Consider the following 72,089-nt stretch of genomic DNA (forward strand, 5'->3'; position numbering starts at 1 on the left):
GTATGTTATTATGAGGGTTTAATAAGGGTATGTGTTATTGCTGAGCATAGAGCTTATTATGGGTCCAATATGAAAATGGCACGAAACCAGTCCCATGGTTGTTTGAATTTGTTTTAGTGGATCCAATATGAAATATTGTGAAACGTGGTCCACAGGAGAGATTGAAGGTTAGGGCCATTAGTGAAGAAAGTAGTGGCTTGTTGATTTAGGGTGTAGTAGAATCCTTTAGGTAGTGGCCTAAGAACATGGGAGTAGTGGATTTTGTCCAATGGTGGATGGAAATACTATTGTGTGTTGGGGCATCCAGTAGGTGTTCGCTTGCATAGATGTGGGAGTGGTAGCTTCCAGCAAGTGTGGCTTCACTTAGTGGCCTAGAAAGAGTAGTTTCTTGCATGAATAACAAGTTGTGATTTGCACACTATTGGTGGCCAATGGTATAATGATGTAAACTAATATTTTACATAATAAGAATAAGAGCATAAGACAAAGAAGATGGTGGGTTTTTTCCTAGAATGGTTTCCACCATACATATTGTGTCCTCATGTCTTGATCTCTTGATTGATGTGTTTTGTGCATTGATGCTCTCATGTTTATGTGCTTGATGCTTATTATGTTACTCATGGTTTATGCTATGTTGTTGGTTAATTAACACATGATTATTTAATTGTTAAATAAGGGATAAATCTAGTAAAATTTAATCCATCTACATAATACAGATTCACCCCCCCTCTCAATATTGTTAAGATTTGAACAATTGGTATCATAGCCAAAGGTCTCGAGTTCGAAACACTCCCAGGTCATGCTGGGGGGTGAGATTATTGGATTAATGAAATTCAGTGCTCCCCACATGTTTCAAAACATGTGCCTAACAATATCTCAAGGATCCGTTAACTCTGGTGATGCGTCTGTTTACTAACACATGTAAGTTTTGGTGTAATGGAAATCGTGCTTCCAACATTCTTGAGGCAAGTGATATTTTGCATTTAGTTTTGAATGTTAATAATGGTTTGCTTGCTATCATTATTTCCCAATTTATTTTATATATATTTACTATCCACAACAATATTTTGATCTATTTTTCTTCAAATATTCGGTTTCAATTAATAAGGAACACCACAAGCGGTACCATAACACTTTCCTACACCAATGCATGTTCGTAAGGAACACCATAAGTGGTATCATAGAAATTTTGTACACTAACACATGTTCCATTTTTTTTCATGAGGCTATAAAGGTGTTATGATGTCTAACATAATGATTTGACATTCAAGGTGTAAACCTATGGTTTGGGAAGAATACATGTAGAAAATATTAGAAGCATCACTTGGTTAGGCATGCCTATGATCATTATTAGTACCAATTTGAGCAGTAATTTGTCAAAACATCACATGTATATGGATTTTTCTTCCATTACCTTTGAGTATATTAACAAATCCAACTGAGCACGCTTGAAACTGGTTTTACATAATCTTGTCAATCATATTTCTTCAATAGTACACCAAGAATAACATTTAGGGAGGTCACTTTTGCACCAATGAATCAAGTATTATGGCTAAGGGTATATTTTTTTCTACTTAGCTAGTTCCAAAAAATATTCAATTGTGTAATATTATTATAAACCATTCAATATATTAGATAGCTATAACACCTAACATTGCTTTATCCTTAGGACATTCTTAAAAACTAGCCTCAACTCTTAAACCATAGATTTTATACCACAAGCAGCAAAATTCATATATAATTTGTAATGTTAGTAATTGGGGAATTCCATTAGTGTAGTGAAACTCAAAAGGGAATGCTCTCATGAAATCAGGAAAAAATTATGGGTCTTGCGAACACCATTGTGGGAGTATAAACTCGAAATATTCCCTGCATAATGTTAATCATGTGGAATCACTCTATAGCCAATTTTTTTTGTAGACCTACCAATATTTATTGTTACCCATCTCCACAAAACATTATTTTGACACTAATCATGTTTGGATAGATCTTGGATAACCTATTTTCTTGACCCTATGGTCCCATGAAACACATTAACAACACGCCATCCTTGGAGGAAATAAAGAAAATGGTTATGCCTCTATCCTAGAGAGTGAACACTTTCACCAAGTTTATCAACAAAATGGAAACTAATGCCTCTCCTATGTCACCCCCAACAATTATCCTCCCCTCCCCCACCCCATTGATATTATAATTCTAAGTTATTATGTTATTAATCCCTATACGCGAATATAAATTTTAACAAGTAGAAAGACCCAAAACAATTGTAATTACAAGTTAGTAATAATTGGTGAAGAGTTGAAGCCTTGATACATACTATGAGAATAAATTAGGAGGAGGGAAGCTGACAAATGAAATTCTAAGAATGAATCATTGCCAATGAATTATTGGTTGTGTCGAAGAATCATGATATCTGATATTTTTAAAATTTTCCCCAAGAAATATTTGGTGGGAAGGTATGGAAATAACTTCTGTATTTATGGAATTTATGTAGCTATACTCTAACTACCTTATCCAAGGTGTGGGTATCATATTGCTAGAATATTTATGTGGTTTTAACAAAACATTTTGATCTGATCAAAGGATAGCCTTGATAGGAAAATTTTCAATGAACTTGACCTACGAAAGGGAAGAAAAGACGAAGAAGCTTGTGTAATAAGGATTGATGTGCATGAAGGAGAATTACATTTTGAAGGAAGAAGCACTTGTGTGTGCCTAAATAATGAAAAAATGGAAAGGAAATTTCATGAAAAAATGCACTTTTGTCAACAAAGAGATAAGTCAGGAGACCAGAGAGAGAGACAAAGAGAGGCCTAGAGAAAGAAAGAGAATACTAGAACTCATGGGATTTCAAGAGTATAATATAGAAATAAAAATAGATAGGAATAATATTGATGAGTTGATTGGATGAAGGAGAATGGTCTTCATTCTTACGAATTGGGTTGTTAAGAAAGATATGCCCTCATGGCTTCATGGTCTAGCATGGAGGTGGCCAGCTACAAGAAATATTGTAGTGCAATTGAGCCTATGGTAGGGTCGAATATGAATCTCCCTTCATAAGTTGTAGGAAGCAATTTGTTATAATCCGATAACTTCCCTTGGGGACTTGAACCCACAATGTGAAGCATATTCACTGAAATAGAAATTATGTTGACCAAGTATGTATATATATATAATCTCTTGCTTAATGGATATGATGGCCTTTGTGTTGTTTTTTTATGAGACTAGAGGGCAAATATGGTTTCAATGGTTGTGGTGGTTATGTAATGTTCATATGCCTACTTGCATATCCTTATATGCCCATAAAAATCCATAATCAAGTAAGAAGTATAGCTGAAAAGATAGGGAAAGTTAACCTCCTTAGTCTCTTGGATAGCCATGATTACTAATTGGTTGTGAGGAACTCTTAGTGGGTTTAATTAGGAATCTTGGTTTGTTCTAAATAGGGTAGAGGATCCCTATGACTATTTGAGAGATTAGAGGATCCTACTAATGATTTGGACCTAGACACATAAAAAAATCTTGAAAGCAGCATGAAGACTACATGAGAAGTTTCCTAATAAAATATATAATGATAAGTTTTATAGAGCTCACTCAAGAATTCTTGAGCTAGTTGGAAGTTTATTAAAGAGAATAAGGTGTTTGGAATTTACTAGGTTGGTTGGAGGATTTAATAACCATGATATATACCTATTTGGAATGATGATTAGTTGAAAGGTTCCCTGGTTTGTAGGAGAGGTATAAAGGCCTCAAAAGAGGCCAACTGTGCATAGTTACCTCTCTGGTATTGCTAGAGACTTTGATTAGTCATTGGTAGTGACGATGAAGTGTTTGGGTGAATTCATGGTTGGTGAAGATCTATGTTGTTCAAAAGTCTTATGGGAAATTCGTTTTCCTATCATATTCCTTTTTTAGCCTTGGGATAGACTGAATAGTTCACCTTGCAAACATGCCATGCTAGGGAGAAAATTAGGGGATTTACCTCTTTAGTTTAAAATTACACCATATAAAATTAGGAAATAACACATTTATACTCAAAATGATAAAAAAAAATCAAGGATGGAATCTCCTTTTGGTTTGGAACTTTTAAAAATTTTGTGATTGGAAGGCTTCAACCTCAACCCCTAGTTACAAGGCTGACATAGGGGCTTTTGAATCATGTAAAAATAATTAATATTGAGTCAAATAAGTTATTTTTCACCTCCACACCAAGTCAGCCTCAAGAATATCAAGTCGGCTTCAAGAAGGGAAATTCAACCTCACTAGAAGGCTATATATATAGGGCAGTTAAAATTCATTTGGAGGATTCACACTCTCTCTCATTAGTTTGATATCCAAAGAAATAAGTTGGGAAGTGTGAAGTTTGAAAAGAGCTGGAAAAAGGTTGGAAAAGGGTGTGAAATTTGGAAGGAAGGAAGAAGACATCAAAATCGAAGTTTTGGGCCATCTATCTCTCACTCCAGTGGAGTATCTAGGAAGATCAAAGTTTTTCTTATCTAATCAAAGTTGTTGTTGCTGCCAATTGCTGAGTCAAACCTGCTACTGCAAGTTGTTGCTGCTAGGTCGAAGTTGATATTGAGGTGTTATCATCTGCAAGAAGCAAGTGAGAGTTTCCTTCGTGTGGAGGAAGTCTTTATATAGGTCAAGAGTCTTAGATTATCTCATGAAACTATTGAAGGAAGAATTGTTGACTGAGTTTTCCCTTAGATAGGGGTTTTTCCCTGACTGTCCACCTACATTTGGTGTCTTTGTGCTATTGTTTTGGTAATTGCTTGATGAACTAAAAGTAAAAGAAGAACATAAATATAAAATAATCACAAGTAATTATCTATATAAGAAAATATTTCAGCCTTTCTAATTTTCTAACATGGTATTAGAGCTAAGGTGAAGAAAGAAAAGGACAGTTTTGAGAATCTGCTGAAAGGAGTCTAAAGGATTTAACACAATATCATATAAGGAGCTCTTATAAGGGAAGAAGCTCACTACCTTCAAGGACAATGTCTAACACAATAAAGGGTGAATTTTTTTTGGAAGGAGCATCAAATTATAGGCCATGGAAGAAGAGAATTAACCTCATTCTTGAAAAGAACAAAGTCTTGGATTTGGTCAAAGGAAAAGTGAAGAAACCTACTAAAGGATCTAGTGATGCAGATAAAGTGAATTTTATAGATTTAGAAATATTGGTTATGAGACTAATGGTAGAAATCATAAAGGAAAATCTTTTCCCATACATTTTCAACATAGCTCATGCTTAAGAAATGTATGAAGCCTTATGAAAATTGTTCACTATCAAGAACTTCGGTCAAGTAACAAGTCTAAAGAATGAATTGAGGACCACAAAAATGAAAAAGGATGACATTTTGGCTTCCTTATTTGTAAGGATATCTGTAAAAAGAGATGACCTTCAAACCATAGATGAAATTGTACCAGAAAAAGAGATAGGGATTACTGCATTATTGTGATTCCCACCTAATTGGAGTTCTTTTGCTTCAGGTCTCAATAGCTGGAAAGAAGCTCCTACATTTGAGAAATTATGGAATGCTTGTAGCCAAGAAGAAATGAGAATCTTTTATTATCCAACAATGAAAAAGAAAAGGTTTCAAGTGCATACTCCACTTCTCACAAGAAAGGAAACTTTAAGAAGTCAAAAGGGCAAAGAAGGAAGGTAGATATGCCCAAAATATAATTCTACCAATGTCATAAAATGGGTCACTATAGAAGCGAATGCCCTGACAATTCGAAGAACAAGAAAAGAAATATCACCAAGCTAATGTTTTTGAAGAAAGATCTCCAAAGAAGATTAAATTCGAAGAACTAGATATAAGGGACTTACACTACTAAGTCCTTTTCTCTAAGCTTTAGTCATATCATTTTTTATTTCTAGTATTTGTAGGTTTAACATATTTTGGAAAAACATTTTTGATTCGTTTTTATAAGGTTATAGGTATCCATAAATCTTGGAGGGAGCCCTCAACAACCTCCAAAGATAAGTATCTTATTATCTTTTCATTTTTAATTTTCCTTACTTATCTAGTTTATTTTACATTAAATACTAATCACATTTCTATTCATATTTTCCTTGTTTAGGAAAATCTTGTTGAAAACTCAAGGATTATGGAAGAATGCTTCACAAGACCAAGCACTGGAATTACAAGGTTTGTTAAACAAAAGGTATGCCTTAAAATTTAAGTTTTTCTCTCCTCATGATATTCATTATTGATAAACTTATCTACATTATTAACATTATTGTGTCTAGCTCTCTTGAATCCTAAATATTCTTGATTGGGTGATTCATAATTAAATAAATCTACCCTCCTCATATCTTTGATTTCTCTTTTGGAACCCTAGAAAGGTTCTTTGTAAGACCCTAGCCTACTTAGGGTTATTGGTGAAGTCTAAGAGAATGCTACACTTGATATTTTGATGATGTCATGTTTGGGATGAAAATCCTAGCTTGTTAAGGGTTATATGGTGATGCCTGAAATAAAAAACCTTTGAAGTATTGAGAAATTATGGTTTGTTATATTGCATATTGAAACCCTGGATCATTAGGGTTTGGTAGGGTGTATAATCAAGACCCTTATTAATCTCCTAGAAATGAAATCCTAGGCATATGTGTGTTTGTCCGATCAAACCCTAGTCTGATCAAGTTTGTTATATGTCTAACTTTTAATATATTGTTATTTGTGTCATTGGGTTTGACTAACACGTGTTATGATATGCTAGTTCATGATTATGGAATACTAGATATATGCATTGACCTAATTTTTGATGGTCATGAGTTCTAGGGTTTGGAACTAAGCCCTAGTCAAAGTCTGATTCTCTAGGATGATAATATTTGTGAATTGTAGGGTTTTGTAACTAAAACTTAGTAGAAGTTCAATTCTCTAATATGTGATGACAAGTCTAATAATTTAAGATTTTTGAAATCTGAATTTGAGTTGTGATTAGTTATGATTGTTGGAGCTTAATGGCTCATGTATGAAATCTAGGATCTTGCACTAAATTCTAGTGGAAGTCTAACATATGAGTTCTAAAGTAACTTGTTAAGATGCATTATAGAACTATATTGGTTTGAATTTATTCTATGGTTTGCAATATTTTTTATTTCATACCTCTAGAAGAAATATTGAAGCCTTAGATATATTAAAGGTTTTTATCTTGATTAAGGTACTGGAAGTCTTGATGATGGAATCTAGGGTTTATGACAAAACCCTGGTATGTAGTTGAAGTATAAAAGTATGTGTTTCTTATTGTTTATGAACCTGACTAAGTTTAGGTTTTTGATGTGTAATGTCTAGTGCTTCCATTATTGTACGATGTGATTAACTTCATGCTTCTATAGACTTGGTTGTACTAGCTATCTAAGTTGTGCAAGTACATAATCTCTAAGATAGTGAAGATGCTCGTAAGTAAAGTTGATATGATAAGCATGATGAAGAAAGTTATATGAATGATGATGGTCATAAGAAGGATGGAAGCCATGAAAGATTCTTTGATGTCGTAGAAAATAAGTTGAGTTCCCTAAGTTAAGAGGGAGCTTGGATGAAAGAACATGCCATCAAATGCGATATCTTATTGACAAAAGTTGCAAGTTAAACTGAAAAGAGTCACAATATTGCAAGCAATAATGAAGAAGGAGTAATGACTATTAGAGAAATTTTTGAAGAAGCAACTATTAGAAGTGAAATAAGCCGTAAACAAATAATTGGAAAAGCTGCATAATTTTTTGTTTGCATATTCAAAACTGCTTTGGCTTCATCTTCAAGTGAAAAAAAATGAAAAGATATCGAAGTTGCATAGCTAATTCACGGTCAACTATCAGCTGTTGAACATGACAAGGAGCCTCAATTGGAAAAAATGAAAAAGTCTCATGCAAACAAGAAGCAATCAAGAAGCTATCAACGAGGATATTGAAACTCCACTACCTGATTGGGTTAGTAGTTCTTTGAATGAAAATAAGAAAATAACAGAGCAAATTGCCAAAGAATTTTCTATTTTTGATGATCAATTTGTCACTTTTCAAGATGAAAACTATAATAGGCAGAGAAAAATATTGAAAATTGAAAAGGTAAGGATGCATGGTAAAAAAGTTATTGATACAACAAAAACGAATCTTCATATGTCTAGAATTGTAACCATGGATTTTTTGACATTGCATGAAGCTACCGAGAATGTGCTTTTAGTGTCTATTGAGCAACCAAATGTAGAAAACCTAGAACTGAAAGCAACAATAGAGATGATAGAAAATGCTTTAAATCTGGGTCCCTTGTCAATGACATGAATCACAATACATACTCAACAATCTACAATTCCCATTTCTATGACATCTCATGGATCTATTGGAGTTTTGTAACTGGTTAATGAAGTCAAATTTCATATAGTCGGTAATATATGTTAGAGATAGGAAATCATTGAACATGCATGGTAGGTGGTTTCTGTTATGCTATGGATAGCACAAGAAATCAATTCATTTGTCGATTTTCCAAGAAGTAATGTTACAAAAGACAAGCATTTCATTAACAATGATTTATTTACTTTTAGTTAAAGGCTTGAATTGTTGTCTGGTCTAGACAAGAAAAACATAGAATTGCCAAATGCTAATTGAATGAGGCAAATCAATTTTGGATGGTCTAGAAGAATCAATATACTAGAAAACATTATTTTTGAATGTAAGAGCATAAGCAATAAGAGAAGTGATGAGTTTCTAAAGGCGATGCAAATTGTTTGAGATCTAGATGACCCATGCATTATACGAAATTTTTAATTGATTACAAAAGATAAGTTAACATTTGAATTGGACAAGAGAAAACAGTCAATGGAAGAACAATTTGATGCTATAACTGATTTTACCCCAGAATAAATTGACAAATGACTAGTTGACTTTGTTAGTATTAATGACAGGAAATCTGTGTTAACTGCTTAATTACAAGAGGAGGTGATGGAGATCGAAAATAAATTATTTGATTAACATGTGGGGATAAAGATTACAATGGAACCAATGCAAGAATTTATTCAGGATAAGTTGAAGACATTAGTTCAAGAGGCCATGCATTCGAAAGGAAGCTAATAGAAAAACAATTATAATATGTGCTTTCACAAATTGTAACTGTCCTTAAATATTTGCATTTTTTTTCTTTTGTTTACTAATATTCAATCATTGTGATTTGTTAATTCTATTACTAGCACATAATCTACTTGTTGAATGCAGTTCCTTGTTTTCTTTTTCAGTACTCTTTTTGTATATTACAATTCACACATTTACTTTTTGTGGATGCATAAGCATGTACTTAAAGAGAAGATGCCAAAATAACATATTAAAAGAGCTAATGAATTGAGCTATTAAGCATTTTCATTACTAATACAAGAAATTCGCGCTAAGAATCATAGTTCTTAATGCTTAGCTTCTGATCTTCTATGCATTTGTATTATGTTTATTTATGTCAATCATACTTATTATGATTGAAATTTTAAACTCGATGTTGTTCTTGTAGATGTAATTGTATTTCTTAATGTTACATAATTATGCTTTGAGAATATGTATTATGCCATTAATACATATATGCCAATAATATGAAACATGAGAATAGGTTATTTTTCTACAAAACATAAATAATGTCCACTGTCATCATATTTTAAAATTTGTCCAGAGCACAGTACTCCAAGAAGGGATTTTATTATGTTTTATTCGTATTTGTCTATTGTACATAATGGAAGTTTGTTGTTTCATTTTTAAATGAAAACGATATATCAATTTGACACGTGTCTAATTTCGATTGGCCTTATGCTGCACTATGTAACCTTTAACGAATTAATTAGGGGGTAAAGATTTCTGCAAACAACTATCCTTGTATGGGAAGATTTCATTGTGCAGAGTACATAGATCCAGATATGAAAGATTCAAAGGTTCCTCCACACAGTGGAATTAATCCACACTTTCGCACATATGCCTATTTACACAAATATAACTATAAACAAGGCTTTGACTGTGCGAAGAGAACAACCTTTAATTAGTTGATTAGCAAAGCTTTTTTGTGCAAATGAAATTGATTTTGTTGAAGTGCGAAAACCCTAGTCAGTTTGCGAAAGGTCTTCACTCACATTTGTGCTTATGAAGAGATAAGAAAATCCATAGGAATGCTTCGTACAATAAAACTTTGGATTGTACTTGTGCAACCCATATTAGAATCGTATTGACATTAGCCTATTAACAAACAAATATGAACATTAGACTATTAATAGGAATGAACATTAGACGTGTTGTGGTTTCAAATTTGAATAGACCTTCCCATTATGTTGATTAACTCAACTAGTAACAGTTTATATGTTAATATTAATATTTTAATGCTTTCAAAATCATAACAAAAGCTTCAAAGCTTTACATTTTGTATTAATTTTGAGAATACACATTAATATTAATATTTCAATGATTCGATAATCATGATTTAATATTAATATTTTAATACATTGAAATAATGCAAAGTCGGATAACATTGCGAAGTGATAACCTTTTTTTCATATATATTAAATTGGGTTGCCAATGAAGCCTTGTTGACAGTGTGAATGTAATTTCTTATTTCATAGTTAAAAAAAACAAGTACCTTTATCTTAATTGCTAAGTTTTCTCAAGAGGAAAAAATAATTTACAGAACATTTCTTGTGCAAACAGACAATGTGCAGAGCATGTGACAGGGATGGATGTATGAAAGTAGAAATGTATCAATATGTACCTACCTACTAAGCAATTAATAAATAAAGTGTGTAGTTAGGACAAGTCTATTAATTCAATTAATAACAGTTTCAAATGTCAATTATTGATCGAAGGGTGTTATTGAGTATGGAAGTAATTGCATTGTGCGAAGATACTTTTACAAATTTCTAGATCGGAGAACTCAGTATGTGCGGGAGAATGAGGAATATTATTATCTTTCGTTGTGCGGAGATTTTCTTGTGCGAAGTATGTAGTATGTGCAAGTGAGAAATTGTATAAAGATTTGATTTTAAAACTATAAATATTTACGAATACTAGGTATGTGCGGGTGAATGGGGGTTTCACGAGTACTGTGACAATGTGTTATTGCTCTGAGAATTAGTGTTAAAAATGATTGTTTATGGAGGACACAATATGTGTGGGAGGTTTCATTGTGTGGAGCTTTTATTGTGTTGTGTGAAGCTTTTACTGTGTGGAGCTTTTATGTTTCATTGTGCGGAGGTTTGACTACGTGAAAGATGGGGTACATTTGTCGATTTTTGGAACAAATATCCACATAATAATTTGTTGTGCATAGATACTTTTTAAAATTCCTAAATCCTATATCATATGTCATATGAATGTTTACAGAGGACAGGGTATATGCGAGAGAACATGGAATGTTATTATGTTTTGTTGTGTAGAGTACGAATTGAGGATTCACATCCGAATATAGCATGTGCGGAAGATGCTCTGCAGACGTCATTATGCAGAGTAAGGCCAAAAGCATTATTTATAACTAAAACATTGCCAATAATATCGTTAAAATCATTATTTCCATAGTTCTCAAAGCTTGAAATATCTAAATATTTAGGAACTTGACTTGAATTTGATTGCCAAGCTCACTTATGATTAGTGGCCCATACATAACATAGTCCTTGGCATTCACATTGCCATTGTGCGGAAGTTCATTGTGCGCAACTCATTGTGTCGACCTTTGCACATCAATCTTTCGTACAATGATTCAATTTTTATAATGTTCCAAATATCTCATTCGAATCTGTTATATAATTACAAGGAAGAGCATAAATATGTGTACAATCATAATGCTTGTAATGATTAACCATTAATACATATTAACTATAATCATTAACTATATTATTTTGATATAATATTAATAGACTATGCATTTGGCAAAATAAATGGATCGAATGAATTTATAAGCATAATTGGGGCCATCATAAAATAGTCTCAATAGTTACAGTAAGAGCACTCACATTTTAGCCTATCCGAATAAAAGAATAGGATGTGTCATAGCTACTCGCATTGGTGGAGTCTATCTCAGAGCGTCTATGGAAGAAGTGTATCGAGAGATAGCGTGTACAAAGGAAGCTGTGCAGACGTCGTTGTGTGGAGCAAGCATGTGGACCCCACTTAATTAGTTGTAGAGGCAGGGAGATACACATTATTTATGACTAAAGTATTAGCAACAATCATATAATCCCACTGCTTGCTTTAGTGTTATTGTAAACAACAAATATGCATTGTTTAATACTAAAATATTAACAATAAAATATTTTAGTACCAAGTGCACGATTTACACATAGAAAGCTTCCTCTGCACAATGGACTTTCTCCGCACTTCCACACATATACCTAATTTGAAACATATTTAGAAATACAAACATATGCATTATTTACAATTAAAATATTATTAATAATATAAGCATAAAGTATGCATTTTTAATACTAAAATATATAATCAATTAAATAACAATAGTATGCATTATTTACAACTAAAATATTATCAATAATCTAAGCATAAACAATATTATTGAGAAAATATGAATTATTTAATACTAAAATATTAGCCAAAAAAATCCTTTTGTGCTAAGTAAGATGATCTGCACATTGAAAGCTTCCTCCGCACAATAGACTTCTTCCGCACTTCCGCACATATGCCTATTTTGAAACATATTTGAAAAATATGAAAAGATATTCATAAATATGAAGATGGGCATTATTTACACTTAAAATATCAACAATAATATCATATATGTCGATCGCTTACTAAAATATTAACAATAAAAACTTTTAATGCTAACATATTTATCAATTAATAACATGGTCAACCAAAAGGAGTGGGGTTTTTACTGTGGATTTGTGTAGGAGATTTATTGTGAAATGCAGTACAAATGCATTTGTTTTATATTAGTTCAGCATATGTGTTTTCTATTGATGATAAAAAAATGGGAAAATGAGTTATGTGCGAGAGAACAAGTGGTTTCGTAACTACTCTCACATTGTGTTATTCGTCTTAATAGGGTATGTGCTGAACATTTTATTGTGTAGATATTTTATTGTCCTGAGCTTTTATATTCGAAACTTTATTTGTTAGGAACGAAATTAGAACGTGGTATTTTCAGGAAGACGTGGGGTGCACAGGGAAATTAATGTTAACATGTTATTATTATTATTTTTCATTGTGAAAAGTTTTGACTGTACGGAAGATGAGGTATGTATGTTGATTCACTAAATAAATGCTTGCCTAATCACAAAGGGAAATCACTAACGATTTACTTTGACGTAGGGTATATGAAAGAAATTAAATATAGCAATACAAATAAACGTTTAATGTCCAAAAGTTCGAAAAAACATTGACACTCTTCACAATTGGGCTATAGAAGTTATTCTAAATTGATCTGCTTTTTTAATGGGGAAAAAAACAAAACAAATATGTAAATTACTACATATCCTCGATATCGTTTATTTCAAAACATGTAAAGAAATTAAGCATCTAGGAACACATGGTGTTGATTATTTTCTTTATTTTTTAAAGGAAGGCATTAAACTTAAATATTCGTAGTCCAACATTAGTTTTTTCTATTATTATTATTATTATTATTTTTATTATTACAATTTTTGTTATCTACCAGTCCAACTATCTTAAGTGTCTAATACATATGTTTAATATTTATATGCTAACATCACAATACTACTTACTAATTTTGATTGTGTTGTTCGTAGAAGCATTCGTCAGATATTCATCATGCAATCTTTTTAGTATGCACGTTATGAATGTATGTAAAACTAGTTTCAGAGGAATTGGTTACAAATAGAATCCTCGTTTGGGCTATACAACATTGTTATAGAAATTGCAGATTGTGAGAGACTATCATTTAGAACGAAAGTGAAAAACCTATAACATTAGTGACAAGTTAATAATGAACTATTAATTCTATATGCTTGTACTAATAACGTTTATACAATATATGGTACAATCCTCTGACAATGATGTACAAAGTTTAAATACTATATGATGTGGTAATACTAAACACATTTGGACAAAATACATTATTGTCATATAGCTCTCATTTTTGAAGTACTTCTGTGCTATGGAATTAAAAACTCTTATTTTTCTTATTTATGTATATTTGATCTAACTCATATCGTCATAGCAATGAAAATGAATATAAGCATAACAAATATCGTTAAGGACAATCATAATTCTTCTAAGAGACACATTTATGTTTTATTTATTGTACTTTGATTATATTTGAATTACAGAACACAACTATTTTTTTTTTTGCTCTCATCGCTTTTGGGCGATATTTTGTAATGTACTATTACTAAAAGATTTTTTTTTTTTTTTTAATTTCCAGGAAACATATGACACTTAGAGATTCAGATTTAGGACAACAATTACAAGGAAAAAAGTACTTTGAACATTTCTATAAAACTTTTGTATTTTCTAAAACTAAAATCTATCTAGAATTTGTGTACACTACTAATGAGTTTTCTTTATCTTATTATGTTTTCATTAAACAATTCTTACTTAGTTTCAATTATAGTGTTCTTTTAAGTAGTGATTTTAGTGTAATATTTGTGAACAAGAAAAAATTATCGAATTCGAATGACATCACAGTATACATGGAATATAGTGTGGAGATAACAATGAGTAGTATTGCCAAAAATGATATTGCAATAAACAAAACAAAATCAACAGAAACTAGCAAAGAAATAAACACAATTAGGTACTTTTGTGCATGCTTAATTAACTTTGTATCAAATTTTTCCTTTTTTCCCTTTTTATTTACCCGTCTTCCTTATTTCTATTCTTTACTCACTTTTTTCTTAAAAAAACAAAAAAATTATTTCAATTCAATGCTCATGATTAAGCAAAAAGAATTTGTTATGCAACCAACTCACAAAAAGATAGAAAATAAAGATCAATGACTTCAAAATCAACCTCTTCAAGGGGGCAACCTCCTTTACATTACACAAATGAAAAAATCTTGGATGATTCAAATGACAAAACCTCCTTTCTATATATAGGGGTCTAAGGGTCACAATATAATCAGAGCCAACATAACAATAATAATGTAAGGTCACAACAATAACAATAGCGGGCTTCTATGGGGTACAATAATAACAATATGGGGACAACATGGGCATAACAATAACAATAAGGGCTACGATGACAATAGTAAAGGGGGAATACACTAGTATTATAGGGACCTAACATTACCCTCTCCTTTAAAAAAGTGTTTTCCTCAACGCTTGAGTAGTTCTATATGCTTTTGTATAAAATTCTCATCCTCCAATGTGGAATCTTCAGCGGGTAAGTTCTTCCACTTGATAAGATACTCTGAAATTGATCGATTTCGAAGCGGTTGAGTTCTTGTTTCTGTAACTGCTTCAGGTTCCAACATGATTTTTCCTTCCTTGTCAAGTTCTGGCAATATTGTTTGAACTAGGAGCTTGTCACCTATAACCTTCTTTAAGCATGAAACATGGAAAACTGGATGCATTCGGGAAGATGTAGGAAGCTCCAATTTATATGCCATAGTACTAATCTTTTGCAACACCTTGTACAGACCATAATACTTTGGTGATAATTTATTATCCTTCTTAGCTTGCTTGAGGTACATTTGTTTGTATGGATGTATTCATAGAAATACCCAGTCACCTACATCAAAACTTCTTTCGCTGCGATGTTGATCTGCTTGTTGTTTCATTCTATTCTGCGCCAAAGTGAGGTTATCCTTTAAGAGTTGAAGAACTTGTTGTTGATGCTCAATGTGATATTCCACTACTTTAACTTTAAAATTTTATCTTAAAGATGATGTGATGGATGATGGATGATATCCATAAAGTGCCATAAATGGGGTCATTTTTGCTGCAGTATGGAAGGAAGTGTTATACCACCATTCAGATAGAGGCAACCATTTGACCCATATTGTCTGTTTATTAGTTACAAAGCAACGAAGATATCATTCCAAACATTTATTCACTATCTCAGTTTTCCCATCAGATTAAGGATGATAAGATGAGCTACGAGCTAACTAAGTACCCAAACAAGAAAATAATTCCATCCCAAAATTTCCAGTGAAAATGGGATCTCTGTCTCTTACAATAATCTTTGGGTTTCCATGTAGATTTTGTATTGTTTCCATAAAAGTAGTAGCAACTGTATTGGCTTTAAATGGATGAGATAATGCACAAAAGTGTGCATACTTGGTAATTCTACCAACTACCACCACGATGATGCTCTTTCCTTTAGAATTGGGTAGACCTGTGATAAAATCCATAGAAACCTCCTCCCAACGTTGACTTGGAATGGATAAAGGTTGTAAGAGACCCGAGGTCTTAATTGTTTCAACTTTATTTTGTTGGAAAACTAACATTCAACCACAGACTTTTGAATATCAGATTTAAGGCCATCCCAAAAAAATTCCTTCTTAACCCTGTGGTAAGTTTTTAAAAATTCTGAGTGCCCTCCTAACGCAGAGGTGTGCAATTCGAGAAGAATCTTTTGTTTGAGTTGGGAATTATTACAGAGGTATAAGAGATCTTTGTACCATAACAAATAATTTTTCTAGCTAATTGTGTCAGATGTACTGGGATCTTGCTGCAACTTTTGAATGAGTGCCCACACTTCTTCATCATTCTTCCACTCATCCCTTGCTTCATTTATCCAATCTGGTTGGATAATAGAAATGGCACAAAAAATGCTTCCACATTCTCATCCTTTCTTGAGAGTGCATCTGCAACAACATTTTGCTTCCCTTTTTTGTATATGATTTCAAAGTCATAACCCAACATCTCTGTGACCCATTTTTGTTGCTCTTCTGAAGATAATATTTGTTCTAAAAAGTATTTAAGACTATCGAGATCTATTTTTACCTTGAAGTGTCTTCCCATTAGGTAAGGTCGTCATTTCTTAAGTGCATGTAGTATTGCCAACATTTCCTTCTCATAAATAGATTTGTGTAAATACTTTCCTTTGATTGGATGAATTTCAAAGGCAATCGGTCTTCCTTCTTGCATTAAAACAACACCAATTCCATTTCCCAAGGCATCACATTCCACAATAAATGTTTTTATGAAGTCTGGCATAGCTAATATTGGTGCTTGGCACATTGCCTCTTTAATATGTTCACAGGCCCTCGTTGCTTCTGGAGTCCAAGAAAATCCATCTTTCTTTTGTAATGTTGTTAGAGGTGCTAATATTCTCCCATAATTCTTAACAAACTTGTGATAATACCCTATCAACCTGAGAAATCCTCATAGATGCTTTATGGATGTTGGAATTTTCCATTCCTTAATGGCTTTAATTTTGCTAGGGTCTACCTTAACACCTTCATGAGATACAATATGACCTAGATATTCCACCTCCTGTACTCCAAAGAAAAATTTGGAGGTTTTTTCATATAATTGTTTCTCCTCCAATAGTTTGAGCACTCTATCAACATGTTGAACATGATCCTTGCAAGACTTGTTGTAGATTAGTATATCATCAAAAAATACAAACACAAATTTTCTAAGGAAGTGTTTGAAAATGGAATTTATCAAACCTTGAAATGTAGAAGGTGCATTGGTAAGGCCAAAAGGCATGAATAAGAATTCATAATGACCGTTCTAAATGTTGTTTTTGGAATGTCTTCAATCTTCATTCTGATTTGATGATATCCTGGACGAAGATCCAACTCGGTGAAGTAAATTGGTCCATGTAATTCATCTAATAATTCATCAATGACTGGAATGGGAGATTTATCTTTAATTATGAGCTTGTTGATCTCCCTATAATCTAGACACATGCACCATGATCCATCCTTCTTGTGCACCAATACCACTGGAGCAGAGAAAGAAATTTGACTAGGTTGAATTATACCAGCCTCTAGCATTTCTGCAACCATACATTCAATTTCACTCTTTTGGGCATAGGGATATCTGTAAGGCCTAATGTTTGGAGGAACACTTCCTAGAATCAAATGAATAGCATGGTCAGGATCACGAATAGGTAGGAGGCCTTTGGGAGTCTCAAATACCTTGGAATGATTGTCCAAGAATTTTTGGAGATATGGAAAAATAAATGATTTTGATGTGGGAACCTCTAGTGAACATAATTATGCAATTATGTCAAGTTTTTCTTTCTTTAGAAGATTTTTAATCCCATTAGAGTTGATTATGTTTCCCGATTTCCCTGCGATACCCCTTAATTCAACTTCCTTTCCTTCCCAAAAAAAAATCAAGAAAATTTCTTGAAAATTAAAAGCTATTGTACCTAAATATTGTAGCCATTGGACTCCTAGTATAACATCAGCACCAACCATTGGAATGGAAAGCGCTGGACTATTCAATACATATTATCCCATGGATAACTTGATATTATGGCACTTTCTAGAGAAATTTATGGTTCTTCCATTTGCAACCATCACTTGACACTCTGGTGCTAGATATAGGAAGCAATTCAATTCTTTAGCTATCTTACAATGAATAAAATTATGGGTACTACTAGAATCACTCAAACTATTACCTTTTTCTTCTTTATATGTCCTTCTATCTTGAGATTTTGAGGAGGTAATTCCTGCAAATGCAATACAAGATATGATCGGATTCATTTCTTCTCTCTCTAGGGTTGGTTCTTGGTGTATATCCTCTTCATTTGATGTTTCTTGTTCATTTTCTTCCTCCTCTTCACAACCTATGTAAAATAATTTCTTCTCAGCACACTTATGACCTTTAGTCTATTTGCTATCACAACTATAACAAATCCCTTTTGCTCTTTTGCCTTCCAACTTTTGTGGTGTCAACCTTGTAGGATGTGGAAGGCTAGGGGCAGCAACACTTCCATCTTTATGGTTGTGAGTGGTAGGATTCCTTTTTGCCATAATTTTGCTTTCAAATTTTTCTTGCCAACTTGAATGCCTTTTCCAATGAATTAGGTTCCCAAAGGCGAACCTCATGTTGGATGTTATCTTTTAAGGTCCCTATGAACACATCAATCATATGCTCCTATGGAATATCATTTAACCTTATATTCAATTTTTTGAAGTCCTCAATGTGCTCCACCATTGAACCCTTTTGTGTGAGATTTATCAATTGACTAAAGAAGGTGTTTCTCTATGTATCCTCATAATGTGCCACCATTTCCTCCATAAAAATTGACCAAGTGACAATTTTTTTATGAGAGCAAAGCCATCGATACCATACAAATTGATTGGCTTCCAAATATAAAGTTGCAATGCATACCTTTTGTGTGTTTTGCACATTACGAAGATCGAAATATTACTCCATCTATAGTATCCATGCTATGGGATCCTTGCCATCAAACTTCCTCATATTGATATTTGGAACATGGTGGGTTTTTGATCCAATGTTAGAGTCTATGAAATCATGATTAACATTTCTTTTGTTCTCATCATGATTTTCATCTAATACCTTTTCGCCATTAGGAAGCATTTATTGTAGCAACCTTGTCAAACCTTCCATGTCTGCTTTTAAGAAATTCTTAAAATCTTCCATATTATCTTTCATGTCAACCATATTATCTTTCATGTCATCCATATTAGCTTTCATGTCATTCTTAAATCCTTCCATGTCTGATTTTAAGCTATTCTTCAAACCATCAGTCTTAGCTTCCATTTCATTTTTGGTTACTCTTTGTGAGAGTGAAAATTGTTGCACTTTGTCTCGTAATTTTGATATATCAAGTGCGTTTCTTCTTCTTCTTCATGCATCATAGTAGAACTTTTGGGTTTCTTACTAGGTGTTTCCATTTTATTTCTTTGGGGCATCAGTTGATGAGTATTATGCTTCACTATTCCCTTTGAATCACTTTAAATTATTTTTTCAAACAAAACTTATGCAAATTTTAAAAAAATACACACCTTTTTTTTCTTTGTAGGCGCTTGATATTGAATCTGTTGTATCTCTGAAATGGTGCATCTCCAAGGTCTGAAATTTCATCCTGTGCTATCCCTCTAAGTCCTCTTTCCCACCCCACAAGTCTGATCAAGATTGGATTCTCCAAGAAAGTGTTATGCCCAATATCCCACAATGAGCGAATTATAGACTGGTTCAGTAGAGAAAAGTTGTATGAAGTGCCACGTGTCATTGTTTGAACCTTTGGACCTAAAATCAATAACCAACAAACTACAGTTTCTCCACTTTCTATCACTTTTTACAAAATTCGAATCTGATGCTCAGAGAGAAAATTATGATGATTTTCCCAAGGTCGCTTGTTTGAGATGGAATTCGGGAGCCTACAAAAACCCTAACGTCCTTGGATCATATCTCGAAAATATAGCAAGAAAAGATCTGAAATATGGACAAGACGTTCATCAAGATTTCATCTCAAATGAGATTTTTTTAAGCTTCTGAAGCTTCGTAGAAAAAAAATTATAGCGAAAAAGCCACGAGGACCTGTTTGAAGCAACGAAACCCTAGAATCCAAAGCTCTGATACCAAATGTTCTGCAAACAGCTCACAAAAAGATAGAAAAGATAGATCAATGACTTCAAAATCAGCCTCTTCGAGGGGGCAATCTCCTTTACATTATACAAATGAACAATTCTTGAATGATTCAAATGACAAAGCCTCTTTTCTATAGATAGGAGTCTAAGGGGTCACAATATAATTAGAGCCGACATAACAATAATAATGTAAGGGCACAACAATAACAATAGTGGACTTCTATGGGGCACAATAATAACAATATGGGGACAACATGGGCACAAAATTAACAATAAGGGCTACACTGACAATAGTAATGGGGGAATACACTAGCATTATAGGGACCTAAAAGAATTCTAGTTGACATCATTGTTGATTGAAGATATCAGTAACAATATAACTGGGAAAAATTTTCATGGAATTGTCTTAGTCACATATCAAACATTTTTGGACAAAAAAAATAAGTCAAAAGAAATATTTTGTACAGGCTTAACCTATAAGAAAGTAAAAATCAAAATAAAACTGCTTATTCCAACATCATTAATCGAACAACATGAGTCAAAGTTTGTTGTAAATGTTGGTGTTTCTATTAAAGATTTCAAAACTATTGCAAAGCATAAATACGATAGTGGTGATTGTGAGAAAACTATTTGTCTAAATAGTTTTAACAACATAGCATTTTTTTTCCTGTTTGTGTAGAATACCGATTATTTCCAAACATGACTATTGAAAATTTGTCACGCAATGACAATGCCTTTCCAGTAGGCACAATCACAACTATTGCAATTTCGGTAACACAAAAAACAATGCAATACATTCTGGAAATCAAAGACGACAATGGAGAAAAGGACATGGATACAGTAAGCTTTGTTTTATCTAAAAGTTTTATTGTTACAAATTTTTTGTCCATTTGTTTTTTTCGTCTCCCCCCACCAAAAAATCCAATTTACATTGAAATTAAAAACAAGTGACGTATATGTAGGTTTGTATATCCCAATGTTTAAAGAAAAAAGTATTCATCACTTATTGTATGATTTTCATGTATTGTTTTACAAATGTTGCATATGTAACATGTTCAAGTACACGATAAACTTGTTTCAACATGTGTTTCAATTCAAAGAGATTTGCAACAAAATGTTTTTCCATTAATCTTGCTAAAAAATATAGTTAAAAAACAAGAAAGAGTTTTCTATACTTCACAAACAACGTTCATTTGTGCACTGAAGATAGGAAATAATAATGACAGTCTAAGAAACCTGCTTTCCTCACTAAGTGGAATATGCATAGTAAGATATATCATATTGTTTAAATAGACATGAATAAAGAACAAAAATAAGAAATACATTTGATTTCATGTTACTAAGCGTCTATTTTATATATTAATTTTATAACATTTTCAAGGATATATGAAATCGATTAGTGTATATATGATTCCATTCGAAATTGATGCGCAAAATGTAGTACTCTAATTACAACTACTAGAACTATGAAAAACACTATAACTTATTCCATTGCTTGCAAGTAACCCTCTTGCTTTCTTTATTTTCATTGCCTAAATTGCATCATACATGCAACTGACAGGATTGAAAAACAATGTATTCTGAGGGGTGTCGAACTGGAAATATTATTACCTGCACTACGACAAATTTCCTATGATCAATAATGTGCATACAAAACATATGCTATTCAAATCTTGAGAAACTTCAAAGAACATGACACATTTACGATAAGCCATCAAAACATAGTTGTACATATACAATGACATGTTTCTTTGTTTACATTGTTAATAAATTCGATAATGACACAATGCTCTCTCTTTGCATTTCCAGGCATCCTAATAGCTCTTTGATTTTACTGGCCATTTACATTTGATTTCACATTATCAATCAATATACTATACCCATGCAAACAAAATTAACAATCTACTCTTTAGAGCAACAAGATAATTTTTTCTACAAATACAAATGCTACTATGACATTGTACATAAACGTAATCCAATGAACTATTTTTTTTGTTTTGGCTCTATGTTTGTACTATGCTATGTCATTTTTTGCTTTGTATTCTTGGTTTATCAAATCTGTAAGTTCTATAACTAAGGCAATATAAGTTCGTTATGATGCAATTTTCAGTGACAATACTTTACAATAATAATTTTCTTTGTTTGAAAATTCAGTATTTTTTTTTTCTATTTAAACAACTATTCCATACAGATTTAAACAAATATCTTAATAACTCATTATCATACAAAGCTCAAAGAAGTTTCTAAACCGATATAATTTATAAATCATGTTGCATTTATATAGATTTGTAATCTAGAACAATCTAATATGTTTCTTTTCATTAACTCTTTCGAGAATATTACAATACATAACGTTTAGCATATATTGAATTTCAAAATTTATTCAACAAATAGCAACAAATTGGTAGTGCTTTCTCTATTAAGTAACCATTATTTCTATTATGTAGTCTTGGGGAAACGTTACATGAGACAATTTGCAATCGATGAAGTACACCTAGGGTTTGAAAACTTACTAAACCCTGACAATTCTGGAAGCGTACCTCAGAACGAATGGCAACAGATTGACAGAGGAGACAAGCAAGACTCAGCCGGTGGGGAGAGATCCCCTCCTACCGGAATGTAACAACCAGTGAATCAAGTGGGAAATCCAGAAACCAGCCAAGCTCCCCTGAAGCTGTCGGCCCTAACACTGGTCCTATCATCGAAGCTCGATGGTAGGAAAGAAGCAGAGGGCAGTGTTTTCCATGCGCAGTAGAGAAACCCATATTTGTTATACCCCTAAACAAACTAGATAAATCCTATAGTTATATGAAGGATCAAGCGATGATATGCAAATTCATCGGAGTCTGGCCAACAGAGAAGGACCTAATAAAGTGGATCCAACAAAAATGGCAGCCAAAAGGCCATGTAGAACTCAAGCTGGGAGCCAAAGGATTCTTCACGGTAATATTCTCAAACCTACAAGATAAGGAAATATTCTTTGAAAATAGTCCATATTTTCACTACAACGCAGGACTATTCATGAGATATTCGGAGGAATGCTATAACCCAGATAAGGAAAAAAATTTGGCAGCCCCTATTTGGGTTCGACTCTTTGGGCTCCCAATGGATTTATGGGACAAGAAAATACTAGAAGGAATAGGAAATTCAATAGGAAGATTTGTCAAAATAGCAGAAACCACATGTAAGGGCCGATACACCTCCCATGCTAGGATCTGTGTGTATATGAATATCTCGGAGCCCATTGTTGAATCGATAGAATTGGAATATCAAGATGAAATATGGAAACAAACTTTGGATTATGAGCACATCCCATTCTGATGCCGCCAGTGTCATGAGTATGGCCACTTATTCAAAGCATGCCCGCTGAACTAGGAAGACTGACCAGACCTAAAGGAGCAACAGAAGAACCCCCCACAAGAGGCAAACAAGGGGTTCAAAGAGGTCATGCATAAGAAGAAGACCACGAGAGTGCAGCAAAATCTAGGAAACCATAACCAAAAGCAAAAGGTAAATAAGAATATATATGAGGTGCTGCAAGAAGAAGAAGAAACAGAAAATGAGACAGAAACAATGGAGAATGATGACAAATAAAATGAGAGTAGTCATGTTAAATCAAAGACCACCCCAAAGAGAAAATCCCAAATAGATCTGACATAAAAAGAAGAGCAGGAACCAGTAGATCTCACCCCAATGGAAGTCGATGCAGCCATGGAGGAGTTGAGCATGGAAGAGGAAGTTCTAAAAAGACTTTAGAATGAGTGGAGACATCTAGATGAAAGATTCATTCATGTATAAGGAAACCTTCTAGCAATACAAGGCTACCCAAGGATAGAGACAAGGTTACATAGAAGAGCGGTTAGGCATGCAACAAGAAAATTCCCAGGAATAGCATACCCAAAGTAAAGGAGGAAAGAAAGGGGGGAGAAGAAATTTACAGGATTCAATTCAAATAATGGGATAAATGTTGGTAAACACATGAAGGGTAGTACCACTCTTAGTGGTATTCCAACAACTTAATAAAGTTAACCAATGATAATGATCTCGTGGAACATAAGGGGCCTTAACATCCGAGGAAAACAAAGGTACCTACAAGATTTCCTGAAAAAGGAAAAGCCTCAAATAGTTCTCCTATAGGAAACAAACGTAACAGGAGAAAAATTAGAGGATATACTGTGGAAAATCAAACCGAGATACGAAGTAGTAGCACTAGATGCAAAAGGAAGCGCAGGGAGAATCTCCATACTATGGAATCCTATAGAGGTAATGGTAGACTATTGGATAGGAATGCCGCGAATCCTGACTGGATGTTTTCACAATATAGGGACCAAAGAATGGATCATCATTTTAGCAGTGTATGGGCCACACACTCCTGGAGAAAATGAAAACTTTATCCAGAGCATTAGGAAACTAAGTCAAACTCATTCAGAAAAACTATGGTTAATAGCAGGGGATTTCATTTTGATAACCTCACTGGAGAAAAAAAAAGGAGGGATAAGAAGGGAAGAACCAGAAATGGAGCAGTTCAGGGACATGCAAGAAGAGCTACATCTAGTAGATATTCCCACCAACAATGGAACTCATACCTGGAACATCCGATGAGGAGGAACTTGCCAAATAGCATCAAGGTTAGATCGGCTCTTGGAAACAAAGAATTTAATAAGTATGGATGTATACTATGAAGCGTTAATCTTTCCATGCATGGGATTTGACCACTGGCCAATTATGATGGAAGTAGACACGAAACAATGGCAAAACAAGAGGTCATTCCAGTTCGAAGCCTTCTGGCTTTGTGACCCTGCCTTCTTAGAAAAAATGAAGGAATGGTGGAGATCAAGTACAAAACAAGGGAGGAACCAAATGCATACATTCCAGCTATGCCTGAAAGAACTCAAGGGAAAAATAAAGAAATGGAATAAAGAAGAATTTGCCAATATTTAGCAAGATCAAGAACTGCTACAGGCTAGGATGCAAAGAGTGCAACAACAGATGATAACAAATGGCCGCTTAGAACCCCTAGTGGAGGAAGAAGGAAAACTACTGAGTAGGATTGAGGAAAGGAGGAAGTAGATAGAGATCTTGTGGAAACAAAAATCGAGAGTCCAATGGCTCCGGGAGGGAGAAAGAAACACTAGATTCTTCCACAAAGCAATGATTCAACATAGACAATATAACAAAATATTCTCATTACTAGACCAGGGAGGAAGTCGACTAGTGCAAAAATGATGAGATGGGAAACTTTTTGGCGAATCACTTCCAAAATATTATGACAGAACCGAATCTTGACAAGTCAGAAGCAATAAACAAGATAACTAGGAATATCCCCCAGTTTGTTAGCAGGGACTAGAACTTAGCACTAATGAGGACTATTACCTTGGAAGAAGTGGAGGAGGTAGTCAAAGTACTAGAAAAGAATAAATTGTCAGGCCCGGATGGCTTCATGGTAGAATTTTTTCAGGCAACATGGACGATTCTAGGAAAAGGCATCATGGAAGTAGTGGAAGATTTCAAAAGAACAAAAAAGGTACATCCTACTCTAAAATCAACTTTTATAGCTCTTATTCCAAAATTTGATCACTCTGAAGAGCCCCATGGGTTTATACCTATAACATTATGCAATGCAATTTATAATCCTCTCAACCATAATGGTAAATCGGCTCAAACCGATCCTCCTAACTCTAATCTCCAAAGAGAAAACTACTTTTGTTAAAGGAAGGCAAATTCTGGACGGTATAGTTACTGCTTAAGAGGAAATCCACTCCCTTAAGAACCTCAAAGCCAAAAGAATGATGATCAAGCTAGACTTGTTGAAAGCATATGACTGTTTAAGCTGGACCTACCTTCAAAGTATCCTGAAAGCCTTTGGCTTTGACCCCCGATGGATAAATTAGATCTCTTCCTTCATATTGACCCATGTGTTCTCTATCCTACTGAATGGAGAACCATCCAAGGCTTTCAATGCAACAAGAGGGCTAAGACAAGGAGACCTAATCTCCCCCTTTTTGTTCATTTTAGCAACTGAAGGGCTAGGAAGATAGGTCAAAGAAAAGGTGAAAGCAGGAAAAGTAAATGTTTGCACACGTGGGGAAATGATCTTCCTTTAACTCATCAACAGTTTGTTGATGATATCATGATGTTCTGTCAAGCTACTCTTAAGGAAGAAAGGTCCCTCTTGGCCATACTGCAAGATTTCATGAATGCCTCAGGAACGGAGATCAAAAAAGATAAGTCTCATATCTTTTTGTTTAACACAACAACTCAATCTCAAGCCTTCCTGGAAAGAATAATGTGATTTCAAATAGGAACCCTACTATCCAAATACCTAGGGATTCTTTTAAGCCTTAATTCACTCAGAGTGGAAAACTAGAAGGTTCTTTTGGACAAGATTTAAGATCACCTTCAAAACTAGAACTTTCGAGCACTTAACATGGCTAGTAGAGTCATCTTGCTAAAGGTAGTGTTACAATCAATTCCTATCTACCAGCTCTCAAGCTTAGCAGTACCCAAAATTGTTTGCAATGATATGACAAATATCTTTAAGAAATTCCTGTGGCAAGGGCCACAAACAATAAAGAAATGGGCTCCACTTTCCTGGAACTGTCTAACTAAGCCAAGAAAAGCAGGGGGGTTGGGCCTTCGAGACTTGTACACTTTGAACCATGTCATGGGAGCTAAGATATAGTGGATATGGATACAGGGAGGAACTGACTTATGGAAATAAATATGGGGAAGAAAATATGGAGTGCCTAGGACGATAGAAGGAAGACTAAGAACCTAGGAAAATATAAAGGGATTGACTATATCAAACCTAGTAGCAGAAAATAGAGAATTGATAAGAAACCATAGCTTCCAGGAGATCACGGGAGGAGACAAGGCTAGGTTTTGGCAAGATTCTTGGCAAAAGAGGGAAAAACTATTCAGTAGGTAGGACCTAGCGGAGATATTCTTAAACACAAATCGACTAGCAAATCAGACAGTCAATCAATTCTAGGAAGCGAAGGCAAGATTAATATGGAGAAAATGGAAGAGGAGACAACATTGGCCAGATGCACCAGATTCTATCAAATGGGAAACCTAAGATAACGAGGTGGACTCAAGAAGAAAATATAATGGAAGGAACGAAGATTATAAGGTGGGGATACAAAATCAAAGGAATGTTTACTATTCAAGAAGGATACTACCTGAAAGCAGATCATCAACAACAACAATGATTACCCATATGGGAACGAATATGGAAGTACCAACTATGACCAAAAGTAGCTTTCTTCCTATGGGTGGTCCTCCATGGTCGTGCCTTAACGAGACCAACTATATATAAGAGGGATGCAGGGACCATTGGTTTGTTGCACATGCGAAGGACAAATGGAAACGATGGAACATCTACTGAATGTCTGCAGATATAGCAATGCGCTATGGCAGAATCATGAAACTCTCTTCGAACATATGGACAAGGATTACTCAAGCACAAAAACAACAATGGAAAACTAGAGAAAAAAATCTACTAGAGCCCCATCCTTAATTGATCCTGGAACATCTCCTTAGGATTTCTCCTGTGGACGGTGTGGAAAGAGAGAAATCGGAGAATCTTCAAAGATGAAAGAAAGATAGCTACGAAGGTGTGGAAGCTGATAGTACATAATATCTGTGAAACTATTCTGGCCGAGAAATGACACCCAGAAAACTGGGAAATGACACCATAGAAGAGTCAAATAATGGAAATGATAAATTTAAATCCGTGAATGCTGATGCCTAACTCCTGGAAGTTGAAACCTATACCCTAAAAATCCCTAGCTTACTTTGAGTTCCCCATGAAGATTTCATAAAACGAAACTATGACGGTGCAGCCAAAGGAAATATGGGAGAAGCAGGCCTAGCAAGAGTGTTCAGAGACCACCAGGGCCAAACAATCCAGTTGTTTGCAATGGATTGTGGAATAACGAGAACAATGAAGCAGAGTTCAACGCACTCAACTAGAGACTAGAAATCGCTCAAAGGGAAAGATTTCAGAAGATGGTGGTGGAAGGGGATTCCACATTGGTGATTGACACAATGAAAAAACTCCAACAAGGAACCCAATGGGAAAAAATAAGCAAGAGCTGGGGAATGATGAGACTAGTTCAGGAAATAGGAATCCTGGTACAAGGGATAGAATACCTCATCCCAACACATGTCCACTGAGCGTGGAACGTGGCAGCGGATTTCTTAGCAAATTGGGGATGTGGCAAACTGGGAAGCAACTTGGACATCCCGGGTGATGAGATAAATCAATTAGAAGGAATAAACAGTCTTAAGGAAATCTTGGGAAAAGATAGGGAAGCAGGACAAAACCCTCGATTAGGGTGTGCATAGACCTTGGATCTAGACGGATTATGGTCAGGACAACTAGAAGGATTACAGTTATGACAGACGGCATAATGAATAAGGTAAGTGGGCGACTCATTTAAGGACCCCACACAAAGCAAGGGGAAGAAGACATGAAAAGGAGGCAAGTGGAGGATGCCTCAGATTGAAAAAGGGTAGGTGGGTGAATAGACAGGAAAGAAAGGTGGCGATAGAAATGGGGGAATACATGAAAAGTGTAAGAGGATAACAAGAGACAGGTGCAACAGGTGAAAGTCGAGAGAAGAGAAGGAGAAGGTGCAACTGTCGGCATCTGGACTCCGGCTGAAGCAACCTAGAACAAAATTGGTATGTAACCAAGCTCCCCTCAGTGTAGATTTGGCACCAATTACGCAAAATTGGAGGAGTTTGGAAAACAAGGAGAGTGGTCTTGAAAGTAATAGGAAAATGTTGATCCTATCTCAAGAAGATAATGTTTGGTTTCTTAATTGCTGAAAGAAATGAAAAAATACGTGAATTTGAGTTCAATTGCCAATTGATAATTTATGGACATGAATTGACTGTATTTTATGAAAGGCGGTGGGAGGGGGAAAGGGATTTGTGAAGGGTTTGGAGGGCCACTCAAACCTAGGGGAAAGAAACTGATACCTTTCATAGGGAAATTTTTCAGCCTGGGATTGAGAGAAGGCTATGACTCATCTGTCAGCCTTTGAGGGTCCAATCACCTCCAGAAACAGTGGGGGTGAGAGGGGTGAATGGGAAATGGAAGACAGACCTTGTTAGGCTAGTCTGGCTTCTGGGGGGATGCCTAAACCAACGGGGAAGAAAAGAGGTCCAGGGGAATAGGAAGGGGGGGAATCCATACCAGTGGGTCTTTGCATGGCCGAGGGGGAATCTATTATCTATAACTTTGTGCAGTGATGGATTGCAGAGGAAGGATAAGTCTAGAAAAGACAAGAGGGGGGGGTGCATAATAGGTTGAGAGGGTCCGCCATGGTGGCAGATTTGGAGAAAAAACCCTTCTTTCCTGAAGTCGTAATTCCAATTCCTTTTCGGCCTGCTCACAAGGATGGAGAGGGACCTCAACGGGGACCCAAGGTGATGGGTATTAGGGGGGAGATTAGAGCTGAGGAGAGAAGTGATTACCTTGATGTTGTTGAGAATTGGGGGCAACTGGGTTTTCGAGAAGTAAATTGGAAGTTTCAATGCTGTAAAATAGAATAATAAGGAATGGCAGAATGTTATGAAAAAAATTAGGACTGGTTTTAATGAACGTACTTATGTTAACATGACAGGTAGTATTAACTCCTATACTCTTCAGTCTTTGGCGCTCCATCATCAGGAACAAGTAAGAACACGTGAGGGGTGGGGACTGAAGAAACTGTTGAAGGAAAATATGGTAAAAGCAGAAGGGAAACAGGGAAGAAAACGAGGTCAACGAGTAGGTAAGTAGTCAGAGAAGAAAATGAAGGGTCCGGAAGCGTCAGCGAGAAAAACACAGAGAAAAAGGGGAAAAAATGGGTGAGGAAAGATGGAAGAACTTAAAGCATGCTTACCATGCAGGCACCCCAGCACAGGTAAAATCCGTAATAGAAAAGTGGGAAGTAGAGTTAAATTCCAACGTGGAAAATGAAGAACTCCCAATGGAAGACTGGGAGCCATTACTTAACGACCCGAGCCATATTAGAGGCTGACAAACTCTATTCAGCCAGACCATACAATAGTAATGGGTCATGAAAAAGTTATTGGAAGGGAAATGATAACATACAGGGACAAAGAAGAACCCAAGCGAGACAGGCAGGAGGAACCAAGTTTAAATGACATCCAAAAGGAAATCTAGGCGGTGCAGGTTCAACAATATCACCAGAACCTTCTTTTTGGGAGAATGGAGAAGCAGATCGAAACCTTGCTACAGAGCAAAGTGCCAGAGTCAAGTGCCAAGGACCCGACTCCTATTGAGTCATCTTATGAGTGAAGCAGAGAAACATAAAGTTAGTTTTTTTTATTATGTCGAATAGCATTTACTTTATAAGTCAAAACATTAAGTATATAATAGATACATTTGCAAACTCAGCATGGATGTTAAGGCTCAAACTGTTTAAATTTTGGACAGCTTTTGATGTTGATTGGTGGCCAACAAATTTGGTTTCCTTCGAGCAGGTTGAGGCCACCAGACATATTTTGTTACCTGCCTATATATAACTAATAGAAAAGGGAAGTACTAACAAGCTTACAAAAAACAAAATTAACCATTATTTCTGGAAATTAACGCTTGTACTGATTATGCTATCGGAATCGAGAATTAATTCATTTGTTCATGATTAGTAATAACTATTATAATAATGTTCTTACAATATCTAGTTCATCTTCGAGACACCTAAGCATTTGTTGGAGTTCTAGAATTTTATGCATTAGCATTAAAATATATCTTCTAAGAATTAAGATATCTTGACTGAGCCAAAAAACAATAGACAAATTATAAAACAATACCTTCAAACACTTAAGAAAAAAAAAAAAATTGAACGTTGGAAAATTGCTTTTACAGACAACAGGCACACACTCACACACACATATATAATGTGCAAGAGGCAATAAGTAATCTAAATCACAAATTGACATTTAAGTTCTCAAACGACATTCAACTACTATCAATTTCAGTAATATCCATTAACCAGTAATCATTATCAATGTGGATAGTATTGGTTTGCCTGATCTTTAATAAAAAAAAGCCTGTTGTAAATTTTTTTACTTTAAATCATATACATTTTACTTAAATTCCAATTTTATATAGTGCAATTGACATGATTACATTTCATGATTAATCAACCTTAAATGCTTTAAAAATCAATGTCGACATCCTATTTTATTAAAATTGTAAACCACATTATATTTTCATTAATTAAAGCTCTTTTTCCGATAAATAAAAGTCTTTTCCATAATTATTCACCAAACTAACGTGTATCCAGTAGATTTAATATCTAGACTTTCCTTGCTACCGACCAACTTTTACTTTGCAAAAGTAATTTCATAACCCAGATGTCAATTTTCCACTTGAATTCATTTTTTCCTTTGTCGCATTATGAAAATATTAAATGAACTATGTTCACTGAAATAAGTAAATTAGATAGATGGACATGGGATTCCAACAATTGTGTCTCATTGATGTCTCACTTCTGCTTCCAACTACCCAGAAAGAATCTACAATAATCATGTAATAAAATATGTTATAAACACTAATGTTGTACTACACAAATAGCAGTTATAATATGCAATATCATATTTGATAAATTTAAAATGATACTGCATGTTAGCTTTGAACTTTTAACACTTACACATGAGTTCCCAAAAAAAATCTAGAAAAGCCTTTAATGTGATGTGGATGTTCACATAATCAAAGCTTGAAAGCTTCCTCCACACAATAGGCTACCTTCGTACTTCCACACATCTACTTCCTTTCAACAACATAGCCATAAACAAATCTTGTGTTCAATGATTCAATTTTCTTTGAACTGTGTAGAACCTTTAGTCAATTGACTGTCGATATTTCACAATTCCATACACACTAGGTTAATAGTCTCTCTTTTCACCACCTTAAAATGGTAGGATGAGGAGCCAACCCATGAAAAAATTGGTCTCCCATGATGGTATAAGCTATATTTTACTGGAGGTGTTCCTGGAATAAGACTATTGGAAGTATGGGGATAATTTAGCTATTCTAGAAAAGTCTCTAAGGTTTGATCTTGCCAACTTCTAAGTGGGTCTCCATCCTCTATCCAATCTCTGTGGAACCAACCATCGCATATAGTAAACCGATGGTGGATCGATCAACAAAGGATTCCTTATTCAATATGAGGCTTCAGTGAGGGCGAAATGCAGATCCCACTTAATTAGATGTAGAGACAAAGAGATACACATTATTTATGACTAAAGTATTATAAACAATCATATAAGTCCAACACTTGCTTCAGTGGTATTACGAACAACAAATATGCATTATTTAATACTAAAATATTGGTAATAAAAGCCTTTAGTACCAAGTGTGATGATTCGCACATTGAAAGCTTCCTCCACACAAATGAATTTCTCAGCACTTCCACACATAAGCTAATTTGAAACAATTTCAAACATATGAACATATGCATTATTTACAATTGAAATATTATCAATAATAAAGAATAATCCTGCAATGCAAAGTGCAGATATCCACATAGTGAAGGATTCAAAGATTTCTTCGTACAATGATTCAATTAAATAACAATAATAATTTACAACTAAAATATTATCACTAATATATCAAATATGGATTATGTTTTAATATGCAAACATTATCAATGAAAGCGTTCAATTCCAAATGCAAAGATCCGCACAATAAAAGCCTAAAAGCTTCCTCTGCACATCCCATAAACAATGTTTTTGTTCAATGGGATGTTGTTTACTTAAATAGCAATAGTATACATTATTCACTATAGAATATTATCAATAATATGTCCATAAATAATGCTATTAACCGCACTATGCAAAATTGAAAGCTTCTTCTGCACAATGAACATATTCCACACTTCTACATGTCCTATAAACAAAGCTCATGCTCAATTAAATGCGGCTTTGTACATAACTTTATGTGCACTCCGCACAAATTTAACTCACTTGGCTACTGATATGCATTATCTATAAATAAATTATTAGCAATAAAAGTGTTTAGTGCGTAGTGCATACATTCGCACAAAAAAACACTTTCAAACAAGAGCATAAACAAATAGATATTCAAAACATTATTTAAAATATATATATTATCAATAATATAAACACAAACAATATTATTATCTTCACAATGAAAACTTGAAAGCTTCTTTCACACAATGAACATTCTCCGCACTTTTTCATGTCTCATAAACAAAGCTTATGCTCTATCAAATGTGATTTTGTACAAAAATTTGTATGTACTCTGCACAAATTTTACTCAATTGATTACTAATATGCATTATTTATAACTAAAATATTATCAATTAGTGCAAAGTGTGGAGATCCGCACAAACAACACTTCTGCACAAGAGACTAAATAAGAATATGTTCAAAATATTAGCAATAACTTCGTATACGCCATTTGTTTACTAAATGGCTACTTTCTCTGGTGGAGTTAGCACATATAGCATGTATGGAAGATGTTGTGCAGACGTCATTGTGTGGCCCAAGCAGTGTGGAACAAGCATGCACTGAGGTAGAAATGTGGATGAAATGTGGACCTCTCTACATAATAGAGTTATGTGTCTAGATATAGTGTGTATGGAAGAAGTTGTTCAGTCATCGTTGTGCAGAGCAAGCAATTCAAAACAAGCATGGGCTAAGACATAAATGTGGATGAAATACAAAACTGTTTGTATAATAGAGTTCTTCCGCACATATGACTAATTTGAAACGTATATGGAAATACGAAAAGATATTTGGAAATACGAGGATAAGCATAATTTACACTTAAAATATCACCAATAATATCGTATACATCAATTGCTTACTAAAATATTAGTTATAAAAGCCTTTGATGCCAATGTAGATAACTTCCAATCTGCAAAAAGCTTTATGCAAAAGAATTAATTAGATGAAATACGGATCTCTCTGCACAATAGGGTTCTTCCGCACTTCCGCACATATGCCTAATTTGAAACATATACAGAAATACAAAGATAAGTATAATTTACACCTAAAATATCACCAATAATATCGTATACGTCAATTGCTTACTAAAATATTAGCAATAAAATCTTTAATGCCAACGTAGATAGCATCCACTTTGTGAAAATATTTATGCAAAAGAACCAATAAAATATTGGTAAAGGCAAGGGCTATGCTGCGATAAACAAAGCTTTTGCTCAATGAACTGCAGTTTTCTACACAACTTTGTGTGCACTCTGTTATCACTCCAAAATTTCCAAGGGTTGTTCAATGTGTTAAAAAGAAACATCAGAGGTAACTACAAACCTACTTTGGAGCTTAGGATCTAGCCTTCCTAAACTCAGAGAGGGCTCTCTCTATATGATTTAACTTTGTTTATTTAATGGATTTTAGGCTAGTTATATCTGCTTAAATTGTATTGGTTTCGGTTGAGTTGGTGGAATTAATGCTTAGATGAACAGGTGCTTTTCCATTTTCCATTGGGCTATGGAGTCAATATGGATTTGAAAACAGAACAACAACAAACCCTAAAGAAAATGTTACAGGGCAAGATAGGTGAGCAATATCAGATCTCAAGGTTGGATGGTGAATTGATTTTTTAATCGGGATCAAGGAGCAATTAAGAATTCCTCAAACTAGATAATGAAGAAGGGTGAGGAGAATCAATTGGGATCAGAGGGAATTAAGATTTCTCTAAACCGGATATTAGAAGAAAACATAGAAATGTATAACAATAAAAGCAGAGTCTAATATTTAAGCAAATTCTGCAGCAAAATCCCTGTTATAACATTTAAATTTTAGAACACATATGAGTTATGGAATACTTTAGAAAAAGAACATGAACAAATGAAATTGTACTTCATTGAGATAACTCAACACATGAATCCTGTAAAGAATTACCTTTATAAATTATTATGTCTATCAACTGGAAGTTAGTACAATAACCCTCAGGTGATAGATCAATCAGCTAAAAAAAATTCAAAAATCCACACCTAATTCTTCAAATGGAAGAAGTATTTATACAATACTTTTACAAAAATATCCTTTCAACTGACTAGGATTTATTTTAGGAAAATAAATATCTTCATGCAGAAAGATAGTGACACATGTTTAACTGATTGAAATCTATCCCTTTGTATTTGCTTGTTGTTACTAGACCAGATTCTCTCTCACGCTGTCTGCTCCTTTCACCTGCTTTTCATTCACCTGATTCTCGTTTTTCATCCCTTATAGTAAGTCACACCATTTTCCCCATGTTTCTTCATCCGGTAAATCTCATCTACTTCTGTATATTTGGCAAATGTAGGCTTGTTCACAAACAGGTGATTTACCTCATGCTAGAGGTAAAAGAAGTTTACCAAAGTCTGGAGGAGCACTTTTCCTGTGGACACACCTTTCATTGATGAACTGTTGGAAGTTTCTCTGGCTACCTCTCTCATCTTCTTATCATAGTCTTCATGTTTCATCAGTCTATAACTGATTACCAAAGGATTAGGCAGACCCTTCTATCTCAATACTTAAAAACTTGTCAAAAAACCTGTTTACTGCAAGTTTCATGCTTTGACATTTCTCCTCAAGTTGTATCATCAAATTTCTCTTGGAAATAACTTTCTTCACTTCTAGAATGGTCTCTGTTTTATCAGTTATCCTAAGCTCCTCTAATTCATACTTGCTTTTAGAATTTATAAATTTGATTATTTTAGAGGCTTCCTCTGGTTTCTCCCCAAGATCTGCTTTTAGCTTTTGAATTGCCTCACTGGCTTCCTTCACTAAATCATTCTGTTCAAAAATTACCTGTATAGATGGCCAAATATCATTAACTGAATTAATGATATTGGCCCATAAATGTTGCTTTGCTTGGGCCAAAGGCTCCTTCAGTGACAATTTTTTTTCTGGCTGGTGGATCTTGTCATTCAATTGGTTGGCTTTTTGTTTCTCAGCTTGATGCATTACTTCTACTCATTTCTTTTCATATTCTAAGATCTTCACTTGCTCCTTGAGCTTATTGATATGTGTTGTTTGAATAGACATATCTTCCATAGCTTGAATCAATTTGTTGGCCTCATTAGTGGGATGGGCTATTGGTTTTGTTGAAGCTTTTGCTGTTGTGGATCATGTAGATGCTGGAACTGATGTTGATGATGTTGTCGTAGCTCCTATGGGAATAATAGTAATGGGAACTGCTTCTATGCTAGCCTGTTTCTCCTATACCAGTTTATCCATTTCTATCTCCATTTCTCTTAGTTGAGTTGTCAACTAGATGATTAAGTTCACCATCTCATCCTTTTGATTAAGTGTCTCCAAAACCTCCTTGGTTTGTGGATGTTCAGTACTTAGTAGCTTTAGTTGTTTCTTGAGTGCATCTATGTCTGCATTTTTCTTTTTAATGAGTTCTTTTGTTGCCTTGATATTAGTTGGATTATAGCCAATTTCAATTACCAATTCTTCCAGTGACTTAATCCTATTGTCATTTGCTTGTGATGAGGCCCTTTCCAGCTTTAATGGCGACTGTACATTTTCAATAGAATTCTTCAATTTTTGGACACTTAGAGATTTTTGTGTCATGGCTGAATATATCATTTCTCCTTCCTGTTTATGAAATTCAATCTGGTCAATTGGGTGCACATCCTGAGCATGAATTTCAAAGGTTGTTTTCTTATAATCTTCTGAATTTTTTGGGGCCTTTACCTCTAGCTGTAAGAAGGTCATCTGCATCTTCCTAGTTTTTAGGTCAAAATATAAAAGTAACCTGCTCTGATCACTGGGAGTTTGCTTCTAGTATTGTGTACATATTGCAGCTTTTAATGCCTCATTTCTAATTTTAATTTCTTTGTACCTTTCCATGATATCTTTCTCTTTGTCCACTGTTTTTCTAGATGATGAAACCTCTTCATTATTCTGACTTTGCATTATTTGTGCACTAGAAGATGAGGGCATATGTGTTTCTTCTACATGTGTTGAGCATGCATCACCCCTGATGATAATCTTTGTTTATGCTTCAACTGTCTTTTCATGCTCTATTACTGGGTTTAGTTTAGTTTTCTTTCTGCTTACAAGCTTAAATTTAGTATCAGAGGTGGTTTCAGCTAAGTAGGATCCTTATTCTCTAGCCCATTTTTAACTTCTATCCTGTGGGTCTGGAGTATGCGGGATGGAACTAGTATCAACCTGCTTATCCATCTCCTAAAGAGTGTTTTCCAACCACTCTGACTAGTTGGAATACTTTTCAATTTATGGTTTTAACTCATGGATGAAGGGGGTTAATTTGAATTTGACTCTTAATTTACTTATGACACCTAAAGGATCATAATTCCATTTGAAACTGCTGTTGAAATTGAACTCTTGTAAACATCTATCTGCTTCCTTCCATCATTTCTATTGTTACATATAAAAGGCCCTATTTGGTATTTAATCTTGAACTGGGTCGTCTTTTTGGCTGAAAGGAAATGGATTTCATCAGAATTCAAGATTTGTCTGATGTATTCCAAGGCAAATAGCCTCATTGGGAGGTATTTGGGAAGCTTGAATGGAATTAATTGGCTTCCATATACTCTGGTTTCTGTATGGCTCTGGTATAAATACTTGTCTCTTGTTTTACTTTGATCTGATAAGTGTAATACCTTCTTTATCTCTTGACTGATTCTGGGTTCAATGCTACTATTTAGCATATTAACAACTGGATAAATAAATAAATCAATGAAGTCTTTGTAACTGAATTATGTGGAATCCTTTCTGATCAAGGATGTCCAAAAGACAACAGATTGGGGATTACCCTCTGTATCCAATTTTTGGAGGCTGACTGCAAACCTTTCTGAGTGAAAATATAAAAACATGTGGAACAAAACTGAGTATTTGAAAGCTCCTTCTTCTAACAGCTTGACTAGCTGATCATGCATTGTGTCTACTAGGAATTGGGAAAAGTTGAAGGTTATAGCAAGAGGCTGGTATGGGCTAAATATAGCGAGGAAACCTCGGATGGATTCATCTACATATTCATCAGTAAAGTATCCTAATATACAAGATAACATGGTCACAATTTGCCTGGTTTATTCTCGGAACATGGCAGTAGAGTATGGTGGGTTCTTGTTAAGTTATGGTATGTTCTATGCTTATAACAGTTTACTTCTTTTTCTTATTATATTCCACCGATTAGCAATCACATGTACATAAAGTAAAGTGCAGATAGAACATTAAACGATCGACAGAAAACAAGCCAAGACAAGAGACACAAGATGTGGCGGCTAGCCAGGGACAAACCCCACAATGTGTGGGGAAACCCTTTGATCAAATCTTCTTTTATCTTCAATAATTCAGCAAAGAAAAATAGTACAATAAATTTGATTCATATCAGCAGTAGCAAACCCTAGATCAGTAGCATCAGCATTAGTGGCTTCATTATCAAACTAGGGCAGACCATATCTCGCAAACTGTTCATCGGATTGACTTCATTCCACCACCAAAAGTTGCGGCTTTCAAAGGAGGTTCAGATGAACCTACAGCGCAGTTCAGATGAGGAGATCTTCTAGGCCACGCAAGTCAATCTTTACTTCTGCAGTTGCAGCTTCAGTTTCAGTAGTTTCTGGCTTCAAACTAGGGCAGTCGATATCTTGCAAACTGTTCGTCGGATTGACTTCATTCCACCACCAAAAGTTGCGGCTTTCAAAGGAGGTTCAGATGAACCTACAGCGCAGTTCAGATGAGGAGATATTCTAGGCCATGCAAGTCAATCTTTACTTCTGCAGTTGCAGCTTCAAATTCAACAGCTTCCGGCTTCACATGTGTGAGAGAGAGAGACCCATTTCAGCGCAGTAGAGAAGAGACTCATATCTGCGCAGTAGAGAGAGAGAGATGTGATGAGATGAGTGAGTCCAAATGAGGAAAAGTCCTCTTATATTTATACACAACGTTGGTGGGTGAATAGATGCGACTGTTGGGCTTCTGAGCCTACATGAGTTGTAGGTCGGCTTGATAATAATTCCATAATCAAAATAAATTCATATCTCCATGAATACTTATCGGAATTGGATCATCTTTATATCAATCCTACACCTCTCGACGAGAGGAATCTAATAAAAATATTATTAGCCATGAATAAGATGACCCACATGAAGTTTTTCCCTGGTTGCCAATTTTAACACTCCCTCTCAACCATGGAGAACTTCATATGCAATCTGTCTATCGGTCGTTACTATTCATCCATCAAATGCACTGCCTTGTACAGCCTGACCCTTGCCCTGCTCTGCTCTATTTTGCCTGTTCTGCTTTGTCTTGTTCTACCCTGCACTGATCTGTACTGTTTTGTTTTGTTCTGCTCTGCTCTTGCATTGTTCTGTTCTACTCTGATTTTGTCTGAATTATGAAGAAGAAGAAATGATCGAGGATGTATCATACTGACTCAAAGTCAGTCTTAGAGTATGTACCACTGGTCCCAGACCAGTCTCAACCAACCCAAAGTCAGCGTCATAGTGAGTACAACTCCAATGGTCCCAGACCAATATCATCCTCCACTGACTCAAAGTCAGTCTTAGAGTATGTACCACTAATCCCAGACCAGTCTCAACCGACCCGAAGTCAGCGTCATAGTATGGTACAACTCCTACCACTGGTCCCAGACCAGTATCATTGATCCCAGATCAATGGACGTCATCCTAGCGTATGGAGTACGGTAGTTACAATGATGCGTCCATCGGTACTACTATGGTCCCTAACTTCATTTCCCTGCTCATTGATCAGATGAGAGGTACTTCCCATGAGTCCCAGACTGCATGGGTAGGATGCCTCGACAGGAGAACTAATCAATCCTGTCCTCACGGGAGAACACATCAATCCTACTACAATCGCCATGGAGAACACATCAATCCAGGCCTCACAGGAGAACACATCAATCCTGCTACAATCGCCATGGAGAACACATCAATCCAGGCCTCACAGGAGAACTAATCATCCTGCTACACAGGAGAGTGAATCATCCTGTTCCACAAGAGAGCGAATCATCTTGTCCCACAAGAGAGCGAATCATCTTGTTCCACAAGAGAGCGAATCATCTTGTTCCAGTGTGAACCACCAGGGGACGGTGAGTCACCCTGTGGTCGTATGTTGCTCCAGTAAGAACCACAAGCCCTCAGAGCTCCTAGAGCTCAATGTATGCAACATGCAGGACCCTTGTACAAGGGTTTCTTGATGACTCCAAGTCGTTTGGGAAAATCACAAATTAGATCTTTCCTCAGGGCTTTGACAAGGTGTATCAACCTGTACATCATCTTAATGCGATGGAGCCTCCTTGCTCATCAACTTACCATTCTGTCGTAGATTTCCTTGGAGGTGTCTAGATCAGAGATGTAGGCCACCAAGCGCTTGTCGATAGAGTCCCGGATGATCTTCTTTGTTTTGACTTCTCCATTTTTCCATTTGTTCCAGGCAGCAGCAGATGCATTTGATGAAGGCTCAACAATATTTCCTCTTACATGGTCCAGCACTCCTTGATCTTCAAGGGTTAGATCGATAGACATCTTCCATCCGTGATAGTCAGCTTTCTCACAGAGCTTGTCTTCGGCAGGAAAGAGTGTTGATGACCCCATAGTTCTTTTAGGATAGCCTTGCCAATCTTCTCTTCAATGATTGCTCTTGCTCTTGCTCGGGCTTTGTCTTCACCTCAGCTCCGATACCATGTTAAGTTATGGTATGTTCTATGCTTATAACAGTTTACTTCTTTTTCTTATTATATTCCACCGATTAGCAATCACATGTACATAAAGTAAAGTGCAGATAGAACATTAAACGATCAACAGAAAACAAGCCAAGACAAGAGACACAAGATGTGGCGGCTAGCCAGGGACAAACCCCACAATGTGTGGGGAAACCCTTTGATCAAATCTTCTTTTATCTTCAATAATTCAGCAGAGAGAAATATTACAATAAATTTGATTCATATCAGCAGTAGCAAACCCTAGATCAGTAGCATCAGCATTAGCGACTTCATTATCAAACTAGGGCAAACCATATCTCGCAAGCCGTTCGTCGGATTGACTTCATTCCACCACCAAAAGTTGTGGCTTTCAAAGGAGGTTCAGATGAACCTATAGTGCAGTTCAGATGAGGAGATCTTCTAGGCCACGCAAGTAAATCTTTACTTCTGCAGTTGCAGCTTCAGTTTCAGTAGTTTCCGGCTTCAAACTAGGGCAGTCGATATCTTGCAAACCGTTCGTCGGATTGACTTCATTCCACCACCAAAAGTTGCGGCTTTCAAAGGGGTTCAGATGAACCTACAGTGCAGTTCAGATGAGGAGATCTTCTAGGCCACGCAAGTCAATCTTTACTTTTGCAATTGCAGCTTCAAATTCAACAGCTTCCGGCTTCACATGTGTGAGAGAGAGAGACCCATTTCAGCGCAGTAGAGAAGAGACTCATATTTGCGCAGTAGAGAGAGAGAGATGTGATGAGATGAGTGAGTCCAAATGAGGAAAAGTCCTCTTATATTTATACACAACGTTGGTGGGTGAATAGATGCGACTGTTGGGCTTCTAAGCCTACATGAGTTGTAGGTCGGCTTGATAATAATTCCATAATCAAAATAAATTCATATCTCCATGAATACTTATCGGAATTGGATGATCTTTATATCAATCCTACACCTCTCGACGAGAGGAATCTAATAAAAATATTATTAGCCATGAATAAGATGACCCACATGAAGTTTTGCCCTGGTTGCCAATTTTAACAGTTCTTTTTAGGAATTTGAGTTGTTTCAGGGAGAAAGGTTTGGAAGATTTGAGAACTATTAGGAAAGTCTAGCTTTAGGTAAAGCTCAGTAAGGATTTCAATGGAGAAGGGCACTCACTCTAGTTGTGGTTGAATTTTCAGCATTTGATTAATGGATTGAGCAGTGATAGTAAATAGGATTTCTTAGGCTAGGGTGACTATGGCTCTTTCATTTGGCAAATAGTTGTTTTGGCATAGTCTAATGATTTTAGGGAACTGGTAGGTCTATGGGAATATGTATTTGGGCAAGTTTGACTCCCACATATGGATATCATCAGCTTGGTCAGTGTATTTGTCATGGCTCCAGTAGTGGAGCTCCAAAAGGTTGGAATCTATCATTGTATCAACAATTTTATAGTCTTCATCGGCTAAGGGTAGGTGTTCAACATATGCTACTAGGGGTTGAAGAGGGTTTACAATTAGAACGCTCTGAGAAGCCATTAATTGGGTTCAATTTATCAATTTCTGAGTTTAATTGACAGAGTAGAGTACTAGAATTACCTGGAAAACAACGAATTTTGGTTGCAGAGGGGTCTAGGTGACAGTGGGGGCTCTATTTCAGGTTGGTGATATCTTTTGGTCTTTTCCCGCAAGTTCAACAATAATGGGGAAATAACAAATTCTCAGGGTTTTTGTTATTTCACCTTCTTTGGGAATTAGTGGGTTTTTCATAGTGCAACGGTTAATTACATAGTAGGGCGGTTTATTGCACAGTGCTTGGAGGCAATTTTGTGGTTTATCGCATCGCCAAAAGGTGGTATGGTGGTTTGGGGCTTGGGGATGCGATGCAATGTGGTGGCACCACGTGGTAGGGGAGGGGATGGGTGAAAACACCCATTTCGCAACCTTTCCTTTGTTTTAAAGGCCGGACATTGGGGGTTGCGAAAATGCTTATTGGGCGTTAGATCTGATAAATAATGATCGGATGGATGGAAGAGTTAGGGGGTTATGATAGGTGGGACCCGAGGATATTTTATGCAAAGGGGTATGATAGGTTTAATAATATAGGTTAGGGTCGGGGAGTTATGAAGTGGGGGTTAAATTTAATTAAAAGAAGTCTTTTAATTAAACTTTATCAAGTGGAGCAAGTAAAGGGGAAAGGGATTTTCAAAGGAACAAGGGTTTTTAGGAGGGGAAAAATATTAGGGAATGAAAAGAAATGAAGGGGTAATGAAGGGAATACGTAAATAAGCGGTAAGTCATGAAACAAATAACTTAAGGAATGAGTGTGAAGCGAAAAAATGAATGGGGGGAAATTAATAAAATAGACATGTAAGGGGTTTAGTGAATGAGCTTTAATATTCAGGACTAAGATTATATAGAACTTTAAGGTAAATACCCAAAGTAATATATAACTTTCGTGAATGTCCTCCTTTGATAATTCCTCCTGCTCATGAAACATAGGATTAAGCATGTTGAAGGTGCATTTGAGTTATCAACCTTATGCATTCCAAAACCTATTTTACCTACCCTTTATTTACCCTAGCATTTTTTATCTCCTTTATTCGGTACATTTGAGCTTGCTCTCCCTTTTAATTTCTTTTGATAAGCAAAATAACTTATTTCTAACCTTATATCTTCCAATGGCTCAGATTAAACTTATGATCTCATTTTATTCTCTACCTAACTAATGATATGCCAAGATTAAATGGTTACGTCAGATCTTTATTCACTAACTTTCATGACATAAAATTTGAAGCATGAGTAATCAAGATTGAACTGTGTGATTATCATGAATTGTGGCATTTTGGACAAGCTGCACACAATTTTATTTGCAAAAAGTAAACTAAGAGTAGTGGCATTTGAATGTGCAACACTTTCAGAATTTATCTTTGTTTCTTTTTGTGGGGTTCATATTTCATATCTTTTTTATCTTCTTTCTTTTGGTCCTTTGATTATTTTTTAGGACATACCCTCTTTTCATTTTTTAATATGGAAAACATTTGCAAAAAGCAAAGGTATGTAGAATATTACAAGACTTAACATAGTCAATTCAAAATTATGATCCCTATTATTATATGAACCTAACACACTCACACAACTTTTACTCACTTGACTACTGATATGCATTACTAACTAAAGTATTAGCAATAAAAATGTTTATTCCAAAGTGCATACATCCACATAAATAGCACTTTCACACAAGAGCATAAACAAACAAATATTTGAAACATGATTTACAATAAAATTATTATCAATAATATAAACATAAACAATTTTATTATCCACACAATGAAAACTTGAAATCTTCTTCTGCACAATGAATATTCTCCACACTTTTGCATGTCCTATAAACAAACTTTCTTCTCAATCAAATGTGATTTTGTACACAACTTTGTGTGCACTCCGCACAAATTTTACTCAATTGACTACTAATATGAATTATTTATAAGTAAAATATTAGAAATAATATTAGCATTTAGTGCAAAGTGCATAGATCCGCACGAGAGTCTAAACAAGAAGATGTTTGAAATATTCAAAATGTTAGCAATAACTCTGTATACATCAACCATTTACTAAAATAGATACTCACTTTGGTGGAGTCTCCACATATAGCATGTACAGAATAAGATGTGCAGATGTCATTGTGCGAACCAAGCAGAGTGGAACAAGCATGCGTTGAGCCAGAAATGTGGACGAAATGCGAACCTCCCTGCACAATAGAGTTATGTGTCCAGATATAGCATGTAAGGAAGAAGTTGTGCAATCATCGCTGGGCGGAGAAAGAAATGCGTAACAAGCATGCACTGAGATAGAAATGTGGATGAAATATAGACCTCTTCACATGATAGAGTTCTTCTGCACTTCCACACATGCAACTATGGCTCTTTCATTTGGCAAATAGCTATTTTGGCATAGTCTGATGATTTCAGGGAACTAGTAGGTCTGTGGGAATATGTATTTGGGCAATTTTGACTCCCACAGATGGATATCATGAGCCTGGTCAGTGTATTTGTCATGGCTTCAGCAGTGGAGCTCCAAAAGGTTGGAATCTGTCATTGTATCAACAATATTATAGTCTTTATCAGCCACATGCAGGTGTTCAACATTTGTTACTAGGGATTGAAGAGGTTTTACAATTAGAACGCTCTGAGAAGCCATTAATTGGGTTCAATTTATCAATTTCTGAGTTCAATTGACGAAGTAGAGTACTAGAATTACTTGGAAAACAACGAATTTCGGTTGCAGAGGGGTCCAAGCAGCAGCGGGGGCTCTGTTTCAGGTTGGTGATAGCTTTTGGTATTTTCTCGCAATTTCAACAACAATGGTGAAATAAAAAATTCTTGGGGTTTTTGTTATTTCACCTTCTTTGGGAATTAGCGGGTTTTTCACATAGCAGGGTGGTTTATCACACAGTTCTTAGAGGCAATTTGGTGGTTTATCACATTACCGAAAGGTGGTATGGTAGTTTTGGGCTGAGGGATACGATGCAATGTGGTGGTGCCGCATGGCAGGGGATGGGACGAGTGAAACCACCCATTTCGCAACCTTTCCTTTGTTTTAAAGGTCAGACACTAGGGGGGTGTGAAAATGCTTATTGGGTGTTAGATCTGATAAATAGCAATCGGATGGATGGAAGAGTTAGGGGGTTATGTTAGGTGGGACCCGAGGATATTTTATGTGGAGGGGTATGATAGGTTTAATAATATATGTTAGGGTCAGTGAGTTATGAAGTGGGGGTTAAATTTAATTAAAAGAAGTCTTTTAATTAAACTTTATCAATTGAAGTAAGCAAAGGGGAAAGGGATTTTCAAAGGAAAAAGGGTTTTTAGGAGGGGAAAAATATCAGGGAATGAAAAGTAATGAAGGGAATATGTAAATAAGGGGTAAGTTATGAAACAAATAACTTAGGGAATGAGTGTGAAGGGAAAAAATGAATGGGGGGGAATTAATAAAATAGACATGTAAGGGGTTTAGTGAATGAGCTTTAATATTCAGGACTAAGATTATATAGAACTCTAGGGTAAATACCCAAAGTAATATATAACTTTCCTGAATGTCCTCCTTCTTTGATAATTCCTCCTTCTCATGAAACATAGGATTAAGCATGTTGAAGGTGCATTTGAGTTATCAACCTTATGCATTCCAAAACCTATTTTACCTACCCTTTATTTACCCTAGCATTTTTTATCTCCTTTATTGGGTACGTTTGAGCTTGTTGACCCCTTTTAATTTCTTTTGATAAGCAAACTAACTTATTTCTAACCTTATATATTCCAATGGATCAGATTAAACTTATGATCTCATTTTATTCTCTACCTAACTAATGATCTGCCAAGATTAAATGGTTTCGTCAAATATTTATTCACTAACTATCATGACATAAAATTTAAAGCATGAGTAATCAAGATTGAACTGTGTGATCATCATGAACTATGGCATTTTGGACAAGCTTCACACAATTTTATTTGCAAAAAGTAAACTAAGAGTAGTGGCATTTGAACATGCAACACTTTCAGAATTTATTTTTGTTTCTTTTTGTGGGGTTCATATTTCATATCTTTTTTATCTTCTTTCTTTTGGTCCTTTGATTATTTTTTTAGGACATACCCTCTTTTTATTTTTTAATATGGAAAACATTTGCAAAAAGCAAAGGTATGCACAATATTACAAGACTTAACATAGTCAACTCAAAATTATGGTCCCTATTATTATAGGATTCTAACAGTGTCTCCACTTGGGGATGGCATCTCCATGTGAGATGTCAAGAACTTTCTAATCAGTGGCCTTGGAACTTTGACTGTTCTTTACTTGGAACTACTTTCTGTTGTCTCCTTTATTCAAACATATGATGTTATACCTTTTAAAGCTTAACATTTCCTTTTCAGGCTTCAACTTTAGAAGATAACCATCCACTCCAATCTAAAATTTGATATGGTATTTACAGTGAATAGAGCTGATGAACTACTAATTACTCTAGTGGAAAATAGTGCTTCAGCATTCGACCATTGACTAGTCCACTTTGTAAGTCTGTCCCATCTAATTCTTTCAAGAAAAATGCATTGTTGCCTCTGTAACCATAAATAACATATGGGCCTTTCCAGAGAAAATAAAATTTCCCATGTTTCCCTTTGTCCTCCCTTATGGAATCCCATTTTAGTACTTGATCACCTATGTAGAAATCCTCTGCTTTAGTTTTCTTATCAAAAATCTTCTTGATTTTTCTTGAATTACTTGGGATTTGATATAAACTTCTTCCCTGGTTTGCTGCAAATGAATTGTTTGGTTTATCCTCTTTTGGATGTCATTTGGTTCTACTTGCAGCTCTTGAATCATTTTCATCACTGGTACTCCTAATGAGGATGGAAAAACAGCATTCATCCCATATACCAATTAATAAGGAGATGCACCAATAGATTTCTTAGTAGTAAGCCTATCTGCCCATAGGGCATTTACCAACTTTCTATTCCAGGTTTTCTTTTTATCTTCTAACAGCTTCTTGATGATGTTGACTAGGCTTTTGTTTGAAGATTCTGCTAGTCCATTACCTTGAGGGTAATAGGTAGTGGAATGTCCTAGGGTGATATGGTATCGGTTACAAAAATCTACTATTTTCTTGGATTTGAAGGCAGTAGCATTATCAGTGATAAGTTTATGTGGGCACCCAAATCTCGAAAGGATGTTGCTCTCAAGAAATGAAATAATGATAGAATTTGTGGCTTGTCTAGAAAGGATGGCTTCTATCCACTTGGTGAAGTAGTCAGTGGTTGTAAAAATCCATTTATGTTGGGCAGAGGAGGTCGGGTGAATTTCCCCAATGAAGTCTAAACCCCATTGTTAAAAAAAGGCATTTTTGTTGAGATAGGTTTGAGGGGTAATGGTAAGAGTTTCTTCTTGCCTTCAAATATTTGGCATTTATGACAGGAGGTCACATATTTTTGGACATCTGCAAAAAGGGTGGTCCAGTAAAAACCTACCCTTAAAATCTTATCAGCAGTTGTTTTCCAGTATAGGTGTCCCCCACAATCCCCTGCATGAAATTCTTTCATGACTTTGTCAACTTCATCTTTTAATAAACAATTTAACAAGATGCCACCATTATATTTCCAAAATAAAACATTTTCTAAGATACAATATTTCATTTCTTTCATTTTTAGGAATCTACTTTTAGTTCTAGATAAACCAGGAGGAGCTTGTAGGTTGAGTAAAACGAAAATAATGTCTGCATACCAGGGTGAATCTATGAAAGCTTCACTGATTTGTGGAGTCGCCATCTCTTCCTGATCATCTATGGCGACAACAAAATTTATGTCTAAGGCTCGACAATTCGATTCAACGGTGAGTTTGGCTAAACCTTGGCCTTTAATCAGTTTTGTACGCTTGATTTCAATGTCATATTCTAGTATGGCGGAAATCGATTTGCCTCTTTTTCCATCAGGCCCATTCTAAGTTAGAATGTCCTTTACAACTAAGTTTGGAACATATGCTATTATGTGAGAGTATAGAATATATACTCTGAAATCCTATATGGATTTTACTAAAGCAAGGGCTTGTTTTTCCATTATATTGTACTTTAGTGTATCATCTCTCAAAGCTTTACTGAAGAAAGTGATGGGTTTCTCATAACCCTCATCATTCTTTTGTAACAAGACTGTTGCAATGGTGTGCTACAAAGCAAATGAAAAAATTATGAAGTCTTCGTTAAAATTACGACTTATGAGGATAGGTGTTTTAGTAAGGGCTTCTTTGATTTCTTCAAAAGACTGCTTAACCTCTACTGTCCACTTAAGTGTTGAATCCTTTTTTAACATGTTATTCAAATATCTAATTAGCTCTGCTAAGTTAGAAATGAATCTTCTAAGAAAATTTATTTTACCTAAGAATAATTGCAATTCTTTAATGTTCCTAGGATGACTTATGTTTAGGATTGCTTCTATTCTAGCTACATTAATTCTAATACCCTCTTTTGAAATTATGTGTCCTAGGAGTTTTCCTTCTTCTAATCCAAGAAGTGATTTTAGGATTTAAGGATATGCCAAACTTTCTGTATTTTATGAATACTCTTCTCAGATGATCTAGATGTTCATTATCTAAGTTGGAAAACACTGTGATATCATCTAGGTAAATGACTAAAAAGTCATGGATTTCCTTTGCAAAGGCTATGTCCATGGCTCTTTGGGATGTTGCTTCAGCATTCATTAATCCAAAGGGCATTTTCAAATACATGAAAGTTCCCCAGGGAGTGGTGAACGCAGTCTTTGCTTGATCTTCAAGTTGGACTAGAATTTGATTGTATCCAGAAAACCCATCAAGTAATGAAATTCTGGATGACCCTACTACCCTCTGGAGAATGTGATCCATTTTAGGGATGGGATAGTTATCACACATCATACATCCTTTTTACTTATTTCTCTATTAATGGCATAAGAACAGGGTTAATTCTCCTTAGCTTTTGCTTAAAAGGTTTCTGATTTTCTTTAATTGGTATCTTATGCTAGATAATGTTGGTATCATAAGACTTGAGGTCTTCATAACTCCAGGCAAAGACATCTTGGAATTCTTTAAACAAGCTAATGTACTTCAGCTTTTCAGTTGGGGGTAGTGTCTTGGATATCTTGATAAGCTCGGGATTTTCTTTTGTTCCTATGTTGCATTCTTCTATATCTGACCTTAGAGGCTCCATTTTAGGTTTTCTAGCAACATCATTAGAGCTAAAGAGGTCTTCCAGTGGGGCTAATCCCTCAGGCAAAAATTTGCCTTTGAGGTTCAAAACTTTTGATTCATCACTAATTAATTCCTCAATTTCAACTGTCTCCAATTGTTCTATTTCTAGTTTGGTGAATTTAGTTGGTTCTAGCTTATTTATATTGTTTACATATATTTCATTGTTTATGGTATAATCTGATGTACAGTCAGTGTCTATATTACCATTTCGAAATTTCCCTTCAGAAATCATAAAATCACGAATTTGATTGCCATGTCAAAAAATTTGCCAATACTTAAAATTATCAGGTATGGTTGGTCTATGTCTTACCTCCACTGTGTACTGATGATTTGGTTGGAAGGGTAACCTGCATGTGCTAGAAAAAGTGGCTAAGCTATGAGTTTGTATGTTTTTCTTTCTTGGAATGACAACAAAGTCAGTTTCAAGGAAACAGTTTATCAAGTCTAGGATGGTTTCTCTGTAACAGCTAAGTATAGTGTTATAAGTAATGTACTGACCCTTGACTTGTTTTATAGTCAGTTCTGAGTCTCCCATGATAGAAACTCTTTTAGCTCCTAGTTTTCTTACAATTTGAAGGCCTAGCACTAATGCTTCGTACTTTGCCATGTTGTTAGTGCATTTAAAATTTAATCTGAAAGCATGTCCTTCTGAATGATCATTTTCTAAATTGTAGATCCATACTCCAGCTCCTGCTCCTAATCTATTTATAGAGCCATCAAAATCTAAATGCCACATAATTTCATGTGTTATCTTTTCACTATCAATTTCTTTGTGTTTTTCTTCTACATCCATGATTTTATCCTTGCCATTGTCTAAATTATATAAGATAAATGAGTCCGGATCAGAATACATGGAATAAATAGGGTAATTTTGTGGTCTTTCTGAACTACTTACCATATATTTCATCAAGGTCTCCCTGTAAAGCCTTCTTTGCTGACAAAATAGATAAATGGTAGGATATGACATGTCTAATTGCAATGACCCTTGTAACTTTTCTCCCCATGAGCGAGATAACAACATACCATACTTGGGTGGGCTATCAGCAACTACTATATCCATAACAATACTCTTTGTTGGGCACTGGACTAGAGTTACACATGGATCTTTTATCAGGGCAAGACATTTGACTTGACTATAATCAAAGGAAAATATGTCCTTGTAGGGTCTAGTGATGTCTAAGATTAACCTTTCCATGACTGCTTTAGGCATTAGGTTATGGGATGCTACTGAATCTAACATAGCATTATGTAAGATTTTATCATGAACGTTTAAGCTAATATAGAATGGAGGGATACCCCCTTGTTGATGTTTGCCATTTACTTCTGGACCAAATAATAACTCAGGTTGATCATCATTAAGGTTTACAACATCTTCGCCTTCACCAATGTTTAGTGTTTCAGTGATTTGTGCTTTGTATGATTCATTTTTTACCAACTTTGTTAAAGGAACTGGTATTTTCAATTTTGCTAACTCAATTTTGATATTGAATGGTATTTGAGTTTTTCCTAATTGAATGATTTCATTCTTAGTAATTGTGGTTTGTGTATTTTTGTCTTCTTGGTCAGCACTAGGTAATTCAATTTGTATGCCAACTGTTTAGTTTTCAATTCTCTTGTTTGGAACAATTTGGGTTGCATTTGAAGTTTGAGGTGTAGCTGAATTTTGAGCTGCAGTTGATGCTATGTCCACAATATTTGGGCTGGAAGCCTCCTAGGTCCTCTAGATAGAATTTGTAGGATCTTGGTCACAGGAGCTTCCACTATTTTCTTAGTTTGGGTTTGCGCCAAATTCTTAGGAGGAACTTATGTGTTGTTTTTGCTTCTAAGTCTATATTATTTATGAACTTCGTAGATAGCAGATTCATAGCCTTGTTTGTAGTCAAAGGACTCTCCAAACTCTAATTGTAATTGTTGTAACATGTACAATTCTTGTTCTTCCTAAGTAAGAAAAATGGAATCCTCATTGTTTACTCCCATCAAGTTTATCTAGGTGTCCTGGTCTTCTTCATGTTGTTGTGAAATGTCAGCATTATTTTCCTAGAAAGGTGGTCTAACCTATTGATCGGGTACAACTTCTCTTGATTTTCCAGTATTAGGATTTTTTCTAAAGTTGGGGTTCCTAATTTGGGGTCCTTGTTGATTTTCCCACTAAGGCTTTCTTTCCATATTCTCTAACCTATCCATTAGCCTTTCTACACTTTTAGCTAAACTATCTATCTTAACATCTAAAGTGGATGGTTATTCTTTAATGGTAACTCTCCTCTCATTCCTCATCCTGGCTCTTTTAGCTAATAAGTTAGCTTCTACACTAATTGCATCACTCTGCATTTGTTCTAAAGTTGCAGGGTTTCTTTCTCTTAATTGATAGGACATGTTAGCATCAAAACCATCTGGAAATTTAATCAGGGCAAGGTCTGGTGGGGGTCTGATATTCACTGGAATTGCATTGTAAATGTTGTTAAACCTAGTACAGTAATCCTGGACAGATTCACTAGGAAATCTCCTTATGTTCTCATATTCAAATAATATCTAGAGAGGGTTTTTCTTTCTTTCCCACCTATTTATGAACAATTGGTGGAAAGCAACTAGATCAGTAATATGGTTAGGAGGTAAAGATTTAAACCACTTTTTAATATCTCCTACTAGTGTTTGTGCAAATAATCTCATTTGTACATCAGCCTCATCAACTTCATGTAATTCAAAATAATTTGTCATTATATTTACATGTTGTTAAGCAGTATACTGACCAGTACCATCAAACTGCAAAATTTTACTTTGGTAGTCCTGTAGCATAGCATTTAAAGGAGCTTGTAAGGACAAAGGTGCATATCTGTCTGCCATTGCTACAATTTTAGCTTGACTGGGAGGTGAAGTAGTGTTTCTTGAAGATGAACTTGAGAAATTAGGTTGGAGAGGAAGATTAGGTATGAATGGCTTTGTGGAATGAACTGTGGTGGATATTATAAGTGAGGTGGTACTGAATGAGGCTGTATTTACAGGTCTGAAGATACTATAGAGTGTTCAAGGGTAGCAACAGTTAGGGAAGCTAATTCAACTGAGTGTTGAAAATAGGCTTCGTCTATATGCCTTATCAAAGTGGAGGTTGACTCATCAAGTTTGTCAAAAGTATCCAGAACATGTTGATCTAAATCAAGATGTATAGTGTCCTTCTTTGATTCAATAAATTGAATAAAATTGGGATCTATTACTATATCATAGACCGAATTTCAGATTTGGTACAAAACAAAGAATGCTCAAATGATAAGTCAAATTTAATGTCCTCTAAGCTTGATAACTCTTTAGGAAGTGAATTTTATTTGTTTAACTAATTAACCCTTCCTTGACTTTCTAGTTTTTTAGGTTTTCTTAAATTCTGTCAGGATCATCAACAATTGAAGCAGGTTGTGGATCAAGATGAGCCCTGGTATAATATGTTCTTTTAGAAGCCAAAGTTTTGACTTATAATGCTAATTTCAAACAACCCATTGACACCTTAATGTGAAAAATGAGGAAAATTGTTTCCCTCTAAAGTTGATTTTAACTAGGGTCTGAGTTCCCTAGTATGGTCACCACTATGTTATCACTCCAAAATTTCCAAGGGTTGTTCAATGTGTTAAAAATAAATATCAGAGGTAACTAAAAACCTACTTTGGAGCTTAGGATCTAGCCTTCCTAAACTCATAGAGGGCTCTCTCTATATGATTTAACTTTCTTTATTTAATGGATTTTAGGCTAGTTATGTCTGCTTAATTGGATTGGTTTTGGTTGAGTTGGTGGAATTAATGACTTAGATGAATAGGTGCTTTTCCATTTTCCATTGGGATATGGAGTCAATATGGCTTTGAAAACAGAACAACAACAAACCATAAAGAAAATGTTACAGGGCAAGATAGGTGAGCAATATCAGATATCAAGGCTAGATGGTGAATTGATTTTTGAATAGGGATCAAGGAGCAATTAAGAATTCCTCCAACTAGATAATGAAGAAGGGTGAGGAGAATCAATCGGGATCAAAGGGAAATTAAGAGTTCTCTAAACTAGATATCAGAAGAAAACATAGAAATGTATAACAGTAAAAGTAGGGTGTAATATTTAAGCAAATTCCGCAGTAAAATCCCTGTTATAACATTTAAATTTTAGAACACATATGAGTTTATGGAATACTTTAGAAAAAGAACATGAACAAATGAAATTATACTTCACTGAGATAGCTCAACACATGAATCCTATAAATAAGTCCCTTTATAACTTATTTTCTCTGTCAACTAGAAGTTGGTACAATAACCCTCAGGTAATAGATCAGTCAGCTACAAAAATATTCATAAATCCACACCTAATACTCCAAATGGAAGAAATATTTATACAATACTTCTACAAAAATATCTTGTCAACTGACCAGGATTTATTTTAGGAAAATAAATATATTTATACAAAAATATAATGACACATGTTTAACTTATTGAAATTTGTCCCTTTTTATTTGCTTGTTGTTACTAGATCTCATTCTCTTTCATGTTGTCTACTCCTTTCACCTGCTTGTCATTCAACTGATTCTCTTTTTTCATCCTTTATAGTAAGTCACATCATTTTCCCCATGTTTCTTCATCTGGGAGTTTGATTTTCATCATCCTCTGGTAAATCTCATCTGCTTCTGTATATTTGGAAAATGTAGGCTTGTTCACAACAAGTGATTTACCTCATGCTGGGGGTAAAATAAGTTTTCCAAAGTCTGGAGGAGCACTTTTCCTGTGGGCACACCTTTCATTGATAAACTGTTGGAAGTTTCTCTAGCTACCTCTCTCATCTTCTTATCATAGTCTTAATTTTTCATCAGTTTATCATTGATTACCAAAGGATTAGGCAGACCCTTCTGTCTCAATACTTCAAACTTGTCAAAAAACCTGTTTACTGCAAGTTTCATGTCTTGACATTTCTCCTCAAGCTATGTCATCAGATTTCTCTTGGAAATAACTTTCTTCACTTCTAGAATAGTCTCTGTTCTATAAATTATCCCAAGCTCCTCTAATTCGTACTTGTTTTTAGAATTTAGAAATTTGATAATTTTAGAGGCTTCCTCTGGTTTCTCCCCAAGATCTGCTTTTACCTTTTGAATTGCCTCACTGGCTTCCTTCACTAAATCATTATGTTCAAATATTACTTGTATAGATGGCCAAATATCATTAACTGAGTTAATGATATTGGCCCATAAATGTTTCTTTGCTTGGGCCAAAGGCTCCTTTAGTGACAATTCTTTTTCTAGCTGGTGGATCATGTCATTCAATCTGTTGGATTTTTGTTTCTCAGCTTGATGCATTACTTCTGCTAATTTCTTTTCATCTTCTAAGCTCTTCACTTGATCCTTGAGCTTATTAATATGTGTTGTTTGAATAAACATATCTTCCATAGCTTGAATCAATTTGATGGCCTCATTAGTGGGATGGGTTTTTGGTTTTGCTGAAGTTGTTGTTGTTGTGGATGATGTAGTTGATGGAACTGATGTTGATGTTGTTGCTGCTATAGCTCCTATGGGAATAGCAGTAATGGGAACTGCTTCTCTACCAGCCTGTTTCTCCTATACCAGTTTATCCATTTATATTTCCATTTCTCTTAGTTGAGTTGTCAACTAGATGATTAAGTTCATCATCTCATCCTTTTGATTAAGTGTCTCCAAAACCTCCCTGGTTTGTGGATGTTTAGTAGTTGGTAGCCTTAGCTGTTTCTTGAGTTCAGATATGTCTGCATTTATATTTTTAATGAGTTCTTCTGCTGCCTTGATATCAGTTGGATTATAGCCAATTTCAATTACCAAATCTTCTAGTGACTTAATCCTATTGTCCTTTGCTTGTGATGAGTCCCTTTCTAGCTTTAACTGTGACTGTACATTTTCAAGAGAATTCTTCAATTTCTAGACACTTAGAGATTTTTGTGTCATGGTTGAATATATCATTTCTCCTACCTGTTTATGAAATTCAATCTAGTCAATTGGGTGCACATCCTGAGCATGAATTTCAAAGGTTGTTTTCTTGTAATCTTCTGAAGTTTTTGGGGCCTTTACCTCTGGCTCTAAGAAGGTCATCTACATCTTCCTAGTTTTTAAGTCAAAATATGAAAGTAACCTACTCTAATAACTGGGAGTTTGCTTCCAGTATTGTGTACATATTGCAGCTTTTAATGCCTCATTTCTGATTTTAATTTCTTTGTACCTTTCCATGATATTTTTCTCTTTGTCCATTGTTTTGCTAGATGATGAAGCCTCTACATTATTCTGACTTTGCATTATTTGTGCACTAGAATATGAGAGCAGAGGTGTTTCTTCTACATGTGTTGAGGGTGCATCACCCCTGATGATAATCCTTATATCTTCTTCAAATGTCTTTTTATTCTCTATTACTGGGTTTAGCTTGGTTTTCTTTTTGCTTACAAGCTTAAATTTAGTATCAGAGTTGGTTTCAGCTGAGTAGGATCCTTCTTCTCTAGCCCTTTTTGAACTTATGTCCTGTGGGTCTAGAGTATGCAAGATGGAACTAGTATCAACCTACTTATCCATCTCCTGAAGAGTGTTTTCCAACCACTTTGACTGGTTGGAATACTTTTCAATTTTTGGTTTTGACTCATGGATGAAGGGGGTCAATTTGAATTTGACTCTTAATTTACTTATGACACCTAAAGGATCATAATTCCATTTGTAAACATCTATCTGCTTCCTTTCCAGCATTTCTATTGTTACATATAAAAGGCCCTATTTGGTTTTTAATCTTGAACTAGGTCTTCTCTTTGGCTGAAAGGAAATGGATTTTATCAGAATTCAAGATTGTTCTGATGTATTCCAAGGAAAATAGCCTCATTGGGAGGTATTTGGGAAGCTTGAATGGAATTAATTGGCTTCCATATACTCTTATTTCTGTATGGTTTTGGTATAAATACGAGTCTCTTGTTTTACTTTGATCTTATAAGTGTAATACCTTCTTTATCTCTTCACTGATTCTGGGCTAAATGCTACTATTTAGCATATTAACAACTAGATAAATAAATAATTCAATGAAGTCTTTGTAACTGAATTCTGTGGAATCCTTTTTTATCAAGGATGTCCAAAAGACAACAGATTTGGGATTACCCTCTATGTCCAGTTTTTGGAGGCTGACTCCAAACCTTTCTGATTGAAAATATAAAAACATGTGGAACAAAAATGAGGAGTATTTGAAAGCTCCTTCTTCTAACAGCTTTACTAGCTGATCATGCATTGTGTTTGCTAGGAATTGAGCAAAGTTGAAGGATATAGCAGGAGGCTGTATGGGCTAAAGACAGAGAGGAAACCTAGGATGGATTCATCAGTAAAGTATCCTAATATACAAGATAACATGGTCATAGTTTTCCTGGTTTATTTCGGGAACATGGCAGTAGAGTATGGTGGGTTCTTTTTAGGAATTTGAGTTGTTTCAGGGAGAAAGGTTTGGAAGATTTGAGACCTATTAGGAAAGTCTAGCTTTAGGTAAAGCTCAATAAGATTTCAATGGAGAAGGGAACTCCCTCTGGTTGTGGTTGAATTTGCAACATTTGATTGATGGATTGAGCAGTGATAATAAATAGGATTTCTTGGGCTGGGGTGACTATGGCTCTTTCATTTGGCAAATAGTTCTTTTGGCATAGTCTGAAGATTTCAAGGAACTGATAGGTCTATGGGAATATGTATTTGGGCAAGTTTGACTCCCATAGATGGATATCATCAGCCTAGTCATTGTATTTGTCATGGCTCCAGCAGTGGAGCTCCAAAAGGTTGGAATTTGTTATTGTATCAACAATTTTATAGTCTTTATCGACCAAGGGCAGATGTTCAACATCTACTATTGGGGATTGAAGAGGGTTTACAATTAGAATGCTCTGAGAAGCCATTAATTGGGTTCAATTTATCAATTTTTGAGTTCAATTGACGGAGCAGAGTACTAGAATTACCTGGAAAACAATGAATTTTGGTTGCAGAGGCATCCAGGCGACAACGGGGGCTCTGTTTTGGGTTGGTGATAGCTTTTTTTATTTTCTCGCAAGTTCAACAGCAATGGTGAAATAAAAAATTCTCGGGGCTTTTGTTACTTCACCTTCTTTGGGAATTGGCAGGTTTTTCATAGTGCGGTGGTTAATTACATAGCAGGGTGGTTTATCGCATAGTGCTTGGAGGTAGTTTGGCGGTTTATCACATCGCCGAAAGGTGGTATGGTGGTTTGGGGCTGGGGGATGCGAAGCAATGTGGTGGCACTGCGTGGCAGGGTTGGGGACGGGTGAAAGCACCCATTTCGCAACCTTTCCTTTGTTTTAAAGGTCGGACGCTGGGGGTGCAAAAATGCTTATTAAGTGTTAGATCTAATAAATAGCGATTGGACGGATGGAAGAGTTAGGGGGTTATGATAGGTGGGACCCAGGGATATTTTATGCGGAGGGGTATGATAGGTTTAATAATATATGTTAGGGTTGGGGAGTTATGAAGTGGGGGTTAAATTTAATTAAAAGAAGTCTTTTAATTAAACTTTATCAAGCGGAGTAAGTAAAGGGGAAAGGGATTTTCAAAGGAACAAGGGTTTTTAGGAGGGGAAAAATATTAGGGAATGAAAAGTAATGAAGGGGTAATGAAGGGAATATGTAAATAAGGGGTAAGTTATGAAACAAATAACTTAGGGAATGAGTGTGAAGGGAAAAAATGAATGGGGGGAATTAATAAAATAGACATGTAAGGGGTTTAGTGAATGAGGGGAAATTAGTGAATGAGATTTAATATTCAGGACTAAGATTATATAGAACTTTAGGGTAAATACCCAAAGTAATATATAACTTTCGTGAATGTCCTCCTTCTTTGATAATTCCTCCTGCTCATGAAGCATAGGATTAAGCATGTTGAAGGTGCATTTGAGTTAGCAACCTTATGCATTCCAAAACCTATTTTACCTACCTTTTATTTGCCCTAGCATTTTTTATCTCCTTCATTGGGTACATTTGAGCTTGTTGACCCTTTCTAATTTCTTTTGATAAGAAAATTAACTTATTTCTAACCTTATATCTTCCAATGGCTCAGATTAAACTTATGAGCTCATTTTATTCTCTACCTAACTAATGATATGCCATGATTAAATGGTTTGGTTAGATCTTTATTCACTAACTTTCATGACATAAAATTTGAAGCATGTGTAATCAAGATTGAACTGTGTGATCATCATGAATTGTGGCATTTTGGACAAGCTGCACACAATTTTGTTTACAAAAAGTAAACTAAGAGTAGTGGCATTTGAACGTGCAACACTTTTAGAATTTATTTTTGTTTCTTTTTGTGGGGTTCATATTTCATATCTTTTTGATCTTCTTTCTTTTGATCCTTTGATCGTTTTTTAGGACATACCCTCTTTTCATTTTTTAATATGGAAAACATTTTCAAAAAGAAAAGGTATGTACAACATTACAAGAATTAACATAGTCAATTCAAAATTATGATCCCTATTATTATAGGAACCTAGCACACTCCACACAATTTTTACTCACTTGACTACTGATATGCATTACTAATTAAAGTATTAGCAATAAAAATGTTTATTGCAAAGTGCATACATCCACATAAAGAGCACTTTTGGACAAGAGCATAAACAAACAAATATTTGAAACATGATTCACAATAAAATTATTATCAATAATATAAACATAAATAATGTTATTATCCGCACAATGAAAACTTGAAATCTTCTTCTGCACAATGAACATTCTCCACACTTTTGCATGTCCTATAAACAAACTTTCTTCTCAATCAAATGTGATTTTGTACACAAATTTGTGTGCACTCCGCACAAATTTTACTCAATTGACTACGAATATGCATTATTTATAAGTAGAATATTAGAAATAATATTAGCACTTAGTGAAAAGTGCAAAGATCCGCACAAGATTATAAACAAGAAGATGTTTGAAATATTCAAAATATTAGCAATAACTTTGTATACATCAACCATTTACTAAAATAGCTACTCGCTTTGGTGGAGTCTCCACATATAGCGTGTACGGAAGAAGATGTGCAGAGGTCATTGTGCAGACCAAGCAAAATGGAACAAGCATGCGTTGAGCCAGAAATGTGGACGAAATGCGGACCTCTCTGCACAATAGAGTTACGTGTCCAGATATAGCGTGTAAGGAAGAAGTTGTGCAGTCATCGTTGAGCGGAGCAAGAAATGCGGAACAAGCATGCGCTGAGATAGAAATGTGGATGAAATATAGACCTCTTCACACGATAGAGTTCTTTTGCACTTCCACACATGCGACTAAGTTGAAACACATACGGAAAAAACATAATTTACACTTCAAATATCACTAATAATATTGTATATGTTAATTCTTACTAGAATATGAGTAATAAAATCCTTTAATGCCAACGTAGATAACTTCCATTCTGTAAAAAGCTTTATGAAAAAGAATCAATTAGATGAAACACAGACCTCTCCGCACAATAGAGTTCTTTTTCACTTCCACAGATATGCCTAATTTGAAATATATATAGAAATATGAAAAGATTTTTGGAATTAAGAAGGCAAGCATAATTTATACTTAAAATATCACTAATAATATCATATACGTCAATTTCTTACTAAAATATTTGCAATAAAATCCTTTAATGCCAATGTAGATAACATCCACTCTGTGAAAAGATTTATGCAAAAGAATCAATTAAATTGCGGTAGAGGTAGCGACTATGCTGCAATAAACAAAGCTTCTACTTAATGAAATGGGGTTTTGTACACAACTTTGTGTGCACTTCGCACAAATTTTACTCTCTTAACTAGTGATATGCATTACTAACTAAAGTATTAGCAATAAAAGTGTTTAGTACAAAGTGCGTACATCCACACAAAAAGAATTTTTTCATAAGATCACAAACAAACATATATTCAAAACATTATTTACAATAAAAATATTGAGTTTTTGTGTTCGGAATCCAATCCACAATAGCCATATTTTAGAATAATATAAACACAAACAATGTTATTATCCTCACAATGAAAAACTGAAAGCTTCTTCCGCATAATGAACATTCTCCACACTTCTGCAAGTTCTATAAACAAAGCTTTTGCTCAATCAAATGTGATTATGTACACAAATTTGTGTACATAATAGATCTGAGCATAGGGATTTCATACTTAGCTAAGAATCACTAAGAGACATTAATGCCTCAACACATTAGCTACCATTTCATCCATTACATCATAGATACATTGTTCATTCATTTACCAGTAAAAACATGATGAGAGCCATACATAGATATTGTCATAAAACATATACTTAGGCAACATAATAGCAACAGAAATACCAATGAAATCACAACCATATGATCCACATATAAATAAGTATAATACTCATAGAAATACAAGGAGAAATAACCTCATATTGATGATTCAAACTCCAAACCCGGGATGGGACTACCATGCTCCACCCAACCATAGAATGGCTTAGCCAAATCTCACTTCATCCATTCACCCCCGTGCCATATTCCAAGCATGAATGTGGGATCTCATACAACACATCAATCCAAAACCATCCAGGGCTTCCATAGGCCATCCACATCAACCCAACAAACAATGATTCCACCTCACAACCAGACATCACAAAATCATCATCAGATTCGTCTCTATCTAAGCCTTCCAGGACTCTAGAGAATTTTTTCCAACCAAGGCTCTAGGATTAGTAACTCAACCCACAACTTCCACTGAGCTCTAAAGTGTTTGTCTAACCAAGGCTCCAAGACTAATAACTCAACCCACCAAGGGCTCTAGAGCATTTGTCCAACCAAGGCTACAAGACTAGTAACTCAACCCAAGATGTTATAGGGCTCCAGAGCATTTGTCCAACCAAGGCTCCAAGAACTAGTAAATCAACCCAAGCTAAGGAAACATGAAAAACAACCAAAAAACAAGGGAATGAACCCACAACAACATGGCTATCTAGGAAATGGCAAGGATAGGAAATCCACTATCAATCCAGGAAATCGGAGTGACATATCATGACCAATAAATCACATGCATGCCAAAACGAGTGAGGAAAATATACATGCAACTCGGTACCTCCAAGCGAAATCTGCTATAGTTGTTGATCCTCATGTCATCTTGCGCATTCCTACTCTTCCTTTCCTTCTTGCTCCAAAAATCCAAGCATGCTACACCATCCAAGAGTGCTCCCAGAAAACTCTAAGTATCCAAGAGTATCAGAGAGAGAATAATGAGAAAGCTCCAAAACTGAACTGATAAAAGGTTACCCACTAATCCTCAAAATCCTTGTTATGAATGAGACCTCTATTTTCTTCATTTTCCATTATTTTCCTTCAATTTCCTCCTCACATGAAACTTGTGACCTTTCACCTCCCTTTTCTCCTAATTTCCATTATTTTCATAAATAAATGTGCCAAAAATGCTATTTTTCCTTTCCAAAGCCATAGCCATTGACTTTGCTAATTTCCTTAACCATTAGTAACCAAATGGAAACCCACACTAGGATGTCTTGACCAACATTCAGCTCGAAATAAGTGTCCCATCAACCGTGGTTATTATTTTGCCTTTATTATTTTTATTACATGGAATTTTCACTAGGGCTATTACAAAACCCTCCCCCATGGGGGAACACTGTCCTCGATGTTAAAAAACACCTATAACCACAAGACTGTTGTAAGAAAAACATACTGTTGATAGAGTTATAACTTAGCTCGTTGTAGTATTTACAATGATCACCATGCTGAAAAGCAAACTAACATGAAAACATAACAAACATAACATCATAATGACATGATACCCATTCCGCTTATTGGAAGTTTATAACATAGCTCATGGAAGTATTTACATCCATATGCTTATGTACATATACCAAAATCACCAAAACATGTACCAAAACGTATACCAAGACATTTATCAAAACACCATACCAAAACTGCTTTGCCTCAACCGGCAAACAACAATGTAAACTTTGAAAGATGAATTGATACGATTACCCGTTTCATTGAGGTAGAAAAAAATCAACTAATTTTGAAAAGTGGTGATGCAGATATATATATATATATATATATATAGCATATTTTTTTACACTTTAAATTTGTTTATGTACAATAGTTTTAGAATGTTAGTGATTTGCATGTTGATTTTAAAAAATGTTGATTCTACATCAGGCCTTTTTTTAAAAGACTTATTTTTTAACTTTAAATTTTCTAATGTATTAGATGTGAATAATTATTTTTAAAATTTAACAATTTTTGAAGTGGTATTCTTCTTCATATTTTCTTGTTTTTCTTTTTATTTTATTTTTTATTTTTTTGTAGTGAGGTCTTTATTTTTTTTGCATAGTTAAAGAAGAAGGTCGATATTTTAAAATTTCGATATTCTACATATTTATATATCGTTAATTAATTTTTCAATGCATATCAAATAATTGTCTCTAAAAAACCAATAATTTTTAACAACTAATATAAAAATAAACATTTTGAACATAAATATAACTAAAAATTTACACATTTTGATAATTTTTTGCTAGAAATGACATGTCAAAATCACAATTTTTATAGGAAAAAATTAACAAAAATGGTTAAATAATAGTTTTTTTATGAATTTTATATCAAAAAATAATAATAATCACAATTTTTTTTAAAAAATAATAATAATCACAATTTTTTTCAAAAAATAATGATTCACGTAAAAATTAAAGCAAAAATCACATAATACAAATATTGAACATATAACAACATTATTTGAATGCTTATTCTTCTCATAAAATGTCAAAGTCAAAACATTACAAGTATAAATAATTAATAGTTACAAAAAATGAGCTTGATTTCCAAGCATAACTTAAATTTAATCAACAATATCACGTAATCCAAACTCCTAATCCTCTAGAGTTTCATCATTGTCTTCTTCCACAATATTTTCTGCTTCATTTTGCTCATTTTCCTCTTCTAATGGATCTTCGATGTCTGTGAATCTCCCAATGTATTCCATTTCAATCATTCCATGTAATGGTGGTTGAGGTTCCTTTTCTTTTTTCCCACACGTGATTCACTAAAATCCCCTTTCTTCAACCCAATTTCTTACATTACATCTGGAAGAAATTGAAGAGCATTAATTCTTTGCTGAATAAATTTGCATTGTACTGGATCTTTATCAATGGAAATGCAATTTATTCCTTTTTATAAGCAACATTCTAGTGTTGTACCTAATTATCAAGCACAAAAGAAATAATGAAGTAAATTAGTACAATGACATATAAATCAAGAAAGAAGATATTGAAATTCAATTCTATATAATAAAACTTACCTGAGCCTGAAAAATAAATCCAAAACCCAATCTCCTTCATTTGAACACAAGGTTATAAGATAGTTAATCAATAATTATGGTTTTTGATAAATGTTAACCATCTCTCCTTTTGCTTCTTTATCTTCATATGTTAGTTTTTTCACAACAACGTCATAAACCAGTACTTGGCTATGACTCTTTCCATCTACCTGATTAAAAGGCATAGACACATAACTACCATCTTTTGTCCAACTATCCATATGGATGAACTCACAATCATTTATAATTAGTTGATCTTCATGGTTAAGAATATTTGATTTTTTCTTGTAACATGAAATAGTAAAAGTTCAATTAACTTGTACATAAATGAATTTTTTAACATTAATCAAACATACAATTTCAACGTCTTACCATGTAAACTACATCCTTGAGTTTGTTTTCCCCTTGAAGCTTGTCAATAACATTGCCAATTGTGTGTCTGAATGAAATGTCACAAATCTCCATAATGGTGATGATGTGAATTCTACAAATCCCACAACCACTTTACTAAGAGCTTGATAAGTATAAGAGTCACTATCATAGTCAATGTTTGAGATATTCAAACCATGGGGAATATCTGCAATAACTAGGAAATAATCCCTTTTAGATATTAGTTTATAAATGTCTTCACAATCACCTTGTATTAATTGATATTGAATAGTTTCAAGCCCATTCCAAATGAAATGAGTAAGAGTTTCATCAAGTTCAACATTCCTAAGACGCTTCTTTCTCGGTCTTTTGATCTTAATTTTTTCAATAAAGCTTATGAAACTATTTAGTGCTCCATTTGCATCCTTCCTCATCTTTAATAAAATAAACAAATATATGTATAAGTTATAAAATAAAAATAGTATATAGATGAATAAAAATGAATGTATAAATCAACATACCTTTTTAAATGTAAGATAAAAATATTTTAGTGTTGATGTAAAACTTGAATCTGGGTAGTTGCATACAACATCATCCCAACTATCTTCATTCAACAATTTAACCATTTGTTTTTGTTTTTCATGTAAATTTTGTGACTAAATAGATAAAGTAAAAAAAGTTAATATAATGATATGTATAAGAAATACTACCAAGAACAATATGTTATATTTAAAAGAAAATTATAATCTATAAATAAGCAAAAATAATTCAACAAACTTACGTTTTGAAATTCCTCAAACATTTTGTCCAATGATAATTCCCCTGATTTCACACGAGATAATATTTCTTTTGAAAAGATTTTCATCCTTCACTCCTTGCAATGCTCTCTAATGTGTGATAGTCATATCTTCTGGAAGCTACTTCATTTCAGTTCCTGATTTACTTCTGCTACATATCAATGGTTTAAAATTTTTGACCTTCTGGTTTTTAATGCCAATGTTCTCCCACACGATAAAAATATCATTAATCAATTTCCATATCTCTCTAGTTATAAATGCCAACTGGAAAATGTTAGCAATACTTTTGAATATATCAGAATTTACTTTTCCACCTTTTGAAATGATTTTCTCCTCAATTTGATAGCTTATTTCTATTCAACATTCCTTTCGAAATTTTAAAGTAACATTTATCTTATCCCCACCGCATTTTTCTTCAAATTCATTATGAATAAATCTAACCCTTTGGATGAAAGTCATAGACATCCTATATTCATTATCTGTATTATGATCCCATGCCAATAACTTTTCTTCTGTATCTGATAAACCAACATAAATGATACATTTCATTGTTTCAAAATATGAGTTATTGGGATATTCCTCCATCAATTTCCTCTGAGCTTCTACAAAATGGTTCCCCCCAAGCACATAATAATTGTATTCAAAACATTTTGACTTATCAAATGCTTCTTTGTTGGAAACTTGAAGTGGATCAACAAGAAGCACATAATTAACCACATGAACATATGGATTGTACTTCATTAATGTCTTCAAGTTGTGAACATGCAGGTGGTATGGCTTTCTGATTTGATATTTAAATTGTCCTTCACTTGACTTATAGATTTGTCTCACATTAAGTTGAAATGTATGACCACCCTCAATTAAGTTTGTCTTTGTCAAGTTATGTCGAATGGAATTTTGTTTTGTTTTAATAATTCCATCCTCTAAATCAACTCCTGGTGTAATGATTTCCCTACTTTCTTTTGAATTTTCACTAGGATTTTCATTGTTGGCATTGACTATTTGAGAATGTTCAACTTTCATTTTCTTCCTCCTAACATTCTCATCATTAACTAGAACATAGACATTCCTGGGCATTGTTACTTTTGGAATTTTATGGCTCTTCTCCTTTCTAACATCAGTTCTAATGTCATCCTCAGTAATGGCAACATATTCTTCAACGTCAGTTTCAACTTCCTCATCTTCAAAGGTAACATGTCTACCTTTGCTAGATTTATCCACTATAGACATTCTTTTTTGATCCCTTGGATGTAGTTTTGTAGAATCATGAATCACTATTTTTTGCTTCTTTGTCATATCTTCTTGTGACCCTGAGTAGAAACTGTTGATAACATTCATAATATCTTCTCTATGAAATGAATGTCTCCCAACATAATTGAAAGATTTCCAATAAAATTCTGTCAAACAAAATATCATATGTCAATAAAATATAGGTTATAAAAATATAATGATACAGTTACAATAACACAAAACACAAATATAAATAACAATACTTACCATATCTTATGCAATGTCATTTATAATTTTTTTACACATCTTTGTAGATTCCTCTATCACGTCGTACAATGACAATGATAACTGATATTTAATCTTGTCATGTGACTTGGGTGGTTTTGTAGGTACATAAACAACTTCAGTATCCAGTATCAAACAAATGTCTATGACTTTTCCCAACACCTCATAAATTCCACTATCGTGAGATATAAACATTTAGATATATCTGTAGTTGTTGTTCACCTTCTCTATCTTTCACATACCATACATTTTCTGTAAGCTTCACTTCTTCTAATTTCTTTTAGTATGAAATCACATTCTTATCGTTTGAGGCACTTGATAGATTTGTAGTTATTAGCTGAGGCTTGGTTCGTTCAACAATGTTATTTGAGGATCCACTTTTAATTTTAGCAGTTTTTGGTCCATAAAGATTCATATAAATCTTCTTTGATTCCATTTTATTGCAAAAAATATACACATATATATAGATCAGTAAACTACAAAAAAAAATAGCTTAAATAAACAAACAAAATGAAACAAAATCTAAAAATCATAAATAATCATAAATAATTTTGTAAAACAGAACCTTTAAAAAAAAATTTAGTCTGCTCCTACCCCATCCCCACAGGCCCGTTGAGCTACGGGGATGGGGTAGAAGGGGTTGGCACCACCCCCACGGGACCGATGGTGGGCGCAGCTCCTCCGCCCCACCCCCACGACCCATTGGGCCCAAGGGGGTGGCGGTTATATTCTCAGAATTGGGCATCCAACCCCACGGGCCCAATGGGCCATGGGGGTGGGGCGGAGGGGGCTACATTTTTTTTAATTTTTTTAATTTTAATTTTTTTAAAAGGTTATATTTTACAAAATTATCTATGATTTATGATTATTTATCATTTTTAGATTCTCAAAGTCGGGCCATCACCCCCACGAGCCCGATGGACCGCGGGGGTGGGGCGGTTGGGGCTGCAGCTGCCACCCACCCTACCCCCATAGCCCAACGGGCTCGTGGGGGTGGAGGCCCATTCCATCCTCCACCCCCATGGGCTCGCTGGGCCATAGGGGACAGGCAAGAAGGGGTTGCAAGGGGTTGCGTGCAACCCCCTCTTGCCCCTCCCCCGCGGCCCAACGAGCCTGTGGGGGTGGAGGCTCAATTCTAAGAATCAACCCTCACCCTTGGCAGGCTAGGCTGCGGGGGTGGGTGCCCCCAGTGGGCACGACCGGTCCCACCACGTCCACTGCGGATGTAGTGGCCTTTTGCATGCCATGGCATTGTCAAGTAAGCCTGGCTCATCTAAGTTTTTAATTTGTAAAAAAAAAATCTAAATTCATTAATAAAAAATCAAGTATTATTTTACTCGAATATGATTTTGTTAAGGTATTTTACATGAAAATAACAATCCAACTAATAAATAACTACTAGTAAACCTATTGAATTTTAAAACTTTCACACAACAAAAGAGAAACTAACATTTCAAATGCGATAATATTTCGTTGAATATGTTGTCGATAACAATGTAGTTGCTCCACAAAACCGCTCCAAGTCTTTTAACGAACCTTGAAAATCCTTGATGTGATGTAAAGAATAGTGATAATGAAATCTATGATATAGCGGAAATTATGGAGTTGTTTTACCGCACGATTAATGTAGGATTAATTTTTTTATAAAAACTTTAACATATAAATCTTGTTATGGCGATATAGTAAATTACAATAAAGCGAACATCGCGGAATTGTTTTACCGCACGGTGAATGTGGGATTAATTTGTTTTTATAAAAACTTTAACATATAAATCTTGTTATGGTGATATAGTAAATTATGATAAAGCGAACATTACAGAATTGTTTTACCACATGGTGAATGTGATATTAATTTTTTTTATTATAAAAACTTAACATATAAATCGTGTTATAGCGATATAACAATTTATTTTAAATGTATGATAGAAGATATAATTAAAATAAAATTAAAAAAAAAAAAAAAAAAAAAAAAAAAAAAAAAACATTCAATTGTCTAGTAAATGTTATATAGTTTAAGTAAAAAATTAATTTAGGTAAAAGATTTAGTTTACAATTTTAATTTAAATATTTAGTTTAAAATATTAATTTCATAAGAAAATTTTAGTTAAATTTTTTCAATAAATTGTAGAAGAAAATTATGGAGGAAAATACATGAAACAAAATTTTTGGAGGGAAAAATTTCGACAAAAAATTTTAGAGGGAAACTTTGGAGGGAAATTTTCATTCTTTAAGCTATATATTATCATTAGGAGAGAGTGCATTTGTATAATTCAACCTCTTCTATTTGAAAGGCATGGATTCTTCTGATAGTGAAGTTTCACTTTGTGAAGCATCAACATCTTCATCGAGTAACAACTCTATTCATATTGATGAATATAATGGCAATTCTTCCACTATGAATAGAGAGTCAAATATTCCACTTAGTCCTACTCCTAAGGACTATGATAGAAACACTGATGAAGGTCAGGATGAAGAATTTAAAATAAATAAAGAGTCACAATTTCCACATAGTCCTACTCCTATGGACTATGAGAGCATCAGTGATGAAGCGCATGATGAAGATTTTCAAATAAATAAAGAGTTGTGGTTTCCACTTAGTCCTAATCCTATGGACTATGAGAGCAGCAGCGATAAAGAGCATGATGAAGAATTTCAAATGAATAGAGAGGCACAGTGTCTACTTAGTCTTAATCCATTAATCCAATGGATTATGAGAGCAGCATTGATGAAGAGCATGATGAAGAATTTCAAATGAATAGAGAGTCACGATGTCCACTTAGTCCTAATCCTATGGACTATGATAGCAACATTGATGAAGAGCATGATAAAGAATTTCAAATGAATAGAGAGTTTCGGTTTCCACTTAGTCCTAATCCTATGGACTATGAGAGCAGTAATGATGAAGAACATGATGAAGAATTTCAAATGAATAAAGAGTCACGGTTTCCACTTAGTCCTAATCCTATGTACTATGAGAGTAGCAGTGATGAAGGTCAGGATGAATAATTTCCAATAAATCGAGAGTAACATTTTCCACCTAGTCCTAATCCTGTGGACTATTAAAGCAATAGTGATGAAGGGCAGGATGAAGCACTTAATCCTAATCCTAAGGACTATGAGAGCATCAGCGATGAAGGGAACGATGAATATTTTTCAGTAAGTAAAGAGTCACATTTTCCATGTAGTCCTAATCCTATGGACTATGAGAGAAACACTGACAATGCACATGATGAAGGATATCCAATAAACATCAAGTCAAATTTTCCATTTAGTCCTAATTCTAAGGACTATGAGGGTAGCATTGAAGGAGGGAAAGATGAAAAATATCCTCCAAGTCAGTATTTCAAAAGCATAGATGATCATAGTGAGGATAATATTCCTCATAATGATGATGGAAATGCTTATACAGATGATGATCCAATGATGGAAATGTTGCCAACAAATATTGTATTGAGGAGTAGGAGCAAACCTTTTCATATAAATCCAAGATGTTCTAGTTATACAAGGGGTAGAGCATAATATATGATGAGAAGAAGTTCTATCAGTACTCTTATTTCAAGTGAATGTTGTCAAAAAGATTGCTTGAAACATATGGATTTCAAGTTTGCATTGGAGAAAAGGAAGAGATCTTTGTCAATGAATAAAAGCATGCAAAATTCATATTTAGTGGGGTGCATGCAATCTATATTGTCAAGTTATGGTTGTCGTATTGGGTCTTTATTTATCTATAGAAAGGCTTTCAAAATGTTTCATTCAATGGGTAATTTTCATCTGTCAAGAATCCAAGAAAATTTGGAAAAGGATCCCACATTTTATTGATAAGTACGTCATAAATGACAGTTTGGGCCATTATCAAATATAGCAATGTCATGGATGAAAGACTTATTTTCCAAGCAAGGAGAGTGTACGCCAAATAGAGAGACAATACATATTCTAGATAATTTCTTAAGACGAAAAATCTACAACTTATACAAAGAATATGCAAAAGGTGTTGAAGGACATGGTCAATTTATTACATATCAATACTTTGTGAAGATATGGAAGAAAGAATTCAACAATGTCTGTATTCCTAAGAAGACAAGGATGGGGATTTGTAGCACATGTGCTTCTCTTAAATAAAAAGGGGATAAATGTGAAGGGGTAGAAAGAGGTAAGCATTCATAACATTAATTTTTAAAATTGTATAGTCATCAACTATGAAAACGTATTTATTAATGACTTTCTTTTATATTGTGTAGATTTCATTGTCAAAGCACTTCAAGAGCATCGCGAACAATAAACAAGTGAAAGGAAAAAGTTGTACAAGCATCGAAAGAAGTGTTATGATAATCCAAATAAATATTTGGGTTTGATAATTGATCGTATGGACCAAAAGAAAACACTTCTACCACATTTTGTTCGCACACCCAAAATTTACGGGAGGAAAATTTTATTCAATATCACTTGGTCGGTTGTATGCTCTTCAATGAGAAAATGTTGCCAAGGGTATACTTCACAACTCCAAATATCCATAATGATGCAAATCTAACAATAACCATAATTCATGATGTGCTTTCTTGTTGGTCTGGTAATCTTCCTGAAGTTTTGTATCTACAATTGGACAACACTTGTCGTGAAAAAAAAAAATCAGATTGTTTTTGGATATCTAAGCATGCTTATTGAATTGAGAATTTTTCAGAAGGTAAAGGTTGGTTTCCTTCTTGTTGGGCACACTCATGACCATATTGATCAGATGTTCAGTTTTTTTAGTCACATTGAGGAGGAAGAAAGTTGGGAGCTTGCCATCATTAATTGAATGTATTAAGAAATCATACATGCCAAAGCCTATTTTTGATGTGTTGGAAGAAGTTGTTGACATGCGAAAGTTTATTCTGGGATTGCATGGTGATGAGAAATGCATTGAACAACTTAATGACATTAGCTTTCAACATCAATTTCGAATCAAAAAATTTGATGGGAAAACACTAATATGGGGCAAGAAGTATTCAACTACTTCAGAATGGGCGTCGTCATCAGGTTTGGTATTTTTGAAGTTCATTCCAGATCATCCAATATTTGCATCAAATATATTATTATTACTATTAGTTGCTGAAGTTCATAATGCACCCAGGCAAAATAGAAATATAAATTATTCTGATTGCCTACAAGAAATTAAAAAAATTATTAGATATACATATGAGTACTTTGATATTGTTGAT

The sequence above is a fragment of the Pinus tabuliformis genome, chromosome X (genome assembly GCF_031772625.1).
Source record: "Pinus tabuliformis cultivar Carrire ecotype Pingquan chromosome X, CPIR1, whole genome shotgun sequence".
NCBI classification, from domain to species: Eukaryota; Viridiplantae; Streptophyta; class Pinopsida; order Pinales; family Pinaceae; genus Pinus; species Pinus tabuliformis.